General features: G+C 32.1%; 3 protein-coding genes across 3 annotated transcripts; 1 reads left to right on the plus strand and 2 right to left on the minus strand.

Annotated features, from left to right (window-relative positions):
• Positions 1-44645: 44645 nt before the first annotated feature.
• On the plus strand, positions 44646-45347 carry LOC129614876 (NADH dehydrogenase [ubiquinone] 1 alpha subcomplex subunit 13). The gene is made up of 3 exons (XM_055529827.1): positions 44646-44802; positions 44877-45097; positions 45152-45347. The coding sequence occupies exons 1-3, from the start codon at positions 44706-44708 to the stop codon at positions 45287-45289; spliced, it is 456 nt and encodes a 151-aa protein (XP_055385802.1). The 5' UTR covers positions 44646-44705; the 3' UTR covers positions 45290-45347.
• LOC129614875 (zinc finger protein 595) lies at positions 45303-46496 on the minus strand. The gene is made up of 3 exons (XM_055529826.1): positions 46091-46496; positions 45589-46030; positions 45303-45522 (listed from the first exon to the last, which is right to left on the minus strand). Exons 1-3 carry the CDS (start codon positions 46354-46356, stop codon positions 45403-45405), a joined length of 828 nt encoding a protein of 275 aa, XP_055385801.1. The 5' UTR covers positions 46357-46496; the 3' UTR covers positions 45303-45402.
• Positions 46497-50456: 3960 nt separating this feature from the next.
• On the minus strand, positions 50457-57347 carry LOC129614866 (WD repeat-containing protein 7). Its single transcript, XM_055529817.1, has 4 exons — positions 56432-57347; positions 55292-56368; positions 53756-55210; positions 50457-53706 (listed from the first exon to the last, which is right to left on the minus strand). The coding sequence occupies exons 1-4, from the start codon at positions 57150-57152 to the stop codon at positions 52520-52522; spliced, it is 4440 nt and encodes a 1479-aa protein (XP_055385792.1). The 5' UTR covers positions 57153-57347; the 3' UTR covers positions 50457-52519.
• Positions 57348-72089: the final 14742 nt, after the last annotated feature.

The following is a 72089-nucleotide window of genomic DNA, read 5'->3' on the forward strand; positions in this document are numbered from 1 at the left end:
TGAATAAGATACTCCCTTTAAGACCTTACTAGGTGCCGTCATTCTGTCTATTTTTGGAGTTCTTTGTTCATTAAATTTAACTTGGTTTTGTTTGGTCTTATTCTTTTTCAATCTTCTTTTTTGCAATTCTTTTGCAACCAAACAGCCTCGATAGCTAGCAGGGTGTGCCTCATAGCAGTTCGCACATTTGGGTTGAAAATTATCCTTTTTGTTGCACTAAGCTGTCATATGATTACCAGCACATTTTACACATCTAGCCTCTCTTTGGCAAAACTTTTGTGTGTTTGCAGAAGGCATCTTTTGTTTATTTGCAGATCTAGTTTTGTAGCACCTTACAAAGACTCTACAACTCGGTTATTCTCGAGTCCTGAGTATCCAATTTATTCTCCTGTATGAGATGCCTTTTCATATTACCCTCTTGGGTTTTCGTTTTTTGTCTTCCGCAAACTTATCAAACTTATTAGACATTTTCTCAGAGTTATCATCCTTAACTCTGTCCTTTTTCCCTGCAATCACCAATGGGGGTGGTCGCATGACCCCCGATCTAATTCTAAATGGGTCCATCAACGCCGATCTACTATGCAATAAGTGTTCTCCCCCAGAATCCATGCGACCAGCCTCCGAAGAGTGTGGATTTTCCAGCATTACTGGATTGCCACCTGTGGTATTCAATCCTTGTGTTTTATTCATTGCATTTGTTTGTTTTATTTCAGAGTTTTCTTCTCCTAGCCTTTGAGAATAATTCCCTCGTGCAAGGCATATAATTTCTGCCGTCCCTCAGGGATCAGTCGCAGACCAGAGAGCCGCTCATTGTGAATGCGTCGCGTCTGGAAATATTTAATATGAAAACATATATTTGAATGCAATTATTACTTTATTTTTGCCTAAACCTTTTCTTGAATTGAAAAATTTATTTCTATATTGTTACTCGCAGTTTTAAAAAAATAAGTATACGATAAGAATTATGTATGTTTGTACTTAAAATTTTATATCCAATTATTCGAACAAAAAATTTTAAAATGTTCAATTTTAATACATTCATACATATATTTGAATAAAATTATTATTTTGTTTATGCCTAAAAAATTTTTATTGGAAAAATTTATTTCTGTATGTTTGCTCCATGATTGATTAATTAAGTGTGTACCACTTTTCCCTTTAACAAGTGAAAATACTGCTTAAATACAAAAAAAAACGTAAATACAGTCTATGTATATCTACCACTATTAAAATTATTTTGATTCATATACAAAACCATTTCTAAAATTGCATATATTTAGGATGAACGATTTATGCAGTCTTTGAAAATTAATTAAAAGGGGCGTTAACATAATGCTCGATTTTAATTTTGTGGGTTGAGAAAAATAATTATATTTTTTAATGGCATGGAATTTACTGTTAGCGCTACTGTCTGCGTTTATAGAAATTTGAAAAAGCTTACGGTTTCAGAAATATAAAGTGCCAAAAATTCAAATTTTACAAATTTCGAGAGCCGATAACTTGAGAGGAGGTGGAGATGGAAAAAACTGTTCTTACTTATATTCGTTTTTATATTAATTTTTATTTATTTCATTTATTATTTTATTTTTATTTATATTTAAACATAAATTTATATAAAAAAAACTTAAATATATTCCATCAACAAAAATAAAAACAAAAATATCAGATATATTCTTCAATATCAACTTATCACGCGTGCCAGCAAAGTTTCGAAGCGTGATCATTGTTTGTGAGTTTTTTGCTCGAACATATGAACGTATGTACATATGAACAATAAAAATGAAATTTTAAGTACATACGTGTATAAATTGTGTATCTATATTTTTTTAAAGCTTGCTGATGAAACGTAATGTTTAAAACAATAACAAATAAAGCATTAATATTCAGATGCCACAAAACATCTGATGTTTCATAAAAGCTGACATTTTTCTACGTTAAAATTATTTCGATTTTTCGAACCAAAAATATGTGAGATCATTATATTTTCAAATATTATTTAGTCTTCCGTTTGTTTTTCTAATAATAACGTAAAACATATCATTTATTTTTTGGTTTGTGTTTCCAATTATAAAAAGTATAATAAAAAAACGTGCTTTTGTTACACAAAACTTTTTTCAGAAAATCTTAAAATAGGGCTATTTCGGGGCTAAAAAGTTCCAATGTCGGATTTTTCTGGGACCCTAGAGGCAAAACACTATTTAATGCCTTTTGTCCCATGTCTGTAGCCCTTCTAAAAGTACCCGTACTTTTTGGCGCCTGAGGAGTAGGTATATATATATAATGTAAAATAGAATGGTTTTAAAAGAATTATACGAAATACGAATAAAATGAAGAATTATAAAGGGAAATTCAAGGTACTGCGTAGCCTGGTGGGTAGCGTGGTAGTCTAATAACCAGCAGGTTACTGGATCGATGCTTGTCTGGATATTGTCGGATATTTCTTTTTTTTGGATTATTTTAGAAATTTTTTTTTTTGTTTAAATTTTTTGTTTTATTTTTTTTTAATATATAACAGATAAATATTATTATAAAAGTTTAAAGAAAATTTCCAAAAAAAATATTGTTACAATAGTTTGGAACAATTCGCAAAAATTTTAAGTACATAAATATGTGCGTATATTTTTTTTAAAGCTTCCTATTTTTTTTTTTTAGAAACGTAATGTTTAAAACAATAACAAATGAAGCATTAATATTCAGATGCCACAAAATATCTGATGTTTCATAAAAGCTGACATTTTTCTACGTTAAAATTATTTTCATTTTTCAAAACAAAAATATGTGAGATCATTATATTTTCAAATATTATTTATTTTTCGGTTTGTGTTTCTAATAATAACGCAAAACATATCATTTATTTTTTGGTTTGTGTTTCCCATTATAAAAAGTATAATAAAAAAACGTGCTTTTTTACAAAACTTTTTTCAGAAAATCTTAAAATAGGGCTATTTCGGGGCTAAAAAGTTCCAATGTCGGATTTTTCTGGGACCCTAGGCGCAAAACACTATTTAATGCCTTTTGTCCCATGTCTCTAGCCCTTCTAAAAGTACCCGTACTTTTTGGCGCCTGAGAAGTAGCTATATATATATAACTAGTCGTGTGTACTTGCATTGCAAGCGTTGCAAGTATTATGCCTGTAGTTTTGAAATTGTGTTCCATTCTGTGGCTGAGATATTTTAAGTTTACTTTATTCACAAAAACACACCCGTAATATAGATTCATATATATATGCTTTTTTCTAATAAATAATAAGATAAAACCTAAAATAAGAAAAGTTCTGAAAAATAATTACCAAAAAATACATAATTAAGCAAATAATTAGTTCCTTTGAGATCTAATACCTTTGAGTAATTTATTTTAGAACCTCGATTTGAGTTTTGTCGCATAAAATCTTAAAATATTTTTACAATAAGCTCTTTAAGAGATAAATTACTATATACGCATAAAATAATTCGCTATTAAAATGCATGCATGTGTGTATTTGCAGTTTTAATACATGCGAATAAAACGCGTGTTTGTGAAATGAGTTACCACCAAAACTAACGTATATAGGGTAATGCGTATAGCATACAATTTCTATGCAAAAAGTCCCAGGTTCGAACCCTGAAAAATGCGATTTGCCAGATGAACTTTTTTTTATTGATAATTAAAACTTTAGAATTTCCTTAAGAAAGTGTTCACTTTTTGTTATAACTCACACTTCCAAAAATTAATTCATATACAATATTGATACTACCAAAAGTAAGTAAAAAATTACCCCTACAGGATGTAGTACCATTTTGTAAAAAACGGTTACAAAGCATCTTAGGAGGGGTGAAGGGGAAGGGCGGGTGGAATTCTTGCTTTTTCTGGGACCCTAGAGGCAAAACTCTACCTAATGCCTTTTGTCCCATGTCTCTAGCCTTTCTAGAAGTACCCGTACTTTTTACCACCTGAGAAGTAGCTATATATATATAATGTAAAATATGATGGTTTTTGATGAGTTATACGAAATATGAATAAAATATAGAATTATTAAGGGAAATTCAAGGTACTGCGTACCCTAGTGGTTAGCGTGGTAGTCTCATAGCCAGAAGGTTGTTGGATCAATGCTTGCCTGGATGTTTTAAAACTTTTTTTTTATTTTGTTTAAATTTTGTGTTTTATTTTTTTTTTAATATATAACAGATAAATATTATTATAAAAATTTAAAGAAAATTTCCAAAAAAAAAATTGTTACAATAGTTAAGTACATAAATATGTATGTATATATTTTTTTAAAGCTTCCTAACTAATTTTTTTAAGCTTTCTATATGAATTGAATAATATTCAAATTTGTGGTTTGGCATATAGAAACACATAATTCTTAAATCATGGGGGAAACATAAGAAATAAATTTTTCAAATAAAGAAAAGGTTTAGGTATAAATAAAATAATATTTTTATTCAAATATATGTATGAACATTAATGTATTAGAATTGAACATTTTAAAATTTTTTGTTCAAAAAATTTGAAATAAATTTTTAAGCAAAAACGTACATAATTATGAATGTATACCTATTTTTTTAAAACTGCGGGTGAACATATAGAAATAAGTTTCTCAAATAAAGAAAAGGTTTAGATTAAAATAAAATAATAATTGTATTCAAATATATGTATGTACATATGAATGTAGTTTTTCAAATAAAGAAAAATTTTAGGCAAAAACAAAATAATAATTTTATTCAAATATATGTGTGTACATATGAATGTATTAAAATTTAGCATTTTACAGTTTTTCCTTTGGAACAATAATAATAAAATTATAACTACATACGTACATATATTCTGTATGTATATTTTTTTAAAGCTTGCTGACGAAACGTAATGTTCAAAACAACAACAAATGAAATATTGATATTCAGATGCCACAAAACATCTGATGTCTGATAAAAGCTGACATTTATTTACGTTAAGATTAATTCGATTATGCGAACCAAAAATATGTGAGATCTTTATATTTTCAAATATTATTTATTTCCCGGTTTGTATTTCTAATATGTTAATAACGTGAAACGTAAAACGTATCATTTATTTCTTGGTTTGTGTTTCTAATTATAAAAAGCATAAAAGAAAAACGTGCTTTTGTTATACAAAAATTTTTTCAGAAAATCTTAAAATAGAGCTATTTCGGGGCTAAAAAGCTCCAATGTCAGATTTTTCTGGGACCCTAGAGGCAAAACTCTACCTAATGCCTTTTGTCCCATGTCTCTAGCCCTTCTAGAAGTACCCGTACTTTTTACCACCTGAGAAGTAGCTATATATATATAATGTAAAATATGATGGTTTTTGATGAGTTATACGAAATATGAATAAAATATAGAATTATTAAGGGAAATTCAAGGTACTGCGTACCCTAGTGGTTAGCGTGGTAGTCTCATAGCCAGAAGGTTATTGGATCAATGCTTGCCTGGATGTTTTAAAACTTTTTTTTTATTTTGTTTAAATTTTGTGTTTTATTTTTTTTTTTAATATATAACAGATAAATATTATTATAAAAATTTAAAGATTATTTCCAAAAAAAAAAATTGTTACAATAGTTAAGTACATAAATATGTATATATATATTTTTTTAAAGCTTCCTAACTAATTTTTTTAAGCTTTCTATATGAATTGAATAATATTCAAATTTGTGGTTTGGCATATAGAAACACATAATTATTAAATCATGGGGGAAACATAAGAAATAAATTTTTCAAATAAAGAAAAGGTTTAGGCATAAATAAAATAATATTTTTATTCAAATATATGTATGAACATTAATGTATTAGAATTGAACATATTAAAATTTTTTGTTCAAAAAATTAGAAATAAAATTTTAAGCACAAACATACATAATTATGAATGTAAATTTATATCTATTTTTTTAAAACTGCGAGTGAACATATAAAATTAAATTTTTCAAATAAAGAAAAGGTTTAGATTAAAATAAAATAATAATTTTATTCAAATATATTTTTGTTCATATGGATGTATTAAAATTTAGCATTTTATAGTTTTTCGCTTGGAACAATAAAAATAAAACTTTAATTACATACGTACATATATTCTGTATGTATATTTTTTTAAAGCTTGCTGACGAAACATAATATTCAAAACAATAACAAATAAAGCATTAATATGCAGACGCCCCAAATATCTGATGTCTTTAACAAAAGCTGACATTTATTTACATTAAAATTATTTCGATTTTTCAAACCAAAAATATGTGAGATCATTATATTTTCAAATATTATTTATTTCTCGGTTTGTGTTTCTAATAATAACGTAAAACGTATCATTTATTTATTGGTTTGTGTTTCTAATTATAAAAAGTATAAAAGAAAAATGTGTTTATTGAACATGCTTTTCATAAAAATGTCAGCTTTTGTCAAAGACATCAGACTTTTTGTGGCATCTATAATATGTTTCGCCAGCAAGCTTTAAAAAATTATAGAAACACAATTTGTGTAAATATGTACTTAAAATTTCACTTTTATTGTTCAAGTGAAAAACTCTACAATGCTAAATTCGAATATATTCATATATACATACATACATATATTTAAATAAAGGTATTATTTCGCTTTTGCCTAAACCTTTTCTTTATTTGAAAAATTTAGTTCTATATATTCACCCAAAGTTTTAAAAAAATAGGCATACATGCATTTTATTTCTAATTGTTCGAACGAAAAATTTTAAAATATTCAATTCTAATACATACATATATTTGATTAAAAATATTATTTTGCTTATGCATGAAAAAATTTTTATTTGAAAAATTTATTTCTTTATGTTTACTCCATGATTTAATAATTTTAAAATTTATTTCTATATGCCAAATCACAGTTTTGGATATTACTCAATTCATATGGAAAGCTTAAAAAAAATAAAGTTGGGTAAAACCAATGGTTTGTATTGTACCACTTTTCCCTTTAACTAGTGAAAATACTGCTTAAATACAAAACAAGCAAAAACATTTCAGTCGGTATAAACCGATTGAATTATACCCTGCACCTTTTGTTGTTGTATAACAATTACTCAAACCAGTGAAATCATTCTATAGAAATTTCACGGATATGTCTGATTTATAACTGGACACACAACTGTCAAGTTTCATGATGACTTTATTTTTCCAAATATTTAAACTTTTGGAATTTTATGGGAGCTACTCGAACCTGTTAAGCAATTCCAACAAAACTTCAGAAATATATCTGGCCTATAACTCGACACACAACTGTCAAGTTTTATGTATCTGACTATATTATTTTTCCAAATATTTAAAATTAGCTTCTAGAGTTGTATGTTGGTTAGGAAGCGCACGGGCGGTAAATCCAGAAGCGTCTGACCTAGAATAGGCGGCTCCCTGGTCTGCGTCTGATCCCTGAGGGACGCCAGTTTTTGAATCCTGGCAGTAGGTATAAAATGCAGAATTTAATCATTTGTGCAATGGACAAAACAAAAGGATTTAGTACCCCAGGTGGTAATTCAACTACGTTGGAGAATCTATCCTCTTCGGAGGTTGGCTCTACGGATTCTGGGGGGAGCCATTTATTGCATTTGATCGATCCGTTCAGGAGGAACGCGAAAACCCGGCGTTCACCACCTACATCTGATGTGCGGATTTTAGAAAAGAATAAAAATATAGAAGGTGGACTACCGAACACTCAAGCTCCACAGACCAATAAAGATATAAACATGAGTAAAGCTCAAGCCAAAAAAAGTGATGATCAGAATGCTGACATACATAAAAGAATTAGCCAACTAGAACAGCTCTGCGTGGCTTTGAAAAACGAGGTTCTTCAACTGAGGGCTGAGAATGAGAAGCTAAAGAAAGAGAAACATGGGCAAATTACAAACAATAAGTCTAATGGGAGTAGTCATAAAGAAAAAGACGCTGCACCACAAACAAAGCAGGTGAGGTCAATCTTGGACGCATACTCAACAGATGAGGAAGAACTCGCCAGAGAAACAGATTGGATCCTAAAGCAAAAGAGGACCAGTAAAGAACGAAAAGCGAAATCATCCCCGGAAGTGGTTCAGGTGACGATCAACGCTGAGAAAGCGGATGTTCCTGATTCTAAAAGTCGAGGCAATGTCACGAAAAACTCTAGACCGCCTCCAGTAGTCATAAGTAATGTAGTTGACTATAATCAAATAGAGTCAACATTAAGGAATAAGGACATCAATTATAAGGTTAAAATGATGAATAACAATCAATTTAAGCTTATTGTAAATTCCGGAATGGACTACAGGAATCTTACCAGAGCCATGAATGGATCTGGACTAGAATGGCATACCTATGAAAACAAGCAGGCCAGACCAATAAAAGTCATGGTAAGAGGTCCAGTTGTAAACCGGAAGATATAAAGGAAGACCTAAGCTCTAGGGGTTACAAGATCTTAGATGTAACCAATAAAATTAAAAAAATGAAAGAAAATGGGAAAAACATTATGGTGCCTCTACCGCTGTTTATGTTAACATTCTCAAATGAAGAAGAGATGAAAAAAATTTATGGAATCGATTACATAAACAGGCCGAAAGTTAGGATAGAGGCACTTTGAAAGGACAGGACCATTCCGCAGTGTAAAAGGTGTCAAAGGTATGGGCATACACAAAAATTCTGCCAGAGATAACCGAATTGTGTTAAATGTGCAGGCAGGCACTTAACATCAGATTGTAGTAACCCAAAGAGTACTGCAGCAAAGTGTTCCAATTGCCTGGAGGCCCACCCAGCAAACTATAGGAGATGCCTTGTAGCTAAAGAACTACAAAAACGTAGAAATATGAACAGCAACAACAACTTGAAGAATTCTGAACGGCCACCGAGGAAATTCACCTCGAGAATAGTCTCAAAAGATGTAACATACAAGGACGTTCTCCAAACGAAAACTGATGACGGTGGCACGAGCAATAAAACATGGACCAGTGACGTGAATGTTTTGTATAAAATGCAAAATATGATGCAGAACATGCTAGATATGATGGACAAAATCTCTCAGAGATCGGGTATTTTAGAGAGCGAAGGGAAAAAATCGAATACCAAAAGACCTGGTAAATTATGGCACGAGGTAATTTTAAAATAGCAACATGGAATTGCAATGGCATTGCAAATAAAAAGGACATGCTTGAAGTTTTTCTGCATACACAGAATATAGACGTGTGCCTCGTAACTGAAACACATATGACCTTAAGAAGCAGGATTTGGTTTCCAGGTTATAGAATTTACAACTCGAACCATCCTGGAAATATAGCGAAGGGCGGAACGGCGATAATAATAAAAGAAAATGTGGTGCATTGCGATCTGCACCAGATGCAAACCGAGGGAATGCAAATGACAGCGGTTCAGATCACTTCGACTAAGCAGAAATTTAGAGTGGCTGCATTATATTGTCACCCCAGATTTAAAATTACGGCAGAAATGTTTCAATGCGTTCTGACAGATCTAGGCGATAGATTTATATTGGGGGATGACTTTAACGCCAAGCACACTGCTTGGGGTTCAAGGCATACTTCAACTAGAGGAAGAGAACTTAGGACAGCAATTGGTGGCACGGGGTGCCTTTTTCACTCTACTGCGAAGCCAACGTATTAGCCAACCGATGTTAATAAGTGCCCAGATTTAATAGATTTCTTCATAACGAAACGGATTGCGAAAAATTTCATCGAGGTACATAATAACTATGATCTTGACTCCGACCATTCGGTGGTTATTCTTGTACTTAAGGAAAATATAGTTATGACTTAAAGAAATGAATAAGAACGACCCAGCACATAGATGAGGAGGCCGAAAACTTTACTAAAATTATTCAAAACGCGGCTTGGAGTAGTTCCAAAATTAATGTTATTAGAAGGGCACACATTAACTATCCCCCACATATACTAGCAAAAGTAAGACGAAGCAGGCGGGCGAGAAAAAGGTAGCAGCAAACGCGTGATCCTACTAATAAAACCAGATATAATCATGAATCGCAGCAACTAAGACGCTGTATTAGAAAATACAAAGAGGATTCGGTTGCTGATTATGTTCAAAATTTGACGGCGTGTGAGAAAACCAATTACTCACTGTGGAGGGCAACAAAGAAAATGAAGCAACCTATCAAACATCTCGCTCCTATTAAAAACAAAGATGGAACGTGGGCAAAAACTGACAAGGACAAGGCAAATGCAATTGCGGATCATTTGGCCGATATATTCTGCCCGCATGACAGCCGGAGCGTGTATGAAAATGAGGAATCTGCTTTTGTTGGAGATAGCGTGACTATTCCAATTGTCAGGGAAAGAGATGTTATAGAAGAAATTAGGGCTCTTAAACCTAGGAAGGCCCCAGGATTTGACCTAATAATGGCCGATATTTTGAAAGAATTACCCAAAAGGAGTATAACGATGCTTACGCGCCTAATAAATGCGTGTATAATAAAAATTCACTGGAAGAAAAAGCAGTATGTTCTATCATATTTTTGGACGTAGCCCTGGCTTTCGATAAGGTTTGGCATTGTGGATTAATAAAAAAATTTAGGCGATTACTACCAAGGTAGTATGTTGACCTGCTCGAATCTTACCTGACTAATAGGGTATTTGGAGTTAAACAGGAAGAGGATCAGTACTCTTCGCTCAGGGATATCAGGTCGGGGGTACCACAGGGGAGTATATTGGGCCCGATATTATACTTGCTATACACGTGTGATATTCCTGAATCGGAAGGAGTGACAACATTTGCTGATGATACAGCAGTTATCGCAATTGGACGAAATGAAAATGATTCTACACAAAAATTGCAAAGGACCAGTGATGAGACCTCAAAATGGACTAGAAAGTGGAATATAAAATTTAACGAGGTGAAATCAGTACACGTAAATTTCAGTAATAGGAAAATTGACAATTCATTTTCGATTCGAGTAAATGGCGTCTTGATTCCGTCCGCAAACAAGGCGAAGTATTCGGGAATGATGTTGGACGCGAAGCTCAGATGGAAGGAGTACATAAAGAAAAAGAGATCTCAACTAGAGGAGGAATATAGAAAGTTTGAATGGCTTTTGGGGAGGTGTTCTAAATTGACAATATACAACAAAGTTTTGAAATATAATTAAATATATAAGCCTGTCTGGGCTTACGGTATTCAGTTATAGGGCTGCGCTGCGCAGACTCATATCCAATCTAGACAAAGATTTCAAAATAGGGTATTACGGGACATTGTAAACGCCCCTTGGTATGTCTGTAATGCCGATATTCACAGGGATCTCATGATCCTAAATGTCACAGACGAAATTAAAAAGCAAGCAGCCAATCATAAAATGCGTTTACCCAATCATGTCAACATCGAGGCGACTCGATTGGTTGACAATCAAAACTTTGTTAGGAGACTTAAACGTACGAAACCTCTTGAGTTAGTTTAAAGTTTTTATCTGGAACCGTGAGTACTTAGTACGCTAGTGTGCCAGATCAAAAGCTTGTAAATAATCAAAAAGGTTAGAGCAAAATTAATGGTGTAGTCGTTTCCGAATAGTTTTATAGTTTATTTTGAGGAGGGTGTTTTTTAGTGGATTAAAGTTCCACACTACTGCTTTTCGTCTGGCAGTGTCTTTCGAGATTTTTCACCCTTCTTCTCGGTAAAAAGAAAAAAAAAAAAAAAAAAAAGAAAAATATTTGACCTATAATTGGACACATGACTGCCTAGTTACATGAATCTGACTTTATTATTTTTCCGAATATAAAAAATTTGCTCTTGGAGTTGTATGGCAGTCACCCGAAGCGGTGCAGCTATACCATTATAATTTTTAGAGCATGTGTAGAATATAATTGATTTCTTGTTTTGTAACCTCTCTATTGATATATTTTTCGTTGTATTGTTGTTTGAAGCCCTTTTGGTTTCCAAAAATCTTTTGTTGATTAGTATTCTCTTTTGCTGCATCCCTGAGCATCTGCTTGAATCTTGTATATTGTTGAAGTTTTTCTCTAAACTCTCCAAAATTCCTTGCGCCATATAAAAATGTTTTGTTTCTTTCATCATCATAATTCCATCTGTTACGTATTGTATAATAGTTATTTCATCTGTAATTCCTTCTCCTCTTCGTGGAATTTCTCTCATTTTTAAAAAGTATTCTGAAACAGTTTCGCCTTTTTGCTGCCTTCTTTTTATTAGCGACTTGTGTGCATCAGATGAATTTATGTGTTGTGAAAATTCCTCAAGTAAGAATTGTTTTAATTCGTTCCAGTCTCTGATATAGGGGTTTGATCGCAAGGCCAATTTAGCTGATCCTTTTAAAAGTCTTATTGGGAATAAAAATTTTTGAGCTGCGGACCCGCCCATTTCATTTGATACTTTTTCTACCTCGCTGATCCAAAATTGAATGTTGTACTCATCTGTGCCACTAAATTCTGGTAACACATCTGTGCCACTAAATTCTGGTAACAATTATATGATCATCGTAAGTAATTTCATTTCTAATTCTAGTTTCACTTCTTAATGTTGTCGCTCCGCTATTTTTCACTTGCTCCATTTGTTGCATTAGTGCCATCTCTTTAATCTCCAGTTCTTTTAATCTTTGATTTAGTTCCATTTCAATAATACGTTGTTCTTTCAGTTTTAGTTCTTTTTCTTTCAAATTTTGATTAAAATGTAGCTCCTCGAAACTTTCTTCGTAGAAGGCTGTAGAATTTTTTTTGGCAGAAAGAGCCAACCATTTTTATATTTATTTTTGCGTAGCTTAATTAGTATGATTTATAAATGTTTTTATTTTAATTTTTAATTAAATTAATTTTATATGTTATATTATTTTGATTTACTTATTGTATTTTAATTTAATTATTGAGATTTAGTTTATTAATTTTAGATAAAATTTCGGTTATTCTATTGTTTTTAATTAGGTAATGAGTTCTCAGAGTTCTATTATTATTTTATTTAGTTGAAATTTTATTAATATTAAATTATTAGCGATTTGTATTTGATTTTAATTTTTTTTTTTTAATTTATGATATTTTTAATTATTAAATATCAAATTTGTTAAGTTTATGTATTCATTTTTTATTTCTTATTTTTATTACTATTATTATCATTATTAAAATTATTATTATAATTATTATTACTTTCCTTTTTCATAATTTTTTATTATAATTTTTTTTTAATTTTTTCTTTTAAATTGTATTATAATATTATTTGTTTATTATTACGCCTTTATTTTATATTTCTAATGATTAATTGGTTGAAGAAAATTACTTTAAATTTCAACGATATACTTTGATTTTGATCTCCCAAAAAAATACGTTCTGGGTTTCCCTTTTTTTTAAATCGGCAATGATTTTAAATATTTATTTTCTTTTTACTTTTTCTCTAAATATTTTATTTAAGATTTTCGTAAAGAATTTTATTCTATAAATTCAAGATTTATTACTTTTAGAATGTAAATTTCAAAAATATTAATTATTATTTTTTTTTATTAAAATTACAGATACTAAATTTGCAGTATTAATTATTTTTTTTTATTATTAAAAATTTTTATTAAAATTTATTTAAAATTAATTTACTTTTTATTTAATCGAAAACAAAGTTATTTTAGTATTGCCTATGTGTTAGTAAAATGAAGGTTTCTGATTGGTCGAAAATTTTGTCCGGACATTGAGTGGAAATCCGCCTTTAATTTATAAATTTTTTTTTCTTATGAATTTAAAAATGTGCTTCTGTACTTATATGTACATAAAAATATGTATGTATATGGCAAACAACAAAAAAAAAAAATGATTTCTTAAAACGATGTATCTTTCTTAAAATTATGCACAAAATTTTTTATTGTAATAAAAACAGTTTAACAGCAAATATTTTTAGTAAAATGTTTGTAAAATGCTAATGATATTACAAAATTTATCAAATTAAAAATCATCACATGTATACACATGTGTATATCAAAGTTTGGTTTTTTTAAAAACTGTTATTGCTAATATAAGTTAATATAATGTTAATGCTACAAAACTTTTTCAAGCACCGAAGAAAATGTTAACTTTCAAACTCTATATACTTTTCACTTAATTTTTCACGTTTCTCTGTGTTTTGGTTGAGCCCCCAAAATTTGTAGGATTTTCCTATTTAGTGGTCGAATCCATGACACCTCCCAACTTCGGAGTTATAATAAGGAAGAAAAAAGAAAAACAACTACACTTAAACTTTTAAAGCTAATAATTTTTCACTATTTATTCTCTAGTAACTTCAAATAACAATTTTAATTTAATTTAAACAGAATTCAATTCTCAATTTATATTTTACCAATAGGAGGCACTATTTCTTGCAGAAGGCAATCACAAGATGACCTAATATGAGCTGTTTAAAATTTACAGTTACAAGTAAAAAAGTTAAGTTTGGTTTACACTACTCAAATAAATGTCCAAATAATGTGAAATCTACTAAAATTGTTGAAGGCTAAGAAAAGAGATCCTACATATATGTACGTACACGAATATATTAGAATTGAACATTTTAAATTTTTTTGTTCAATAACTTAGAAATAAAATTTTAAGCACAAACATACATAATTATGAATGTATACCTATTTTTTTAAAACTACAAGTGAACATATAGAATTAAATATCAAATAAAGCAAAGGTTTAGGCAAAAACAAAATAATAATTGTATTCAAATATATGTATGTGCATGTGAATGTAATTTTTCAAACAAAGAAAAGGTTTAGGCAAAAACAAAATAATAATTTTATTCAAATATATGTATGTACATATGAATGCATTAAAATTAAGCAGATCTTCGCTTGGAACAATAAATATAAAATTTTAAGTACATACGTATACATAAATTCTGTATGCATATTTTTTTAAAGCTTGCTGACGGAACGTAATGTTCAAAATAATAACAAATGAAGCATTAATATTCAGATGCCACAAAACATCTGATGTCTTTGAAAAAATCTGACATTTATTTATATTAAGATTGTTTCGATTTTTCAAACCAAAAATATGTGAGATCTTTATATTTTCAAATATTATTTGAAAGAAGAAAATCAGCTTTGATAAAGTGCGTATGTAGCGCACGAAATATATTAGCGAAAAATAAAAGTATTTTATTCCGAATAAAAGGAAGTTTTCTTTTCACACCAATAAAAAAAAAAAAAAATTATATTTCGGAAAAATTATCAACCATTGAAAAAAAAAAAAAATTTTTGAATATTATTTATTTCTCGGGTTGTGTTTCCAATAATAACGTAAAACGTATCAATTATTTCTTGGTTTGTGTTTCTAATTATATAAAGTATAAAAGAAAAACGTGCTTTTGTTATACAAAAATTTTTTCAGAAAATCTTAAAATAGAGTTATTTCGGGGCTAAAAAGTTCCAATGTCATACTTTTCTGGGACCCTAGAGGCAAAACCCTATCTAATGACTTCTGTCCCATATCTCTAGCCCTTCTAGAAGTACTCGTACTTTTTGACCCCTGAGAAGTAGCTATATATGTACAATGTAAAATAGGATGGTTTTTGAAGAGTTATACGAAATATAAATAAAATAAAGAAATATAAAAGCAAATTCATGGTACTGCGTAACCTGTTTGGTAGCTCTAATAATATAGAGTATAAAAGAAAAACGTGTTTTTGTTATATAAAATTTTTTTTTAAAAAATCTTATAATAGAGCTATTTCGAAGCTACAAAGTTCCAATGTTAAATTTTTCTGGGACACTAGAGACAAAACCCTATCTAATGCATTTTGTCCCATGTCTCTAGTCTTTCTGAAAGCACTCGTACTTTTGACACCTGAGAAGTAGCTATATATATACATATATTGACAACAACCATTTCTTACATAATTATGAGAAATCGCTTATATTATTACTAGCTTCCCCAAAATCCTGCGGTAAGCTATTGTGATATTTTGGAGCTAAAAAATTACAAGAGTTTTGAAAATATGTTACTCTGCTTACTGGAAAACGAACCAAATTGGGACTATTTATTCTTGGCCCATAAGATCATAAAAACGTAAAGGTTGAAGCAAGAAAAACTGACTCCAGCGTGCTATAATAGGTACCTCCCCAACTTGTTATGCCGGGTCGAAGTTTTAAGTAGACGAAAGCATAATAAATTTGTAAAAATAGGTCAACAGAACAATAGTTCATTAAACAATAGAAGACACAAATACAATATAACATATAGCCATGTAATTTGCTTATACTTATGTGTTATGCGAAGTTACGATTCCTCGGGGATCATTTAATTAGAAGAACATTAGTTTTGTTTTATTGCTGGTGTTTAGATTAAGCATCATGAACCGCTTCCTGTGAAGAATTAAGTCTGCTTCTATACTACTTTAAAGTTAAGTAGCATAAATTTCGTTATATAAAAGAGAACAATCATCAGCAAAACCAGTTATATTCCCACGAAAGGGCTGACTTAACAAAGAATTTATATTGATAAGAAATAATAAAGGTCCTAAAACCGAGTCCTGAGGAATACCTGAAGTAATATTTGCTAAACTACTGAAAACGTTATCAATTTTTACTTTTTATAATCTATTCGAATTATAAGATTCAAGAAAAACCAATGAAACTCCTGAATTCAATATTTTCAAGTTTTTAACAAGAATGCATGATTTATTGAGTCAAAAGCCTTTTTTTATATCAACAAAAAGAGCAGCCGTATGTTAGTTATCATTCAAACCAGAATATAATTCCGAACATAATTTTAATATGGCATCCTCAGTAAATTTATTTCTAGGAAACCAAACTGATTTCTGTCAAAAAAGCTGAGCATTCGTTTTTTTATTAATTTTTCTATGCAAGGCAGAAAACATATAGGCCAATAGTTCGAAATCTCTAGTTAAGAACCCTTTTTAACACATTGTCGACCGAGCGGGGAAATCTCCCCGTTTTGAAAAATGTCAGTACACGACCGATCGGGGAGATTTCCCACGTTATAAAAAATGTCAGTGTACGACCGATTTGGGAAATCTCCCCGTTTTTTGTTTACAAATGCGTAATTGTTGTTTATATTTGAGAACTTCATTAGTTGTCGCATTTCAAAAATACACGGTGGGTAGCTTACATTCAGTTGAAATTCGTACGGTCGGCAATGTGTTAAGAAGAAGCATAACTTCTGCAATTTTGAGTACAGACGAAAAAGTGTCACTGTATACAGCCAAATTGAATATGTAACACAGCACCGAACTTATAGTTTGATTAGTTTTTTTCAATGATAAGTTATTAACGCATTCGCCTATACATGATTTTTTGTTATTCAATTCAGTAATAGTCTGATATATGTACTTCTTCAGCCAATATATCAATAAATCCAAAATTATTAAAATGCATATTCGTATCTAGCATATTAATCAGATTCGTTGTGCAATAACAATTTTTTTGACCTATATTATTTGAACTTGAAATTTTAGCTGAATTAAAAAAAAATTGTTAAATTCATTTCAAATATTATACTTGTTAGTAACTTTTTTGTCCCCAATTACAACTTCGTTGGCTTGTTTAAAATATTATTTACAATTTTCCAACACTTCAATTTAAAGTTACCGCTATGCTTTGAAAGTCCAGAACTTTTGTATGTTATTTCAAGTTCCGAATTAGGAACTTGAAATAACATATTCAAAGTAATCGTAATATGGTCAGTTACACCTAATTTCAAGCTACCACTTTCAAATTCCCTATAGTCAAGATTATTAGAACATCTCAAACAAAATTATCTATACAAAAATATGATCTACAGAACCAAAATCAATAATGCCAATCGGTAACTCCACCAAGGCGATAACCCATGTTCAACCGCGTTTCCTTTAATAAGTCAATGTTCGTGTCTCCAATTATAATAAGATTTTTGTTCAACATATATTGAGTTACATTAGATATAGAATTTTTGTATAGATATTGAATTACAATTAGGAGACAAATCTACTCTAGCATAAACAGCAATGTCATCTAAACTATAATTGTTATTGTATATATTAGAATTTCCTTCTTTTTCCTTGCAAATCAAAATTTTAGAAAGAATGATATTAAAAGGAGAATTTTCTAAAAATTCAAGGTGTAATAGGAAGGTATTCAAATTTTCTCCTAAATTACGGATGTTTTGATGTATAATTAATAGATTTTTAATTTTTTTTTTCATGTTCTTAATTATTATTAATAAGATATAAATTTGTTTTGAAAAAAAAAAAAATTTATACACTATCTAAATCGTTGAGATTTCGCACAACGACTGCCCTATCTCTTTCAGCTTTTCTCAACTAATTCTAACTTTTAAAATTTTTTTCAATTGAATGGCAGATTTATACAAATATCTTTTCGTACTACTTAAACTTAGATTTATAAATATATTCTTAACTTAATAAGAAATATTTTTTTAAATTCTCTTTTCTTGCTCAAAACCTCAAGTCATATGTGTTAAATTCCACTCACATAATGCTCCTTGATGCTGACTTTCCTACTTTATTTTCACCTCGTCTTTTAATTTTCCAAAATCGGCATTTTTTAATGTCATCACCTATTACAGTAATGTAAGGGCTTGAACTCAGGACACTGGCCCTATTTCTGTGTTATTGATTTTCGATTTCCGGCAGGCCAACTATATCGACAGATGGGGTTAATGATGTTTGCATAACTAACTTATTTTTCAACGTGCTTACTTTTTTCGTGTCGTGTAACGTCTGGTTATAAAAAAACACGTCTAGCTTTATTTCACAAGACAAACGTCGAGAATTGATTTTTTGTACTCCACTATCCAACGCTTTAACGAAACTGGGTAATAGGCTCCTTATCGTTGAAGTTTTTGGTGTGTTAATGCACTTTTCACAAGATGGCGGGTTCTGCGAGCTGCTACTCATACATGACAAATGGTAAAAATCTTTGCATTAGTTTTTTTTACATTAATTATACTTAAAATTGAATACAAAAGTATATTGAACTTTATTTTTTTAATTACTTATTTTATTTTATTGATTACTAAGCAAAAATGTATTTAAATTTAATTATTATTATTAAATATATTATTACTATTAATTATATTACTAATTATATTATAATTAGTTTAACTCAACGTGTTCACTCCACAATGAACCAATTAAGAATTATTAATATTAATTATCCAAGACTAAGTTTAAGCTTGAATTTTCTCATTCTCCTTTTTTTGTAATTCTTCAGTTACTTTTCCGTTTAAAGTCTGCCGTCATATTATTAGCAGTACTCTTGTGCATCTTGAATTGCAGAGAAAAAGGACAGAGTTAAGGATGATAACTCTGAGAAAAAGTCTAATAAGTTTGCGGAAGACAAAAAAAATAAAAACCCGAGAGGGTAATATGCAATGTTAAAAGTGTAATAACAAAATTGATAGACAATCAAAAACTGTTGAGTGTCAGGTGTGCAAAAGCTGCTTTCATGCTAGCTGTGTTCAGAACACAACTTCAAAGAAATTTACGTGTTCAAAATGCAGCTCCAAGAGGCCTTACTCACCGTCATCGCTCTCTAATATATTGCCAAAGTTTATGGACAAAAATTCACCTAGTACATCCGATTTAAATGCAAATTCTGATAAATTGGATCCAGAAGGAGTGTATTGTATGTTTGAGAAAATAAAAAAAAAATTCATGAAACATACGTCGAAAAACTTTTGGCACTAGAAGTGGAAAATTCTTCGTTATAGAAGAAAGTATCGGTATTAGAAAATAAGATTGACAATATGGAGCAAAAAGAACTCAATAACTGTTTAGATCTGGTTAATATTCCAGATTTAGAAAACCCTAATTCTATAGGTACTGCAGTTAATATACTTGCAGGTACTACAGTTAATACTATAAATAAAGCCAAACAAGAAGTACTGACAAGAAAAAAGGAACAAAATTTAAAAATATCATATAATGGTGAAAATATATGTAAATGAAAGTTTAACGTCAAAAAAAAGACAAATTTATAAATCTGCTAGGGAAATTTATGAAGGAAAAAACTATAAGTTTATCTGGATAAAAAAATGGTAAAATTTTAGTGCAAAAGAATGAAGGAGCTAACATTAATATTATTAAAATCTCTTCTGATTTAGAAAAATTATAATCATAAATAATAAAATAAAATGAAACAATCTCCTTCTACCTTATCGCCTATAATGTCTACCAAACTCATAATTCACCAAAATATTCCCAGTTTAAGAAAAAAATTCAATACGTTTCTTTCTCATTTACAATCAATGGAAAAATTCCCATTAATTATAGTCTTAACAGAAATCTGTAACAACACCTATGCTTCGGGTGGTGTTGCTGTGTACACTAAAGTAAATTTCTCTAGTGCTCTTCAATTTTCTTGAGTACAGCTGACGTAATTAAAATAAACTAGTACATATGAATGCACTAATTTCATAATTTTCTGCCTATATAGGTTCAATAATACTCACTCAGAAAGCATTACTTTTTTAAATGATTTTGATGATATTTTAATGAACGAATCAAGTAAAAATCTTATTGTAATAGGAGACTTTAATATTGACATACTAAAAGAAAATCCATTAATGAATCGTTATTTGTGTATGATGTCTTCACATGGTTTAGATCCTTTAATTGACTTACCAACTCGTATATCTAAGAATACCAGTACTTGTATTGATCATAAATTTTTAAGATTGCAAAACCGATCAGTAATTATGGAATTTTCAGTAGAAAATTTATTTCTTGGTATTTCAGACCATAACATGATCTCTCCAGCATTAATAAAAAATGGGTTAAATGGGTTAATGGGTTACTCTTCCGAAAAAGTTATTCAGAAATCCAAACTCATTGAAGCCTTACAACATGAGAGTTGGGGAGATGTTTATTGCGAAGAAAATGCTTCTTATGCTTATGATAGGTTCATTGAATTGCTCGGAAATCATATAAACTTGTGTTCTATAGAAGCCTCTAAAGCAAGTAGGACAAGGAAATTAAAGCCTTGGATGACGGATCAGCTTTTATCAAAAATAAGATTCAAAAATAATGTAGGCTTAAGATGTAAAAATGATCCAAAAGATGTAGGCTTAAAAAATGAATTTAAAAAATTATGTAAGGAAATTAACTCTGAGATATCGGCATTACGTGAAAGGTATTACTGTTCAGAACTTGATAAACACAGTGGTAACCCTAAAATGGAATGGCAATTCGTTAATAATATATGTTACTGAACTCTAATTCTGCTCATATTGAAATAAGTGAAATTGAAGTGGGCAATAAGAAAATTCATGAAAAAGCTCAAATGCGAACGAATTTAATAAATTTTTTGTTCAGTCAGCAGATATTTCAATTAATAATTTTAACCAACGATAAAACTGTGTGGAAAATAATTTCAGTTTTTTATACAAAAATATACAATCTAACACTTTTGGTTATTTGGAAATTATTAAAGAAGAAGTGAATGAAATGATTTTAAAGTTAAACAATAAAAAATCTTGCACTGAAGATAAAGTTAGTAATGTTCTATTAAAAGATATTGCACCTTATGTTAGTCAAATATTAAGTTACATACTTAATAAATGTGTTTTAAAAGGTGTATTTCCATCAGCTCTCAAAAGCGCTGAAGTTGTCCCTCTTCATAAAAAAGGCTCAAAAATAATGCTATCAAACTACAGACCTATTTCCTTATTACCTTCCATTAGTAAATTATTTGAGAAATTAATCAAAAAAAGAATGATTGGTTTCCTTTCGAAAACCAACTTTTTTCATAATAACCAGTTTGGCTTTACTGAGGGTAAATCCACTGAATATGCGATTTTAAAACTTTGTTCAGAATTATATTCCAGTTTAAATAATAGTAATTACACTGCAGCTCTATTTATTGATATAAAAAAGGCTTTTGACACCATTAACCATGAAATTCTTTTAGATAAATTAGAAGCTGCTGGTTTAGAGGAAATATAGCTTAGCGGGAATTGGCTTAGCGGGAATAGTTTAAATGTCTATGCAGCAAAAAACTCTTCCAAGCAAATATACTCTTAACTTTTCCAAAGATTTCATAATGGCCATAACCTCATACTCATAACTCGTATATTTTTTATGCAAAATCGATGTTTTAAAACTTATATAAAATACAGGATGAAAGTCGTTGCCATGCTTTTGTAATAAAATTTCTCCGTAACCTTCAAAACTTGCGTCCGTATGTAATTCAGTTTCCAAATCAGATTTGTAAAGCTTTAAGATTGGTTCACTGCATAAAATTCTTTTTAAAGTGTTAAACGCTATTATTTCATTTTCTTCAAACTTAAATTTTGATTCTTTGGGAAGCAAATCTGATAGAGGTTTAACAATTATTGAATAGTTTTCGAAGAATTTCCGAAAGTATTAAGTAAGGCCAAGAAAACTCTGAATATTTTTGACGCTTTTCGGTATCGGAAAGCTTCTAACACCGTCTTCGATTACATAATCCAAAAACTTGATAGTTGTACTGAGAAATATGCACTTATTCCATTTAAATATTAAGCCGTTCCGTCTTCCTATTTCAAAAACATTTTGCAAAATTCTAATATTTTCTTCTTCATTTAAAGTTGGTATGATTAAATCATTCATGTAAATTATGGCAATATCGTCTCGTATTAATTCTTGGAAAACTGTATTAATACAACGTCGAAAGATCGATGGCGAGCACAAGTCGAACGGAGCTTTCAGAAATTCATATTGATTATCGGGCGTAATAAACGAAGTAAATTTCCTACTATTTTTATGAAAATTAACGTGAAAAAAGTCCTTTTTGGGTGGACAAAAGTTGGTCAGTCTCACATTTTCCTAACATGAGAAGCTGAAAATGCTAGGAAATGTCCTCTGAAAACATCAGCTCTCCCAACAAATCCGTCTCTCACCTCCCAGAAGGTAGATAACATAGTTATCTGCCGGGTGTCTCCTGGGCAACTTACTTAGTAAGGCTGACGAGAGCGGGTGAAAGCGAGTACTCGGCGCTTAATCCACGTTTCGTCGGTTAAGAAGCGCGCGGGTGGTAAATCCAGAAGCGTCTGACCTAGAATAGGCGGCTCCCAGGTCTGCGTCTGATCCCTGAGGGGCGGCAGTTTTTGAATCCTGGCAGTATGTATAAAATGCAGAATTTAATCGTTGATTTAATTGTTAAAACAAAAGGATTTAATACCCCAGGTGGTAATTCAACTATGTTGGAGAACCCACCCTCTTCGGAGGTCGGCTCTACGGATTCTGGGGAGAGCCATTTATTGCATTTGATTGATCCGTTCAGGAGGAACGCGAAAACCCGGCGTTCACCACATACATCAGCCGGATTTTAGAAAAAAATAAAAATATAGAAAGTGGACTACCGAACACTCAAGCTCCACAACCAATAAGGATATAAACATGAGTAAAGCTCAAGCCAAAAAAAGTGATGATCAGATTGCAGACATACATAAAAGGATCGGCCAACTAGAACAGCTCTGTGTGGCTTTCAAAAACGAGGCTCTTCAACTGAGGGCTGAGAATGAGAAGCTAAAGAAAGAGAAATATGTGCAAATTACAAACAATAAGTCTAAAAGATAAGCGGAATCATCTCCGGAAGTGGTTCAGGTGACGATCAACGCTGAGAAGGTGGATGTTCCTGATTCTAAAAGTCGAGGCGATGTCACAAAAACTCTAGGCCACCTCCAGTAGACATAAGTAATGTTGTTGACTTCATTATAGAGTCAACATTAAGGAATAAGGACATCAATTATAAGTTTAAAATGATGAATAACAATCAATTTAAGCTTATTGTAAATTCTGAAGTGTACTACAGTAATCTTACCAGGGCCATGAATGGATCTGGACTAGAATGGCATACCTATGAAAACAAGCAAGCCAGGTCAATAAGGGTCATGGTAAAAAATCTTCACTCCAGTTGTAAACCGGAAGATATAAAGGAAGACCTAAGCTCCGGGGGTTACAAGATCTTAGATGTAACCAATAAAATTAAAAAAATAAAAGAAAATAGGAAAAACATTATGGTGCCTCTACCGCTGTTTATGTTAACATTCGCAAATGAAGAGGAGATGAAAAAAATTTATGAAATCGATCACATAAACAGGATGAAAGTTAGGATAGAGGCACTTCGATAGGTTAGGACCGTTCCGCAGTGTAAAACGTATCAAAGGTATGGGCATACACAAAAATTTTGCCAGAGAGAACCGAATTGTGTTAAATGTGCAGGCAGGAACTTAACATCAGATTGTAGTAAGCCAAAGAGTACTGCAGCAATGTGTTCTAATTGCTTAGAGGCCCACCCAGCAAACTATAGGGGATGCCTTGTAGCTAAGGAACTGCAAAATCGTAGAAATAAGAAAAACAACAACAACTTGAACGGCTACCGAGACAATTCACCTCGAGAATAGTCTCAAAAGATGTAACATACAAGGACGTTCTCCAAACGAAAACTGATGACGGTGGCACGAGCAATAAAACATGGGCCAGTGACGTGAATGTTTTGTATAAAATGCAAAATATGATGCAGAACATGCTAGATATGATGGACAAAATCTCTCAGAGATTGAGTATTTTAGAGAGCGAAGGGAAAAAATCGAATACCAAAAGACCTGGTAAATTATGGCACGAGGTAATTTTAAAATAGCAACATGGAATTGCAGTGGCATTGCAAATAAAAAGGAATGCTTGAAGTTTTTCTACATACACAGAATATAGACGTGTGCCTCGTAACTGAAACACATATGACCTAAAGAAGCAGGATTCGGTTTCCAGGTTACAGAATTTACAACTCGAACCACCTTGGATATATAGCGAAGGGCGGAACGGCGATAATAAATAAAAGGAAATGTGGTGCGTTGCGATCTGCACCAGCTGCAAACCCAGGAAATGCAAATGACGGCGGTTCAGATCACTTCGAGTAAGCAAAAATTTGGAGTGGCTGCATTATATTGTCACCCCAGATTTAAAATTACGGCAGAAATGTTTCAAAAGGTTCTGACACACCTAGGCGATGGATTTATATTGGAGGGTGACTTTAACGCCAAGCACACTGATTGGGGTTCAAGGCATATTTCAACTAGAGGAAGAGAACTTAGGACAGCAATTGGCGTTACGGGGGGCCTTTTTCACTCTACTGTGAAGCCAATGTATTGGCCAACCGATGTTAATAAGTATCCAGATTTAATAGATTTCTTCATAACAAAACGGATCGCGAAAAATTTCACCGAGGTACATGATAACTATGACCTTAACTCCGATCATTCGGTGGTTATTCTTGAACTTAAGGAAAATATAGTTATGAAAAGAGCAAAACCTGCGCTGACAAATGGAGCTACAGATTAGAAAAGATTTCGCTTAGAGATTGAACGACAAATAGATCTAAGAAAAAGAGTAAGAAGGAGCCAGCATCCAACATAGATGAAGAGGCCGAAAACTTTACTAAAATTATTTAAAATGCGGCTTGGAGTAGTTCCAAAATTAATGTTATTAGAAGGGCACACATTAACTATCCCCCACATATACTAGCAAAAGTAAGACGAAGCAGGCGGGCGAGAAAAAAGTGGCAGCAAACGCGTGATTCTACTGATAAAACCAGATATAATTGTGAATCGCAGCAACTAAGACGCTGTATTAGAAAATACAAAAAGGGATTCGGTTGCTGATTATGTTCAAAATTTGACGACGTTTGAGAAAACTAATTACTTACTGTGGAGGGCAACCTATCAAACATCTTGCTCCCATTAAAAACAAAGATGGGAGCAAGATATATTCTGCCCGCATAACAGCCAGCGCGTGTATGAAAATAAAGAATCTGCTTTTGTTGGGGATAGCGTGACTATCCAAATGTCAAGGAAAGAGATGTTATGGATGAAAGCAGGACTTCTAAAAACCTAAAAAGGCCCCAGGATTTGACCTAATAATGGCCGATATTTTGAAAGACTTACCCAAAAGGGGTATAACGATGCTTACGCGCTTAATAAATGCGTGTATAAGGGTCAATTATGTGCCTGAAATTTGGAAAGCTGCAGAGATAATCATGCTACACAAACCTGGCAAACCTATAGACAGACTACTTCTTATAGACCAATCTCATTGTTGCGGATGATTTCAAAACTGCTAGAGAAACTTTTATTGAGAAGACTTCAGCCTATAATTGAAAGTAAAAGGTTAATCCCGAATCATCAATTTGGTTTTCGCCGAAACCACTCAACCATAGATCAAATTCATAGAATAACTGACCTAATAGAAAATTCACTGGAAGAAAAAACAATATGTTCTATCATATTTTTGGACGTAGCCCAGACCTTCGATAAGGTTTGGCATTGTGGATTAATAAAAAAACTTAAGCGATTACTACCAAGGCAGTATGTTGACCTGCTCGAATTTTACCTGACTAATAGGGTATTTGGAGTTAAACAGGAAGAGGATCAGTACTCTTCGCTCAGGGATATCAGGTCGGGGGTACCACAGGGGAGTATATTGGGCCCGATATTATACTTGCTATACACGTGTGATATTCCTGAATCGAAAGGAGTGACAACAGCTACATTTGCAGATGATACAGCAATTATCGCAATAGGACGAAATGAAAATGAATCTACACAAAAATTACAAAAGGCCAGTGACGAGATTTCAAAATGGACTAGAAAGTGGAATATAAAACTTAACGAGGTGAAATCAGTACACGTAAATTTCAGTAATAGGAAAATTGACAATTCATTTTCGATTCGAGTAAATGGCGTCTTGATTCCGTCCGCAAACACGGCGAAGTATTTGGGAATGACGTTGGACGCGAAGCTCAGATGGAAGGAGCACATAAAGAAAAAGAGATCTCAACTAGAGGAGGGATATAGAAAGTTTGAATGGCTTTTGGGGAGGTGTTCTAATTTGGCAATATACAACAAAGTTTTGAAATATAATTAAATATTTAAGCCTGTCTGGGCTTACGGTATTCAGGTATAGGGCTGCGCTGCGCAGACTCATATCCAACCTATACAAAGATTTAAAAATAGAGTATTACGGGATATACGCCCCTTGGTATGTCCGTAATGCCGATTTACACAGAGATCTCACGATCCTAAGTGTCACAGACGAAATTAAAAAGCAAACAGCCAATCATTTATAATTAAATGCGTTTATCCAATCATGTCAACATCGTGGCGGCTCGATTGGTTAACAATCTAAACTTTGTTAGGAGACTTAAACGCCTTCCTCTCGGTGAAAATAAAAAAAAATAAAAAAAAAAAAAATTTTTTAGGTCCAATGTTGAAAATATTTTTGCATTATGTAATTTTTCTAAGCATTCATCAATCAACGGTATGCGTTTATCCAATCATGTCAACATCGTGGCGGCTCGATTGGTTAACAATCTAAACTTTGTTAGGAGACTTAAACGCCTTCCTCTCGGTGAAAATAAAAAAAAATTTGTTAGGTCCAATGTTGAAAATATTTTTGCATTATGTAATTTTTCTAAGCATTCATCAATCAACGGTAAAGGGTATCTATTCTTCAAAACATTTAGCTTACATTTAGTAAGCTCAATATTTTGAAGGATAGATATCCTTGCATTTAGCTTACGATAGTCTAAACATATTCTATTACTACCATCCTCTTTTTTTGCTATTACCATTGGGGATGCGAAATCAGATCGACTGTGTTGTTTTATACTTACACTTAATTATTCTTGCATTTGCATCTTAACGTCTTCTTTTTCTTTTGGGGCCAGCCTACGTGGCTTCTGATATATTGGAGCTTCGTTTTCTAATGCAATTTTCATTTCGACACATGACTTTTTGTTAAATCTGGTTTATAAGATTTGATCACTTCTAAAATTAATTTTTGGGATTTTTGATTTGTTGAATTTGTTCAGTTTATATCCTTGCATTTATAAAGTTTTTTCCATCCTTTAAAGATTCCACATTAATTTTCAAAATATCATTTTCTTGTAAGTCATCATTTATATTCACTTCGAGTATTTTCATATTACCGTGATCCAAAGTTAAAGTGACTTTTTGTACAAAATTTTTCCCTAAGCAAGCATAAATTTATTTGGAACGATGTAAAATGTTATACAAACATGATTGTATATCAACTGCTAATGCACACGAGCCTAAAGTTGCTACAGAATTATTGCAGAAATATTTTAGTTTTATCCCGGGTGTTTGATAAGATATTTTAAGCAAGTTAGCTATTGATTGTCGAATAAAACTAACATCGTTGTCGCTATCGACGTATGCATTAAAAAAATTTTCTTGAATTTTGACAGGTATATTATTTTCACTTTTACTTATTCGCTTAACTGCATTCATACACTTTTTAAAATCTGTTCTTTTCTAGCAATTTCTAGGTATGTGGCCGTACTCACTACAATTAAAACATCTGGTCCCCTTTTCTTTACCTGAACAATTATTGCTGGAATGTGATAATGAACCACAATTTTTGCATCGTTGAATTTCAGAATATTTAGATTTTTCTGCTTGGGTATTTTTGTAATTTCCTTTTCCATATTTCGTTTTTGAATGTGTTTTTGATTATTTGAATTAACTTGCGTTTGAATTGCTATATCTTGTAATCATATTACCACACCCTATGTTCATACTGTTGTGCCTTTGATTAATTGCCTGAGAATTTTTTATATTTGAGTATATTTTTAATTGAAGTTTGAGTTCTTCTATTGTTTGGGCTTCAAATAAAACTGTTTTGTTAATTGTCGTATCAGGAATGTCGTTTATTATGTAGAGGATTAATGACTGCTCGTCTATCGCACTTTTATTTGCAATTGTTTTCATAACGTACAAACACTCTATAAAACTTTAAGACGGTCTCTTCTTACGCTTTTCCAACGTTCCATGAACTTCAATGCTAGTTAACGAGTCATCGAGTTCATCGGTTAATAATTTTTAATTTCATAAACGTGTTAATTCCAGTGTTTGCTACTACGGCTGGTTTAGCTGCACTTACTAATAATCTACATGCCTACAAGTGCATGTGAATTTCACCCGAATTACAAATGGTAAATATTTCTTCGAAATCTTTTATCTATTACTTAAAATTTTTCCCTGATTCTCCAGAAGATTTTTGGACGGAATCCTCTACATCTTTGAATAAAAACATGTTGCCACTCTCGGTCATGTCTGATTTGTTGATTGAAATTTCAAACTTCTCGTGACTTGTTGCTTTTATTATATCGTTTTCCATCTCTTGATTTAATTTCTTTGACGCATCGTTTCTTTTTGTATCTTGGCTTAACTTTTTTGACATATTGCTTTCTTTTTTTTTCTTTTTATACCCTGCACTTCGTGAAGGGTATATTAACTTTGGTATGGTGTTTGTAACTACTTGAAGGAGCCATCTGCGGTATGGACATATACAGTAAAACACGGTTAAGTGGAAATCGATCAGCCAAGAAAATTTTGTCCACTAAAGCGTGTTTTCCACTTATACGAATTCGACTTAAAAAATTACCTCCGATGTCAAAGAATGTATTTAAATTCTTCCCTTTTTTGTTTAAATTTATAAAAATGTAGCTTGCTTAGGTTTTTTTCCTTACAAATTCAAATTAATTTTAGCTAATAATATTATAACTTTAATTTTTCAACACTCAAAATTTGACAATAACAGAAACTAAAATATTTTGTGTAGCTACATAGTGTTGCTTTTCTTATTTTGTAGTTGAGAGTGTAGTTTTTCATTTTTGACATTTATGCTAAATAAAAACAAGGATGTGCAGTTAACCGAATAAATTTACATATTAAGTATCACATGAGGGAAAAAATATATGTGCAGATAAGCGTGTTGTGCACTTATCCGAATTCCACTTAAACGAATTTTTTTATATGAAAAAATCGAAAAAAGTACAAGCCACGAAAATTTGATGCAATTAAGCGTGAAATCCACTTAAGCGTTATCCACTTAACCGTGTTTTACTGTATATATATTCTTGCTCAGCGTAAAATTCTACGTTGATTTAGACATGTCCGTCCGTCCGTCCGTCCGTCCATCCGATCGCACGATAACTCAAAAACGAATAATGCAATCGACACCAAACTTTCACAAGTTGCTTCTTTTGTGCCAAGGACAAACCCTATTGTTATTGGACCAATTCGGACAACGGGTTCGGGTAGCTGCCATACAACTCAAAGAGTTTATTTTAATTATTTCAAAAACTAATAAAGCTATAAATATAAAATTTTGTATACATGTGTCCAATTATATTCTACATATGCTCTAAAAATTATAATGGGGTAGCTGCACCGGTTCGGGTGGCTGCCATACAATTCCAAAAGCAAATATTTTATATTCGGCAAAATAATAAAGTCAGATTCATGAAACTTGGCAGTCGTGTGTCCAATTATAGGTCAAAGATATTTCTAAAGTTTTGGTGGAATTGCTTGACAGGTTCGAGTGGCTCCCATACAAGTCCAAAAGCTTATTTTAAATATTTGGAAAAGGATTAAGTTAGATTCATGAAACTTGGCAGTTGTGTGTCCAATTATAGATCAGATATATTAGCGAAGTTTTAGTGGAATTTCTTGGCAGGTTCGGGTACCTGCCATACAACTCCAAAAGCTAATTAAAAATATTTGAAAAAATAATAAAGTCAGATTCATGAAACTTAGTAGTTGTGTGTTCAGTTATAGGTCAGACATATCCGTAAAGTTTCTATAGAATGGTTTCACAGGTTTGAGTAATTGTTATACAACAATGAAAGGTGCAGGGTATAATTCAATCGGTTCATACCGACTGAAACGTTTTTACTTGTTTAACTTTGTTTTCTCCTTCTTTTTCTTAAGAGCTTTGCTTTAGTTTATTGATTTAATAATTTATTATTTAGATATCGTTTTACGTAAATTAACTTAATGATGTGTCGTTTTATTCAATTTTTTGACATTTAATCTTTTATTTTAAAATCTCTGCTTTATATTTAAACGTAACATTTAATTTTTTGATAAATCCTTTGATTTAAAATTTTTAACGTGTCGTATTAATTTAATTGTCGGGATTTTATTGTATTTTATCTTTTTAATTCTGACTTAACGTTTTGTTTTATTTTTAACGTACCTTTTTATTCAAAGTTTTTGACGTTCCGATTTATTTATTTTATTTTATTTGGCGTAAAGTTTCATTTATTATTTGACGTAGGTTTTTGACATGTCCGGTTTATTTTAATAACGTGGTTTTAATTTTGACGTAACGTTTTGTATATTTTTTAACGTAACTTTATTTTATTTTTTTGACGTTGTGTGTGATTTATTTTAATAACGTAACTTTATATCTTAACGTAGTGTTTTGTTTTTTATTTGGCGCAGATTTTATTTTAGGTTTTTGACATACCGATTTATTTTAATAACGTGCTTTTAATCTTGACGTAAAGTTTTATTTTAATTTTTTTGACATATTCTTTTACTCAATGTTTTTTTGGCATGTCGATTTGTTTTAATAACGTCGCTTTAATCGAGATGTAACGTTTTATAAATTTTTTGACGTGTTAACTTAATTTAATAACGTGGCTTTAAATCTAAACGTAACGTTTTGTTTAATTTTTCGACGCATATTTTCATTTAAGTTTGACATATCTTTTTGTCCTAGTTTTTGTAACATATCATTTTGATTAATTTTTCGTGAAGTCTCGTTTTGTTTTAATATATGATTTATTTACATTGTATTTCGGCGTAACTTTTATTTTAATATTTCGATGTATAATTTTATTTAAATTTTTAGCTTTAGTATTAGTAACCATTTTACAATTTAATCTCATTTCGTTTGCGCGTAATTTGATACCAAATATAATTCTATAGCCGGGTTTTATACTAAGTAAGTGTAGTCATTTTTTTCTCATGTAAACTTGATGTTGGTCTTTATTCAATTTGATCTTTGCAATAATTCAATTGTGTTACCTCGTATTATATTAATAATTTATATTAATTATTTATTTCACAAATAAAAAAATTAATTTCCAAAAACTAAAATTTATTGTAACGTGTAAGTTTATCGGTTTAAAAAAAATGTACTCATCTATGATATGATATGATTATGGTGATAGTGACAAGATTTTTTATTTTTAACTTTCTTTTACCCTTTCTTTTCTTTCTTGTTTTAACGTGTCAAAGTTAGTTTTCGTTTGCATTTTGCTTCCAAATTCTTAAAATATTCCATTTTTTTTAGAAATAGATGGTAATAAGAGTTGTGTAGGCGAGAAAGAAACAAAATATTGTAAACAAATGAGTGTATCAATAACATTGAACTATTATAAAATTAAATTAATTTTGTTTAAAAATTTTGTTATTTTTACTTCGATAACAAAAATTTTTTTTTATTTTTCATTTCGTAAAAGTTAGGTAAAAACATGCGAATGTATGACAGTGATAGTTATAAATTTAAAATTTCATACTTTGTTATACGGTACATTATGATGTAGTAATATGTATGTACTCCATTTATATGGCTGTTTCAAACTTATTATTATCTATATAAACATAATACATATCTATTACTTAAGGCGGCTTCACTTAAGTCGCTTACTTGACTTGAAATGTTAATAATGATTCGAAATTTAATACATAAACGTTGTTTTTGGGCTTTTAAACTAACATAGTAAAAACGCAGCTTGAGTTTCGAGCTGATTTCACGTCAAGCCGTAATGTGAACGAGGCATAGAAATTAAGAAATTTATAAGAAAAAATGCCTATTACCGATATGTGTGTATGTATGTATGTACATACATAAGAAATATTTGTTTTAAGTTTTTAAAACCAAATTGAAATAAAAACAAAAAATTCATAGTTTATATTACAATAAATGTAATGACAATTCCTAATTACAAAATTTTAAATTTTTTGTTAATATTATTTGTATTTTTCATATTATACACATATAATATGTAAATTATAATTTTGTTTTATTTCAGTAATCAAATTTTGTTTTTAAATCGATTTGCTTTTATAATATGGATACACAATTTCTGCCACCTTGTACTGGAATAAGTTACAGAAATAAAACTCCCGCTTTTAAAACTCTTGATATTTTTTCCTATACTTTATATACGAAAAAATAAATAACTCCCGCTTTTAAAAATATATTATAATAAAAGAGGTAGACATCTAATGCGCACTCTTTCCTTCTCCCAAAAATTCTAATGTGCATAAAAATTAAAATAAGAAGATATACTGCTTAACTCTTTTAGCTAAGGGAATTTTTTGTACACAAACATTGGTGAGTGGTTGCATTAGTGTGGTGTAAACGGAGAGTCGAATTACTTGTTAATAGATATACTTTGTTAACGTGTAATAAGTTCATATAAATCTTTATTCTCAAGACTCCGTAATACCACAGACATCTTTATATAAGACTTGACAATAAACAATTACTAATTCATTCATATGGTGTATTGAAATTTGATCACCGTACTTTTTGTTAAGAAATATATTTTATACTAGGTATTTTCGAATAAATTAGAAATTCATATGGCGATTTGGGATGTTTGTAAAATAAAAACCGAATATATACAAAAAATATGCAGAAATTATTTTATTTCATTTAAATATTAACAAAATTAAATTTCTTGCTCTTACAAACTAGTTACTTATTACAGCTAACAAGTTACATTACAATAAATTACAGGTTACAAAATATTTTTCAGTTAAAACCAGAATAATAAATACATAACAAAATTGTTTTTGAAAAAACTGTATGAATATTTACATAAAAAAATAAAATTTTTAATCAATATTTCTTAAAACTAGTAATATTTGATGAGAAAAGTAATTAATTTTATGACATAAATGCACAAAATAAATCTATTCAACTAAATTCAAAAAAATTTTTAATTTTCCTTTATAAGAGATTAAATTACATACTTATTTAAATTGTTAAAATCCTAACATTTGTTATTGTCTTGAATATTATGTCTGGTTAGGACGCTTTAAAAAAATATGCATACATAATTATGTACGTACATACATATGTACTTATAATTTCATTTCTTGTTGTTCGAATCAAAAATTCTAAAATGTTCAATTCTTATACATATATATGTACACAAATATATTTGAATAAAATTAATATTTTGTTTATGTTCATTTATTTCTATCATAGCTATAGAAAATAAGATCTGGGATACTTTAAATCTTCACGCAGCCATTTAAGAATTCGCCGACAGAATATCTAGAAGAATTAACTTTCTATTTTAATAAAGTTATTTTAAAAAGAAAACTTGCAAAAATATTTAATAGAAATTGCTTTAAATTTATTTTAATTTTTTTAATTATTTATGTATTAGGACGGCCATATATTCAACATATCGGCGGCCAGGTAGTTAGGTACGGCCCGCTCAGGATCCCTAGTGGCAAAGACGAAATTAAAATATCGTTTCGTTTATCCCACTATATCAACTTCGAGGCGACTCGTCTGATTGACAATCAAAACTTTTTGATGTTTTTCATCTGGACCTAGTACGGCGTTGTGGCAGATCAAAAACTAATGAAATTTAAAAAAAAAGTCAGAATAAAACTAACGGTTAGTCGTTTTTGACTAGTTTTATTGATTAAATGTGGTGGGTGTTATACTCCGTACGGCAAAAAAAACTAACCTACTGGTTATCAGACTAACACGCTATCCACGCACTACCATAAATTTACCTTCCGAATTCTTTATTTTATTCGTATTTTCAATAAATTTTCAAAAACCATTCTGTTTTACATTATATAAATATATATATATATATATATACTTCCGAGGTATTTAAAAGTGCGGAAACTTCTAGAAGGTGTAGAGACTTGGGACAAAAACTATTATGTAAGATTTTGCGAAACGAATCCTTTTAGGATCCTTTGTCGCAAAGGAGCTTTTTATAAAATAGTAAAGCTTCCGCTACTTTACTAAGCACTACGAACGTATCTTAGGTTCACTGTTGCATTTACCACTTTTTTCAAAAATGTCAATGACTTTCTCGGCAATTTTCCTACAATCTCACCGGTTTCTTTAATTTCTTTAGTTTTCACGCCCTTCTTAGTTATTTATCTATGTAATCTTCTGCAATTTGGAAACCTCGTGTGAATATGTAACACCATTTTTTATCTCATTTGATATAAAAGCATTAATCTTTCTCGGGGTTCCTTCATGATTACCCAGGAACTGTTGAGGCCGTTTCCTTTTCATACTTCTTTTTTGTAATTTTCATACTTCAATTTTGTAACAGTCTCGGTAACTAGCAGAGTGTTGCTCGTAGCAGCTTGCACTTCTGGCCTGAAAAATATGTTTTTTATTACATTCTGCTGTCATAAGATTACCAGCACATTTAACACATTCAGCCCCTCTTTGGCACAATTTTTATGTATGTCCGTACCTCTGGCATCTCTCGCATTTCGAGATGGAGCCATTACTTCTAAGAAGCTTAATATTTACTCTTACGTGTTCAATATATTCTATTTTATATATTTTATCTATATCTCCGGTTATATATTTTATTTACATATGTTAAAGGACAACTTGAAAAAAGGCTACTATTTAATAGTATTCACGTCATATTCTTTTATTATTTTAATTTTATTATAACATCTATGCATTTGAACCCCCTTTTGATAAATTCAGACTTAATATCCTGTGACTCACATGATGGGTGTAAGTTTCTGACTATTATTTCAATTGGCCTAGTCAATTTATTTTCATAAGTATGACATTGCCATTTCGTTTCGTTAACAACTTTAGTTAATTTTCTATATTCATTTTCATTTTCAACATTTATTTTTAGTTAATGGAGGTTTACATTTTTTAAATGAGATTTCTCTACTTGAATGTTATTCATTTCTAGAACATGTTCCATTTCTGCTGAACTCTTGGATTTTCCTTTCTTTGAGTTTTGTTTGGTTTTAATAGTCCAATCTGTTTCTCTAGCCAATTCCTCCTCATTTGTTTTGTACACGATCACACCTATTATGTCTTTTTCGGTGCCATTACCCTAGCCGACATTTCATATTTATTTACAAGATATTTAGCTATTAACTCAGTCAGGTTTGTTCCAGTGCATCCGTCTGGGATCAGAGGCAGACTGGAAAGCCGTCCATTCTACGAAATATCAAATAATTGAAAATAGTGTGACAGTTAGTTTTGTGGCATAAGATGGTATTTTTTTATTTTTCAATACAACAATACAAACAAAAAAATGCACAAAAATTCAAAATTTGTAGTAGTTTTGTTGTATTGAAAAGAAAGCACATTGTCAAAAACAATGCAGCAAATTATGATCGCTTTTATGAATTTTTTTTATTACTTCATTTAAAAGTGTCGTTTTTGTAAATAAAAGTTTTTGTACGAATTAATAAATTTTAATACAAAGTCGTTGTAGTCCAAATCGTCGTATATCAGGTGAGTCGTAAATCGAGAACCTAGTGTATTAGAATGCTTGATTTTTTGAAAATACATAAAATACAGAATAATATTGTAGGTCCTATCATGAATTTTGTTCGTAGCCTTGAAATTTGGAAAATTACGAATATCATATTTTTAATTCAGAATTACTAAAATTCTGCTCCGAATATTTCTAATAGCGTAATCATAGATTACGTTCGTAGTAAAAATATTTGTCAGAAGTCTATAAAAGAAGTATTCACATATAACAAGCAATTTAACGAGAGCGATACTTTTAAATTTGTCTCTATACCTAAAAATTCTCTGCTTTCTTTTGCCCAAAAGCAGGTACTGTAAAGGTAAATGAATTCTTATTTGATAACAAAAATTGTTTTTCCACTTTTCAAAATTTCCAAATATTAAAAAAACTGCAACTGTTTACTCAAATAGCAACAAAAAAATTTAAATAAACATTTGACAGTTAAAGTAAAATATTGATTTTGATACTCCGAAAAATTCTGCTACCATTGCTGATTCATAATCTCTACGAAAGAAATTTGCGGTCATTCAAAACTCTACGTCGTAGCTAAAGTTGTAATTTGTAAGATTATACTTGTGGAGTTCATGATAGGGCTGAATATATTGACTTTAGGTTCTTTGTTGAACCTTTTAAAAGCTGTTTGTTTGAAGCTTCAATAGGTTTCGTAACAGGAGTTTAGTGAGAAAAAATTGTGAACTAAAAATTTTATGAAAAATCGATTAAATGAAAAAATTTTACAATCCGTTAAATGTTGACAACTAGTTCGAAATAATAGGTTATAATCAAAAAGTAATCAAAAATGTACATCAATGCAGCTTCGATGCAAAAACTAGTGGCTGATGCTACACCGATTCAATGCGTTTACCTTGCTGATACAATATTATTTTGACATTTTTGGACACTTTCTAAATCATATGTTTTTTGGCGTTTATTTTGAAAAGGTTTTATGTAAAAGTACTAATAATATTAACAACTGAAAATCTATTAAAACATTTTTTTTCATTTCAATTAAGTTTTGGAGATTTTAATATAATGGAACATTTAAAAATATTAATAGCGTACATAAAGAAATAATTTATTAGAAATAATCTTTATTAGTTATCGAATTAAATAACAAAATCCTACCCTGACAAATGGAACTAGAGATTGGTCAAGATTTCTTTTAGAGATTTTTTTTTTTTTTTATTATATCTACTATTTATTGCAACTAAGTCCATTCAACCTAACAAGCAACTTTATTTTAACTTTTAAGTAGCGTTGTGGGGACATACTATCCAGTGATAGCCGTCCAGTATTATTAGTTGTATTCTTTCAGTCTCATATCACAATTGATCAAGAGGTCTCCTCCTTTGCAGGCGGCGGGCTGTGTTGTTTCTAAGTAGCTTATTTATCTCACTATTAGTATGTTGCTGTACTTTAGATTTATGTTTAGTTGATTGCTTTTTGATTTCTTCTTCTACTGTAGTAATTTTTAAATCTCTATGAATCGTATCGTTTCTCACGTACCAAGGCGCATTCACAATATTACGAAGAACCTTATTTTGGATAGTTTGAATTATTTGTATATTTGTTTTTTTGGCGCATCCCCAAAGCTGAATTCCATACGTCCATATGGGCTTAATTATTTGTTTATAAATCAATAATTTGTTGTAAATATTCAATTCAGAATTTTTACCAATCAGCCATTGCATTTTCCTTAACTTTATACTAATTTCTTCTTTTTTCTTTTTAATATGCTCCTTCCAACGTAGTTTCACGTCTAGAGTCATACCCAAGTACTTTGCCTCATTTGCAAACGGCACCACTTTATTATTTAAATTTATTTCGATGGGATTGATAGTTCTGTTGGTAAAATTTATGTGTGCTGATTTATTTTCATTTATTTTGATTCGCCATTTTTTCATCCAACGATTTATTTCATTTAGAGACCTTTGAGCTTTTTCCGTACTTTCTTTTATGCATTTATCTCTAGCTAATATTGCAGTATCGTCTGCAAATGTGGCCGTTGTTACTTCATCTGACTGTGGTAAATCCCTTGTGTATAAAAGATAGAGTACTGGACCCAATACACTGCCCTGTGGTACTCCTGCGTTTATATCTTTTAAGACAGAATATTCATTTTGTTGCTTAACTCTAAATACTCTCCGTGTTAGATATGATTCTAGTAGATCACAGATTTGCTTTGGAAAAACTTGATTGAGTTTGTAGACCAAGCCCTTGTGCCACACCTTATCAAAGGCTTGCGCAACGTCTAGGAAAACTGCTGAACATACTTCCTTTCTTTCTAGGGCATCCTCTATGACATCAGTTATTCTATGTATTTGCTCTACTGTCGAATGTTCATCTCTAAATCCGAATTGGTGATCTGGAATTAAACGTTTTACTTTAATTATTGGTATTATTCGTTCCAGGATCAATCTCTCAAATATTTTGGATAAAATAGGTAAAAGCGAGATAGGCCTGTACGATGTTGCTTCGTTTGGGGGTTTTCCCGGCTTGGGTATCATTATTATTTCAGCAACCTTCCAAATTTCAGGAAAGTGTTTCAAGCGTATTGCTGCATTATATATATAGAGGAGTTTTCGCAATGCAATCACAGGCAATTCTTTTAGCACCATTGCAGTAATCAGATCGAAACCGGGAGCTTTCTTGTTGTTTAATTTTGAAATCTCCTGGCACAGTTCTTTAAGTTTTATTTTTTTGATAGTTGACATATCATTATTGGTTAGATGACAAGCTACTTCCTCCGATGTTTGACGAGGTAGCGGTTTGAAAATGTCTTCTAAGTAGTCTGCAAAAAGTTGTGCTCTTTCTGATTCAGTTACTGCCCAGGACCCATCTAGCTTTTTCAGAGGATAAGCTTGTTGAGTTGGATTCTTTAAATTTTTTGTTACTTTCCATAGAGAATAGTCCGTATTTTTTTCTGCTGTTAAGTTTGCTAATTTATTTTTTATGGTTTCATTTTTGACTTCTAAAAGCAGCTTTTTTACCTTGTTGCATGAGCACGAGTTACTTGCCATCTCTTACGGGCTTTTCTTTTTTCTTTTATAAGATTTTTTACTTCCAGAGGATATATAGTATCTTTATCGCTATATTTTTGGAAAGTTGTGTTATCCCAAGCTGCTTCTTGCACTTGTGTAATGTAATTATACGCTTCATCTTCCAGTTGTTGTATGGTTTTAAGAGGTGTGTTAAGTTCTGTACGATTACTTAAGTCTACACGAAATTTGCACCAGTTCGTTGTTTTGTTACAAAGTTTTATTGGCTCAGTTTTAGTAATTACAAATTCACTTGCTGTTAATATAACAGGGGTATGGTCAGAACATAAGTCAAAGCTTTCATCAACATGAGTGTATGTGTTTGATATACCCTTGGTCATGAAGAAATCAATTAAATCTGGCTTGCGTTTTGGGTCCGATGGCCAGTATGTCGGTTTCCCACTAGATAAAAAACTGCATTTAGCCTTTATTGCCTCCTCATAGAATGCTTTACCTTTCGGAGTAGTTAACCTGGAGCCCCAGAACGTGTTCTTTGCATTGAAGTCTCCTCCAATTATGAAATTGTGACCTAATTGATCGATTAAGTTTTTATAATCATTATTTTTTAAGTTATACTTAGGAGGACAGTATATAGCCGAGATTTTAAATTCTTTATTGTTAGTTTTTATTCTAACTGTTGAAATTTGCATTTCCGGTTTTTCAATTTTGGGTTCTGGATCGTGTCCAATGTTTTTTTTTATAATAATAGCTGAACCCCCCTTAGCTTTGTTTTCCGGGTGCGGGGCATGATAACAACTGTAACCCTCGATATTTATGTGGGTTTCGTTTGTACAATGCGTTTCAGATATTAATCCTATGTCAATTTTTTCTTCGATTAAAAATCTTTTAAGGCTTTCAATGTGATTGGGTAGCCCGTTTGCATTCCATGTAGCAATTCTTATTGAGTTGGCCATTTCTTATTTAATTTGAGGTTTATACTATTTTCAATCTTATTTATTCTGTCACATAAGTGTTTTTCAGCAATTTGTTGCTCGTCAAGTTTTTGATGATAATTTTTAGTGTCTCTTCAATTGATTTCATATTATTTGAGTCATTGTTTGTATTTTTAGACTTAACTTTATTGTTGCTTGCAGCTTGAGCATAAGTCATATTATTCATATTATTTAAATTGTAGTTATTATTAGGTTTAATCTGATGTGTCAGTGAATGAGGCACGTTGCTAATATTTGCCTTTTTTTGTGTTTTTATCACTTCATTTCTTTTTCTCTGCAATTCCTTTGCTATTAAGCATCCTCTATAATTGGCTGGGTGATTTCCTTGGCAGTTTGCACATGTTGGAGAGGTGTCTTTCGTTAATTTGCAATTTGTTGTAAAATGTTTTTCGCCACACTTAACACATTTTGGTTCTTTATTGCAAAAGCTTTTGGTGTGATTATAGCCCTGGCATCTTTTACATTGAGGGATCGTATTATTCGACTTACGAATAGGTTCAATTTTAATTATCAGGTTTAATATAGATCTTATTTTATATATTTTGTCAATTTTTTCTTTTTTATCGAATGTCAACATAAATAGTGGCAATTTTCGTTTCCGCAATATATGTTCACCCTTTTCGTTGATAACTCTTTCACTTTTTAAAATATTAACAGCATCAAGAATATTAAGGCCTTGATTTTTGATATCGTTTATAACATCTTCTTTATCGCAAGACCAATGGAGACCTCTCGCCATTACCTTAATAGGTCTGTCATTTTTGTCTTCGTACGTAAACCATTCAATTTTTTCATTGTTTAATTTCTTCGCTGTGGCTCTGTAGTCGTCAGAGTTTTCGATGTTGATTTTCCAGATGTTATTTCTGAGAGTAGTTATTTTGAATGTGTTTGTTATTGATGAAATTAACTCTTTAATCTTGTTATAGTCATCAATCCCCACAACGTTAATTGGAGGTGGTTTTCGAGCAGTTATATTATCTGTATTTTTAACTGCATTCTCTTTGTTTTTCATACTACTTGTTTTAACTCCTGCATCTGTTTTTCCTGATACGTCGATTTGGGATCCATTTGGAGTGTTTATTTGTTGCTGGACATTTGTATTATGAATGGCTAATACGTCAACGTCATCTTGATCTGCTCCGAGTAGTTTCGCCTCACTGGTATTTGTTTCGACTTCTGGTGAACTTTTTGCTTTTCTTTTTTTCACTCTCCTCTTTGGTTTCGAGATAATAGCATTCCCATCAGTTTCAAAGCCCGTGAGGTCTCCGCTACCTGAATCCGATGTTATTACAATTTTTGAAATATTTTCTCTGTTCTTTTCAAGAGCCATTTTTAAAATCAGGTTTTCTGATTTTAGATCATCAATGTTCTTCTGTTGGATTTTAAGAATTTGTTCAAGCTCTAAGAGTCTCTTCCGTAAGACTTCAATTTCAGATGGTACTTTTGCAGATACCTCTATTCCTCTCTGTATTTCTACCTGGTTGTTATGATAGTTCAGCAATAGTTGGCCCCCCCCCAGAATCCGTGGGGCCGACCTCCGAAGAGGGTGGATTTACCATATTAATGGGATTACCACCTGGGGTATTATATCCATAAGTTTTCTCCATTGCATTACTAAGTGCTTTTAAGTTCGGAGGTAGCTCTCCTAGCCTTAAGATACGTACAAGGCAGTACCCAATCACATTTGTATAGCGAGCCGCTTGCTGCAAGTCAGACGCCCGCTCGAAGCCGCCAATTATTGGAACAGACGCAGTCTCGTTAGTTCACTGACCGAAGTTACTCCACCTGGGTTGGTTACCAGATCTTTGGCTTTGGTTGCTCAGCTTAACAGGAGGGACCACGTGAAGGTGAGACTTGGCGTTGAGTAGCAGAGGTTGAGTTGATATAACTGGAAACTATCAACTGGATTGCACCTACTACCCCATTTCCGCTCCCAATTTAGATTTTTAGAGATTAAACGACAAACAGATCTAAAATTATTCAAAATGCGGCTTGGAGTAGCTCAAAAATTAGTGTTATTAGGAGGGATGGCATTAACCATCCTCCACATATACTAGAAAAAGTAGGACAAAGCAGGAGGGCCGGAAAGAGGTGGCAGCAAAATGATAAAGCTAGATATAATCATGTATTGCAGCAACTAAGACGCTGTATTAGAAAATACAAGGAGGATTTGGTTGCCAATTATGTTCAAAATTTGACGGCGTGTGAGAAAACTAATTACTCACTGTGGAGGGCAACAAAGAATATGAAGCTAACAAATATGGTGCTCCTATTAAAAATAAAGATGGAACGTCGGCAAAAACGGACTAAAACAAGGCAAATGCGTTTGCGGAATATTTGACCAATATATTCTGTCCGCATGACAGTCAGAACGTGCATGAAAATCAGGAACCTGTTTTTGTTGAGGATAGCGTGACTATTCCAATTTTCAAGGAAAGAGATGTTATAGAGGAAATCAGGACTCTTAAATCTAAAGGCCCCGGGATTTGACCTAATAACGGCCGATATTTTGAAAGAATTGCCCAAAAGGGGTATGACGATGCTTACGCGCTTAATAAATGCGTGTATAAATTTGGAAAGTTCCAGAAATAACTATGCTGCACAAACCTATAGACGAGGCAACTTCTAATAGACCAATCTCACGGTTTGATTTCAAAACTGCTATAGAAACTTTTATTGCAAAGGCTTCAGCCAATAATTGAGAGTAAAAAGTTAATCCCGAATCGTCAATTTGGTTCTCGCCGGAACCACTCAACCATAGATCAGATTCATCGAATAACTGAACGAATTTTTCTTCACTGAAAGAAAAATCAATATGTTCTATCATACTTTTGGACGTAGTCCAGGCATTCGATAAGGTTTTGCATTGTGAATTGATAAAAAAAACTCAGGTAATTAATACCAAGGTAGTATGTTGGCCTGCTCGAATCTTACCTGACTAATAGGTAATTTCGAGTTAAACAGGAAGAGGAGTGTTTTTCGCTTAAGGATATCAGATCGGGGGTACTACAAGCGAGTTAATTGGGCCGATATTATACTTGTTATACACCTTTGATATTTCTGAATCGGAAGCAATGACGACAGCTACATTATCTGATGATACAGATAATAGGACAAAATGGAAATGAATCTACAGAAAAATTACAAAAGGCCAGTATAGTACACGTGAATTTCACTAATAGGAAAATTGACAATTCTTTTGCGTTTCGGATAAATGGCGTCTTAATTCCATTCGCAAACACGGCGAAATATTTGGGAATGACATTGGACGTAAGGCTCAGGTGGAAGGAGCACATAAAGAGATCACAACTCGAGGAGAAATACAGGAAGTTTAAGTGGCTTTTGAGAAGGCGTTCTTCGTTGTCAATATACAACTAAGTTTTGATATGTAATCAAATATATAAGCCTATCTGGGCTTACAGTATCCAATTATGGGGCTGCGCTGAGCAGACTCATATTCAATTTATTGAAAGATTTCAAAATAAGGTATTACGGGAGATTGTAAGCGCCTCCTGGTATGTCCATAATGCCGATGTATACAGGGATCTCGCGGTCCTAAGTGTCACAGACGATTTTAAAAAACAAGCAGCCAATCATAAAATGAGTTTATCCAATCATGTCAACATCGAGCCGGCGGCTCGATTGGACGGCAATCAAAACTTTGTTAGGAAACTCCAACGTACGATACCTCTCGAGTTAGAAACAATGAGAACTTAGAACGCTACTGTACCAGATCAAAAACTCTTAAATAATCAAAAAAGTTAAACCAAAATTAATGGTTAGTCGTTTCTGACTAGTTTTATAATTTATTTTAAGAAAGGTGTTTTTAGTGGATTAAAGTTCCACACTATTGCTTTCCGTCTGGCCATGTCTTTCGAAGTTTTTCACCCATCCTCCCGATAAAACAAAAAACAACCAAAGTTGGGTCAATTGTACAGCTGATCTAATATGATGCGTATTAGATCAGCTTCTTCAACATTTTTGGACACCAAACTTTAAAGTATTACCATATTAATACATTTTCGTATATGATTTTTATATGATTACATATCGATGCTGCGTTGATTACTTTCAGATTATACGCATAAATTTAATTCCTCTTTGATACTATAAAGTCTAAACGATAACATTGAATCATCCTATAAATGATTTTTTTAGTATTTATATTATTTCGCTGGCAAAACTGTGATACCACGTAAGTGCAAATATTTCCAAAAGTACTTTACCAATTTTCTGTTTAGAAAATGTCAAACAAGCCATCTATAATAAGAAACGCAAATTCTATTAATTATAAATATCGATATATATCAGTTATCCCAAATATCGATACATATTGTAAATGTCAAATATGAGCATCCAGGTACTTGACATCTCTAAATTATAGAACTTACGTAAATTGCTGCTGCTTTTTCGAGATATAAACACTGACGAAAATCATGTCCTCGTTCACAACTAAAAAACAAGATTTGCCACCGTCAGGTGGATATAAAGCTATAAAATTTGGTCGTATTCCTGCGAAAAATTATTTTAATGGTATGTTATCGGTAGATTTAAATTTAGAAATGTATGTACATAAATATAATATATTAAATTAATACTTGCCTAAGGTACTCAAATTATTGGAAGCTATGTTGGCGTGACAGTAGCTGGGCTTTTCATTTATTATTTAACGGCGAAGAAAATAAAACGAGAAGAAATAGAAATGAGAAGCGCGGAAAATTGTATTTATCCCTTATTGGTGGCTGAACGGGACCGAGAGTTCTTAAAACAACTTCGTAAGAACCGTGACGAAGAAAGTCGTCTTATGGCAAACATTAAAGATTGGGAGGTAATATTTTGCTAACACTACTTTTTAACCCTAGTAAGTTGTTTTATTTTTAAGGTGGGTACATGGTACGGAGAACCAATTTTCAAAACCTTGCCCGAAGATGAGCTAATTAGTCCATCTTTTAAAGAATTTTATGCTCATGCCGAATACAAATCGTATGCAAAGCGTGCTAACCTCAAACTATGGTCATAAAAATAAATGTCAATCCTGTTATTTAATAAATTTTATTGAACTGAAAGTAAATCTTTTACACCAATTGTATTTATTATAGATTTATCAATTTTCTCCATAAAGTATTTTTAAGATTAATTCAAGTCTCGAGGGATATTTCTTTTTTTTTTAATTGTTCCATCACATGTTGGTGCGTGTCTTTGAAGAAACCCCTCAAATACGAAAATTCTACCACACCTTTCACAACGAAACTCCTGTAATTTACCCATTACTACACTTGTGCTGCATGAATATACATATATACGTAATGTATCACTTACCTTTTTTTCTTCTAAAGATTCTTTATGTTTTCGTAGCTCTTCTTCGTTAGTAAATCTTTCACGACATTCGTCACAAGCATATCGCCTTTTAGTATGCCGAGAATCAAAAACTACTGTAAACTTCTTTTGACAAAACGAACAGGTATATTGTTTGACTATCTTCTTTTCAGTACTACACCCATCATGGCTAGTTTCAACTTCAACGGTGATTTGAGAATCATTTTCATGATTTTTGACATGGGCTTCGTACTTTTCATCATCTATAAACTTACGATTGCACTTATCACATTTTCTTGGACCTTTACCGCTGTGTCGTAAAAGATGTTCTTTTAAATAACTAATTGAATTATATACTTTTCCACAAATTTGGCATTTACGCGCTTCTAGATCTTTTGCTTCTGTTTCTTTTTGACGCAAGCAAGCACGAATATGTAGCTTTAAACTAAATGTTTCCTGGTTTACTATAAAAAAAACAATTTGCACATATGGTAAAAATTCTTACCTTCCAGCAGCTCCATAGCAATTTCCACAATTAGGACAGAAATGTGATTTTGATTGCTTTGAATTAGATAAAAAGTCTTCTTGACCTGATTCTGACTCATTTTGAGTCTGCACTTCATCTATCTCTTCGTATTCTGTTTCACCCATTTGCTCAATGGTGTAAACTGCATCTTTAGATTCATCATCTTGCTCAATTATTTCATGGTATATTAATGTAGGATTTCCTTCGTGTTGTAAAATTTCTGTTTTTACAGACGCCTTTTGCATATCGAAATAGTATGAATCTGATAAAATATCGTATAATTATATTTATTTTTCCTATTATCAATCACTATTATGTTAATATTAGTCCATTACAATTGCATAGAATAATCAAACACAGAAGCGGAAGTTTCTTAGAACTGTCAACATTGATTTAAGCAATGCTGCCAATTTACACAATTTTTGCTTATACTTATAAAGGTTAAGGTTGTAAAATATTAATTTTTATACCCTTATTATGATAGGCGAAGTGAATGGCTAGACGAGTTTATCGGACAGGCGAATCAAATAATATTTTAAATCATGATCGGCGAACGCTTTCATTCGCCAAATCCAAAACGCTTAAATTAATATTAAACAATCAATAATTTTTACAATAATTTGTAGAATTTTATGAACTTACTTTACAGATAGTTTAGATTTTTCCATTATATCAAGCTTATTCGCCAAAATTTTGTCGACTTCGGTAATCATAATACAAAAAATTCATATTCGCGAAAAATTACATTTGCTTCGCCGATCATAACAAGGCCCAATATATCACATGTACCCCGGGAGTTTTGTCACTTCACAAAAAATTATTTCACTCCCTTACTTTCCATAATATGCTTTTATGGTTATGCTACTACTCAAATACTTCCTTCTAGTGGACCTTTCTGTTTCTATGAGCGACAAAAAAATGGATTTAGATTAGTATATAATAGTTTGAAAGTTTGTAACAATAATCAATGAATTTTTGTTAAAATAATTTTGTAAGGTCATGAGAAACTGTTCAAATCTCTTCGAACTTCTTACACCGTTATAAAAAAGTTTTGTATAGTCATACATATTTTTTTTTTCCTTCTTCACTACTATAAGGAGTATGGGGCTAGTGCATGATATCTATCATGCTCTAGTTTCTATAGTCATAGAGAGTTAGCTATGTAGGTGACTAGCCTACCGTAGTTTTTTTTTATTTATATTAAATATTTCAGTTTATTAATATTTACCGTTTACTTTTCTTAGTCTTTAGTATCGAATATTATGGATATTTGAAAATTACTTGTATAATATTTATTAGTATTGCATATAATATTGAATATAATTTTTATAGTGACCTGACCGGGGTTTGAACCCGAGACCCTTCGGTTCAAAGGGCCCGGTGCCCTCTGAATTTTTGAAGTGTTTCTGAATTTTGAAAAAAGATTTTAATTTTGCTGAGAAACTTCAAAACATTTAGCCAATATTTGTTTAAATATTTCGTAAAATGTTTAAATAACTTTTATAACTACTGAATTCGTCGATTTTTCCATTTTGGTTATTCAATCTTAATTAAAATCTATGACTGGTTATTATATCTAAGATCAGACAAAGGCTGATGTCAAACAATTTTAATTCAGATTAAGTACTAGATTTTGCCGTTATGATAACAATAATTTACAGAAATAGCATAAGCGTTAATTTTGACATTTGACATCACCTCAAATTTGGTAACACTTCAAATATCACAACCAATATTTTATGGAAATATATGTACATTTTAACATAACAGAAATATCAGCCGTGATTGAAACGTATAAGTATCAATTTTAATTTTTACTTTTACGTTATTCTTTACTTATTATCAATGTCTTTATATCTAACAAGTCCCAATGCTCAGAGAGAAACTTGAAAGCACGACCTTATTTTGTATGGGTTTTTTTTAAATCGAAGTGCCTATTTTTTGAGAAGAAATATTAAAATAAATTCACACTTATTATAAAGCAGGTAAAATTTAGAAAATATATTCGAAGAATCAAAAAAATATATTAATATTTTCATTGATAATTATTTTAAAATTCTAAAAAAAACGGAAAAACAACAAGCACAACCTCCGCCTGCAACGTTTTATATGTTACTGAAAGCATTTCATTATTTTTAAGTGAACAGCTTTTTTTTCTCATAGTGTAAGTTAACTCAAGATATGGGAAGTAACTGTGGTGTCAAGTTGAAAATATAATTAATGAAAGATAATTATTAAATATTGATATAAATACATATTAAAGAAAAAATTTGAAGAGGGAACTAGAAAATAATATCTAAAATACAATCAAATATTATTTGTTAAATACAAATTTTATATAAACTTCAAAATTTTATCTCTATTTTTATTTGAAAAAAATATTAAAAACTTACTATCATTTATATCAATTACCTAAGAAAAAAAAATATTTAAAATGTTTGGAACAAACAGTGATATACTTTTATGACCGGATTTGAATATTTTTTTATTTTGTTAAAAATAAAAAAATAATAAATGGTATTTTACCAAATGACTCAAAAATTCTGACTGTAAAATAACAGGTATTTTAAAATTTTTGTTCTTTATGTAATATTCTTTCCGTTTAGAATTAAGATAGGTCATACATAGACATGCAGGGACATTTTATAAATAGATTGCTCTTGTTAACCTGCTAATAAAATATGAAAAAAGAACACAGCAAAATTTTTGAAGCACTCAATATAACATGTTTTAATAGTTTTAAAATAATTATTTAAAAAAAATTTATTGGAAGTAGGTACATACATATTTATTTTTAATAACTTAAAAACTAGCTGAAATTATTTGAAACAATTTTATAAGTAACGTATAAATAACCGAAATGAGATAATTAAAATTGTTGAAATGAGTCAACCTATATTACTTTTATTAACAATTTTGTTAGCCGACACTACTCAACTTACCTTATTGGGAAATATAAAATGTGCATAAAAAATCATACATCCTTCCTCATTAACATTTGAAACCATACTGAAATATGAATTTGAAATTTTTTTTCATTTTTTCTTTCCTCCTACCTTTCTTTCTTTTTCGTGCAATAGAATTTAAATGGGAAGCTTTTTAAAAAATGTGTATAATATCCTGAGATTTTTTAAAATATTAAACTCTTTTTTACGTAAAAAAAAAGAAAAAAATAATAAAAAATATGACACGATCAGTGGCATTTAAAGAAAAAACCAACAACGAGGCCAAAAATTCGTAACATTTCGTAAAAAAAATTGAGTATTGGGACTTGTTAGATATAAAGACATTAGTTAGATATAAAGACATTATTATAATTATAAAAATACTGCTAAAAATGAGAAGGGAATGTCATAAAAATTGGGCTTACCATTCGTCCATTTTTAAGTGTAAATGTTTACTCTCCATCACCTTAAACTTTGTTTACTTTACTTGTTTACCAAAAAAGTTTTTTTGTAGTCTCCTTTTAAAGAATACTCTTCTCTATTTTTTTGAAATAAAAAAAAACTTTGATAAAAAAAATTGTGATTGTATTCAAAGATTTCACAGTTTGAAGTCAAGAGGAATTAGAACATCAGTGTTCCTTTTGTGACACCTTGGTTTTAACTTTTGTACTTTTTTTATAATCTTGCAAAAAAAATTTATACTAATACATTTACCTTGATTTTTGTAATTTTTACAAATGAGTTTTGAGAAGCGACGCGTTATACATACATATGTATACCGCTGTAATACTGCATCGTTTACAAGATTTACATCATGTTTATGACTTATGAGTTTTTAACAATTTTAATACCTTAATTAATTGCAATAATTTTATACATTCTTTCTGTTACACGTATGACGAGACGAGATAGAATGCTCTCCAAAAGTTTTTGGAGTAAAAGCCAGACTTGAAATAAATAAAGTCAATTTTCAAAAAAATAAAGAACATTTGACATTCAAATTTTCTTTTTTTTTGAAAGTTAACTTTATTTATTTCAAAAATCCTTTGCTCTGAAAACTTAAAATTTTTTGGAAAATATTCTATTTTATTAAAAACTCATGTCTTAAACAAACATTGTAAACGATGCAGTATTAAAGCGAAATATAACACGTCGCTTAATGTTGATATATTCATCTTAAAACTTATTTGTAACAATTGCGCAAAAACCAGTTTTGTAATATTTGTTGGGTAAATAATCATAATAGTATATATTTTTTTTTGGAATAAAAAAAAAGTGCAAAAAAAAGATGCTCAAAATCATAAAAAGTGCAATTTTTTTCACAAAGGTATCAAAACGGGTACACTGGTCACGGATACTTATTTCAAAATTTAAAAGCAACAAAATAAAACTACAAAAGCCAATCTTGTAACAATATGATAATTTTATTAATTTATACATATACAAATATGAATTTGCTTTGAATTGCTTCGAATCCAGTAGTGTGGAATCAAAAAATAAGATGTAATCGGAAAGTAATCAAAAATGTGAATCGATGCAAAAAAAAATTGCTGATGCTATTCCTATGTTATGCGCTTACTTTGCTAATGTAATATTATTTTGACACTTGTGGATACTTTCCAAATATGTAATGTTATTTGGCGTTTATTTTAAAATTATTGAAATTTTCAAATAATTGATACATGGATTAAGTATGTTCAATAATCTTCCTGCTTGTGATAAGAAACGAAAGCCGTTTGAGTCATTTTAATACATATGAAATTTAATATTATAACCATTTTTTACTACTTTTTTTTTATTATTTTTATTTGATTTTATTTAAGGTTTAATAATGATTTCGTTAATTGAATATTTTTTATTTAAATTTTTTTTTAAGTTTTTTAAAATTGTATATTTATGTATGTACATAGTTTTCAACAAAGTAAATCTAGTCTTAAAATATTCCATTTTTCTTTTTAAATAGATGGTAATAAGAGTTGTGTAGGCAAGAAAGAAACAAGATATCGTAAACAAATGAATGTATCAAAAACATCAAACTGAAATAAAATTAAATTAAGTTAGGAAAAAATTTTGTTATTTTTATTTTGATAACAACAAAATTTATTTTTCATTTCATAAAAGGTAGGTAAAAACATTCGAATGCATGAAAGTAACCGTCGACGTCTGTATGTATGTATATTCATTAGAAATATTTGTTTTAAATTTTTAAAGCAAAATTGAAACAAAAATAAAAAATTCATAGTTTAAATTACAATAAATGTAATGATAATTACTAATTTTAAATTTTTTTTAATATTATTTGTCTTTTTCAAATTAATTTATTTTTATTCTAATAGTCAAATTTTGTTTTTAAATCGCTTCGCTTTTATAATATGGATACACCATTTCTGCAAACTGTAGGGGAATAAATTCCGCTTTTCAAATTCTTAATATTTTTTCCTATACTTTATATACGAAAAAATAAATAACTCCCGCTTTTAAAAATACGTCATAAAAAAACAGGTAGACATCTATTGCGTAATCTTTCCCTCTCCCAAAAATTGTTGTGTATAAAAATGAAAATAATAGGGTATACTGCTTAATTCTTTTAGCTAAGGGAATTTTTGGTATACAAATATTAGTGAGTGATTGCATTAGTGTGATGTAAACACATATTTGAACTACTTTTTGGTAGATATAATTATGTACTTTGATTGAAAAATTGAAAATCTATAAAAAAAATGAAAATTTTTTTAATTTCGATTATTGATTTGACAAAAGAAAAAAATTGATGCACAGCTGATGCAATATGATACGCATTTGATGCGTTGCTTTTTACATTTTTGGACATCAAATCATGATTTTGCATCGATGTTGTATCAATTACTTTCCAATTATACCGACACAATTAGCGAAATTCGAGTTTCGGTAATTGTGGGAGTAAAAAGCACAAAAATACAAAATAAATGGCTTTATTAGAATGACTTCCTTCACTGAAATAAATACATACATGGGTAACAATTACCTTTTTAACGATTTATTCAAATTCAAAAATATGGGCTGTTGTTTAAAATATACAATGCATGATGTATATCCATATGTATGTATATATAAGCCCAGAGTAATCTTTTGAAAATATGCTACCCCAACTTGGGGATTATATAGTTATTAAAGAATTATGTATAGTACTACATAAATTAACTCTAGAGCACCAGCCATTAAACAGGCTACAAAACGTCACATAATGTTTTATTTATTGTTAAATGTAGAAATTTTACAAGGAATTCAAACTTTTTGTATTTTAAATACTAACTTTTTTTTATATTTGTTCAATACATTTTAGAACAAAATGCTGATTATTATTTTATCTTAATCTTTTCACTTTTATGGAAAGCAATACCGTGCTACTTCAGAAAGTTTATATAAACATTTTCGATTCATTGTTTTTCTGCTTTACATTTTTCGCTTTAGAAGCTTTTATTTTTTAAACATTAAATCTAGTTTCTGAACCGTCTGCTAGCATTAAAGTAACGGTACGATTATTTATCCATATAAGTTTTGCGAGACGTATCGGATTTAATCTAGCCACATCCGGTATAGGCGCTGTCGAATAGCCCTTAATGCACTTTGTTTGTGATTGGCCTAAACCGAACATACCTGTACTTGTTTGCCAAAATGATAAACGGTTTTCAGCACAAGAATAACTAACCAAAAACTTGCCATCTGGACTGAAGCTTAAAGCTGTTATTGGATGAGTATGAGCTGGTATCATTTGGCATTTATTTTGTCTCAGCTCATATATAGCTAAATGACCATTACTTGCACCAACAGAAATGCGTCTTGAAGCATGACAATGTGATATTTGATTGAATTTACACAAAGCCGGACATAGTTCATTGAGAGGGCGATTCTTCAATTCAGACGAGTCAATACAATGCAAAGTAATGTCCATTACCTCTACTAACAAGTTCGACATCTCAATTTGCATTTTATCAATTAGCATTTCAACACATTGTAAAATCTCTTTTTTCGCTTTATGTAATACTGAATGTGCTAACTGAACATTAATTGCTTGAGCATTTTGTTGCAAAGTATTATAACGAGCAACTTCTCTAGCCATTGTAGTTATGAAACCTGCTGGTCGTGCAGTAGCAATTAATCGTAAAGCGTTACGAGCTGTGCGACAAGCATCTGCTTGTGGTGTCAAGGGTAATTTATAATTTAAATTAGGAACAAGTTTTCCAGAATCGCAAGATATTTCAAGCAAACCAAGTAGAACTTTGCAAACATCTAAATGTGGCTCCCATACAGTAAAGCCTCGCCCTATTAAGTCAATGGCAGCGCGCCTTAGTGGCGTATGTGCTGGAAGTTTAGGTGTTGCAGGAGCTAAAAGTAAATGGGTTAATGCCATAGATGTTAACCTTGCTAAATTATTATTAGAAATCCCAAAGCCTTCAACAACAGAAGATTTCCTACGTTGATCTTGTGTACGACTTTTATAATTTGGACTATCTTGTGAAATATCTTGACCAAATTCAGCTCCTATTACTCCTAATAATATAACAGCAGTTGTTTGTTTTCTTTTCAATTCAGCTATACTGGAAGGTTTTCGAATTATTTCTTCCTCTTCCTCCTCTTCTTCATATTCTTCCTCATTTCCCAGACTATTATCTAAAAATAAAATTATTTAAAATGACGGATTCTTTTTTCTTATATATACCTATTTCGTCAATATTTGGAGTGCTATGCTGATTTTGAGCAGTGATATTAGTTTGAGCTATTGGTTCAGTATGAGTGTATAAAGGTAAATACTGCGCCCAATGTTCTACCAAAACCTTCCTACCTTTTTTGCCCATACGGTTCAATTCACCTAACAAAATTTGTTGAGCCGCCTCTCTTATTTCGATACAGTGATGTTGCCATCGCTTCGTCATTGCTTCGACTTGTGGTCGCTTAAAATTTTTCGGTTCTGTTGTTTCTAATTTATCCGGTAAACATAGGCAATGATGTGTAGATAACAAACTCCAACTTTGTTTAATTTGCATTTGATGATGCGACACAATTTCATCATGTTCTTCATTACTGTTCCACAATTGCACACAGTTTTTATTAGAATGATTTCTTAAAAGTTTTATGTTTTCAGAATCCGATATAAACGAGGCAGATTTCATAGACATCAGCGTATTTGACATAGCCACCATGGCAAGCATATGATTTGATGTCAGTGTCGTACTAAGCTCCCAGTGAAGTTTACGTGTAAATAATTCTGTCAATTTTTTCTGACGAACAACTGCGTCTTCTTTCAAATCAACAATTTCTGATGGCTGATTTTCATTGAAGCTTCTGGTATTCACGAGTGGATCATTTTGCCATGTTGGCAATACAAATGACATATATCCTCCTTTAGAAAGTATACCAAAACATAAGGGAACTACAGGTCTTATCAATCCCAATTGTGTTTCACAAACCTTATCTAAATGGGGATCCAAACCCCAAGAATGCAATAAAGATAACAAAAGTTGCGCTACCTCCATAACGTGAGTAGCCTCCATTTTAGAAATAATTTTTTTTGAATCGTTATTGTCTTTATTTGTTTCCAAATTTTTTTGAATAGCTTGTATGTTTTTTTCAAACTTTTCTGCTCCTTCTTTTACTTTTGCAAATATACCATGTCTGTCTTTATCTTTTACAGCTAATTCACCAGCTTTTGTTTTAACTTTTCCAAAAAAATCTGTCAATTTTCTAGCCGCTTGATCTCCAACATGCGATTCGTGTTCAATATTAGGCACAACTAAGCCTTGAGCCTCTAGAGCTGTTGGTGTTAAAGTTGCGTACTCCTCACTATGCAATTCAAAAATTAAACCATCAATATCAAAAAATAAAATGTGACTTTCAGCATCCTTAGGATTTGTACGCAGACCTTGTATCAACAATGGACTACTACGACATTTTAATAAAAATGAACTGTCATTATTATTATGACCATGCAACATTTGTAATTGATGGATACCCCGCTGAGTTGCATGGCGTATTGCTTGCATATTCCGATGCCTCAGACCTCGAAAGAAATGAACTGCAGGGTTTGCTAATCCAACATCAGATGTAGGGTTCATTGATGTTGTTTCTTCAACAGAAGTTTCATCACATGCGGATAAAACTTCTTCAGCTAACATTCCTAAAAGAACAAATTGCTTTCAAACATAAAATATCACTACAAATTTTTAAATTGCTTTTAAACTAATAGCATAAAAATTACCGTGCAAAACTCTGTCTAAATGGCCAGTTTCCATTTGCCAAACATAAGCAGTACCGTCTGAGCAACCCACAATTAAAAAATCGTCCGAAGGCCTCCACTTTATTGTCATTACAGGAAAAAGATGACGACTAGCTAAACATATACATTTACGCTCTTGCAAACTCAAAAGTGTAACTGAATGATCTGACGCAACCGAACATATACATTTTTGAACCCTAAGACTGCAATTACTTGGCGGAACTAAAAGTTGAGTTATTTCTCCAGCATGTACACAAAATCTATGAATGAGGCTCCCACTATACAAATCCCATAAGCACACAGCGAAATCGATTCCACCAGAAAGTAAGTAATTTTTGTCATACCGTGAATGGATCAGCGATGGACATAACAAGCAATTAACTCTCCCATTATGCCCCGACAAAACTTGGTGCCTTGGCCAATAACTCGATTTTTCAGTACCATATAAAAGTTGTAACATTACAGTTTGAGTTGCGGGTACTATTATTATTGTTCCATCTTCTCTTCCTACAACCAATCGTGATTGAGGTGGCAAATATACGCTTGCTGTTAGCTTAACACATTCTTCAGTTATATGTTCAATTTGATCTAATATACCAATTGGAGGAGGCCGCATTAGAGACCAAGCCTCAATTAGACTTGTACAAATTGCGTATTTGTTTAATTTTGGTTCCAATTTTGTTGATTGCATTTTTAATATTTCAGTTAAAGAAATTTCAGGAACCGTCCACACAGTCACAAAACCTTCAGAATCGCCTCGCAATAGATAGCAAACGTTTTTCTCATTTGCTTTTTGCAATTGTATAAATATCATCGCTGGTGGACATGATAACGTTTTGCTAAAACTTGTTGTAAGAACGCAGTATAAATATGGTTCGTCTTGAGTTGCCGACTTTGAATGAAATTCTTTATTGTCAGGTATGCAGTTTAAAGGCAACTTGAATACATATCCTTTTCCATCATCTGACCATAAAATAACACGATCTTTGGAGATAAAATCTCCCCCTTGCCATCTACATCCTGCCGGTGCGTTTACACTGCACAATACAGTAAAATCGCCTTGAAAAAGACGTTTAATATTATTATTTAAAGGGAGTACGTAATTTCGGAAAACTTATTTACCTGCATCATATACTTGCCAATATTTTGTACACACTATTAGAACTGTTCGTTGATTTTGGGAGCAACATTTTAGAGTGATGGCATTCAAACATCGAATTATTTTAGATTCATTTTCATATATTGGTTCAGAGTATTTGTTTTCATTACCTAGCAAAGTCCAAACTTTTACCGTGCCCGTTGTGGTAATGGCTAAAACAACATCGTCTTTCCTTTTAGATGGCCTCAAAACATGTAAAGCTGAAATCCAATCGGGTTTAACTTTTGAACTAAGAGAAAAAAGAACCTCCAAACTAAATGGATCTATTACTAATATTTCGGCATAATAACCAATACAAAATAACCTCAAATCGTTACAATTAGCCATTTGGTAACTTTGAATATGTGTATGTACTTGCGACAATTTGACGCTTTCAGAACAACGTCCATCGACCAAATCCCAAGTACACATTTCCCCATTTTCAGAAGAACTGACAATATAATCATACTCGGATGATTCAGATGCATTTGTCAAGCATAGTACTGGTGATGAGTGACCAACTAATAATAATCTTGGAATCATTTTAAATGTTGAAGGTTCGATTTTCCACAAACATATTTGACCATCATAGCATCCTGTGGCAAGTGTTGTTTGATCATTCGACAAAAATATGCTTGAAACACAGTGTGTAGGGGCTGAAGAACCCCACAATACAACCGGAACTACCAAATTGCTACTAACCATTATACTATTTTTCTCTAATTATTGAGTGCTGATAAAGCTTACTGGGTTTAGCAGGACATTTGTTGCAGGCTTAACCTTTAATATTCTAAGGTAAAGATTTTTTAAAATAATTTTTCCGACCTTAGTAGAAAACAGATATCGATTTTTTTTATTAATGACATTAATAAGTCACAAGGTTTCGTTCAATTCTTGACATGACACAAACATCAAAGTAAAGTCAACGTCATAATAAAAGCCTTTCAGTAGTGGTTTGGTTTTTTAATACCGTATATTTCTAACAGGTCAACAAGCTCAGAGAGCAAATCAAAAATAAATTCCAAATTTATATGGAGTTTAAATGGAAGGGATGTCAGAATTTATTTGTGTTGTAGAAAATTCAATAAAAATCAATATATGAGATGGTTTTTTTGAAAGTGGTATAAGTACACTTTTTAAAAGTTTAAGTTAATGGTGATTTTGATAAGCTATAGACACCTTATCTTCACAGTTACAATCGCAACTTCAATAAAATTCTGCTTAAACATAAAACAAACAAAATATGTATGTTATTATGGTCAATATTTTTAAATTGATTCAAATGCAAAACTTTAAATATCTCAATATATGAAAAATGGACTTATACTACTTTAAAAAAACCAGCTCATATATAGCTTTACTGACATTTTTTTAATTTAAAATTTAAATTTAAAAAAAAAAATTCGTGAGTTAATTTCATCTGAAAAATGCAATTAAAAAAAAATTGCAATTTTTAGCACAAACAACTTTTCTTGTCAACTAAATGGAAGGGTGCTGAATTACAGAGTAAAATTTTTGAATAAGAAATTGATTTTAAAAAGAAGTTGAAAAAAAAAATACTTTTTTATACTATTTTCGTACTTTTATAATACTATTTTACTTTTATAGTACTATTATAATACTATTTTCGTACTTCGAAAATATAAAACATTAAAAATTCCTTGTAATTTTTTTTGATTCAAAATTTCGGAAAATAATGGCATTAAGTTGTTCATGCAAAACAATTTTAAAACTTTCAAGTTTCCAACTAGAAGAAAAACGGTTTTGATAAAATGCGTATATAGCGCACGAAATATATTAGCAAGAGTAAATGTAAAAGAGAGTTATTTTATTGCCAAAGAGAGGAACTTTTCTATTCATATACCTAAAAAAATTTTGCATTTCGGAAAAATATTAACATTTTCAACGAAATATTTTTAAAAACTTTGGGTTCATTCAACTCATTTGAAAGATTTTTGGTTATGAATTTTGTTTTAAGCTCCTCTTCGTAAAAGAATTGAACAAACTCTAAATTCTCCTAACACTTAATAAAAACATGTGTGTTTAAGTATTAAAAAACATATATAATGGTGTTTTTAATTTTTGTATTAAACTGTCAAGCTATCATAAAAAAAGTTTTTGCTGTAATTTTTTTTTTGACATATTTTTTTCAAATTTAAGTTGTCAGAATACATATATGTACATATTTAAATCGAAAATAATTATACATTTTTTTGATATTACCTGTTTCCATGCCTGTGTGAAATTATATACAAAATGCTGTATAATTGATTTTACCGTTCGTTGTTCTAGATGTTGATGCCAATGTAACACTTTTCAGTGCATTTTTAGCACTGTCCAACCGTAAAAGAGAAATTTGCACTATAGCGCAATTTGGTATTATTTTAGAGAGGTTATATTTTTTACACTCAAAATTTAAATTTTTACAAAAAGAAATTTTTTAGTTTTCAAAAATTTCATGAGAAAAAAAAATCAAAATATACTTTCGAAATGCTGTTCTTGTTAAATGTTAATGTTTGCAGAGAAATGATAAATCTTGGAATACTTGTAGTTTGATGTTTGATGAACACTTGATGCTTATTATTTGGAAAAAGAAAATAACGAAGAAATGAACGTCATAGTGATGTTAATCACAGACATCTTTATATATTAGGAGTACATTATAGGAATTTATGTGTTAATAGTAAAGAATTCAAAATAAGTAAACTATTCTAATCGTATAATAGTTATAAAAATTTTTCTTTTAAGTTTTATTTATTTTTAATTACTTTTTATCGTGAGGTAAATAACATAATATGTAATGTCTTTACATCTAACAAGTCCCAATACTCAATTTTTGTTACGAAATATTACGAATTCTTGGCTTCGTTCCTGTTTTTTTCTTTAAATACTATTCATCGTGTCAAATTTCTTATTATTTTTTTCTTTTTTTTACGTAGAAAAGAGTTTAATTAATGTCTTTATATCTAACAAGTCCCAATGCTCAGAGAGAAACTTGAAAGCACGCCCTTATTTTATATGGTTTTTTTTTAAATCGAAGTGGCTATTTTTTGAGAAGAAATATTAAAATAAATTAACACTTATTATAAAGTAGGTAAAATTTAGAAAATATATTTGAAAAATCAAAAAAATATATTAATATTTTCATTTATAATTATTTTAAAATTCTTGAAACAGATGATTATTGAATATTGATATGAATACATAGTAAAGAAAAAATTTGAAGAGGGAATTAGAAAATAATATCTAAAATACAATCAAATATTATTTTAAAATCAAATTAATTTTATAAGTAACGTATAAATAACCGAAATGAGATAATTCAAATTGTTGAAATGTGTCAACCTATATTCCTTTTAATAACATTTTTGTTAGCCGACACTACTCAACTTACCTTATTGGGAAATACAAAATGTGCATAAAAAATCATACATCCTTCCTCATTAACATTTGAAACCATACTGAAATATGAATTTGAAATTTTTTTTCATTTTTTCTTTTCTTCTACCTTTCTTCTACCTAAATGGGAAGCTTTTTAAAAAATGTGTATAATATCCTGAGATTTTTTAAAATATTAAACTCTTTTTTACTTAAAAAAAAGAATAAAATAATAAAAAATATGACACAATCAGTGACATTTAAAGAAAAAACCAGCAACGAAGCCAAAAATTCGTAATATTTCGTAAAAAACATTAAGTATTGGGACTTGTTAGATATAAAGACATTACTTTTTTACATAAAAAAAAGAAAGAAATAATAAGAAATATGACACAATCAGTAGCATTTAAGGAAAAAAACAGCAACGAAGCCAAAAATATAATTTATTCGTAATATTTCGTAAAAAAAATTGAGTATTGGGACTTGTTAGATATAAAGACATTATTTATACATATCGTGACTTCAATAATGCAATAAATTTACGTAAATTTTACGTAACTTTTGGTAAAAGCTTTTGACATCGTACACTTTTCCTAAATGCGTTATATACGTAGTGGTATTATATGTTACTGAAAGCATTTCAATATCTTTAAGTGAATAGCTTTTTTTTCTCATAGGGTAAATTAATTCAAGATATGGGAAGTAACTGTGGTGTAAAGTTGAAAATATAATTATTGAAACATAATTATTAAATATTGATATGAAAACATAGTAAAGAAAAAATTTGAACAGGGAATTAGAAAATAATATCTAAAATACAATCAAATATTATTTTTTAAATACAAATTTTATATACACTTCTAAATTTTACCTATATTTTTGAGAAAAATTTTTAAAACTAAATATATTACCTAAGTAAAAAAATATTTAAGAGGTTTTGCAAAAGACAATAATATATTTTTATGACCGGATTCGAATATCTTTTTTATTTTTAAAATAAATATTATCTTAGGAAATGACTCAAAAACTCCGATTGTAAAATGACAGGTAGTATTACTGATGTAAATTTTTGTCCGTTTGCGTTTACTATTAAGATTCATACACAGGCAGGGCCATTTTATAAATAGATTGCTCTTGTTTACCTGCTAATAAAATATGAAAGAAGAGCACGAAATTTTTGAAGAAATATATATAACATGTTTGAAATAGTTTTAAAATAATTATTTAAAAAAAAATTGATTGGAAGTAGGTACATACATATTTATTTTTAATAACTTAAAAACTAACTGAAATTATTTGAAACAATTTTATAAGTAACGTATAAATAATCGAAATGAGATAATTCAAATTGTTGAAATGTGTCAACCTTTATTACTTTTATTAAAGTTTTCGTTAGCCGACACTACTCAACTTACCTTATTGGGAAATACAAAATGTGCATGAAAAATCATACATCATTCCTCATTAACATTTGAAACCATAATGAAATATGAATTTATTTTTCATTTTTTCTTTCTTCCTACCTTTTCTTTTTCGTGTAATAGAATTTAAATGGGAAGCTTTTTAAAAAATGTGTATAATATCCTGAGATTTTTTAAAATATTAAACTCTTTTTTACGTAAAAAAAAGAAAGAAATAATAAGAAATATGACACAATCAGTAGCATTTAAGGAAAAAAACAGGAACGAAGCCAAAAATAAAATTTATTCGTAATATTTGGTAAAAAAATTGAGTATTGGGACTTGTTAGATGTAAAGACATTAATCAGAGCATTGAACAAAAAGAGAGTAACAGTCCACTTTGTTGCTACAAGCAGTACATGAAGTCAGCATGGTATTGAATTTATAGAAGAAACACTCCAATTTCAAATATTTAGAGTTTTTTTTCGATTTTTATCCTGATATACACCTTTGTTAAACTTTATGGTAATTTATGATAATTTTATGATTACCAATAATGATGAAAAAATTATATTAATATAGTATAATAATATACAAAAAATAAATCACAACTCAAGTTGTACTGTACCCCACAAGACTATAGAGAAGACTAATATAAACAATCGCTGTTAAGAAGGGACAAATGGGGTTTTTGCTAGATTCAAAACGTGTGCTGCTCCAAGGACAAAGTATAATGGTTGAACCAAAAAAAAATAGATACTCCTTGCAAGTTTCTTAAGTAAAACAATAATTATCTCTTTTTATTGTTGTGTTTCAACCAGGTTGTAAAAACCCGTATTTACGCTCGAAATAAAAAACATTTAGTTGAATACATCCAGGAGATTGAGTCACAATATTTCGAATTAACGCAGCGAGATTATTATATTATCTTGCGACGAGATTATAATATTGTTATATAAAATAGACCAGTAGTCCACATAAAATAGATCTGGAACACATTACTTTTCCAAAAATTAAAAGTAGCCGTTTCTATCATCATCATTTGTTACCAGCCCGTATTCTGTCACATATGAAGATCTGCATGCTGTTGTTACTGCACACTGTGCTTCCGAGATACTCGACACGCTTTCAAAACTATGCTCTCCTATACTTATATTCTGAGGTATTCTTCTATGTTCATCTCGCGACATTTTAAGATATTTGGTTTTTGTTTCATATATTTCTTACCCAATTTTTTTGACTTCTTTTTCAATTTCTGTAAAAGCCCCGACCCTATTTCTATAATTTCTCGATATAATTGCAACGTCATTTCCGTACGTTGCTATTGGGTATGCCTTATTAAATGTAGTACCACCTTTATCTATTTTTTCGATTGCAAAATTTAATACCAGGTTAAATATTAAGGCAGATAATGCATCACCCTGTCGTACGCCATAATATTTTTCGAAAGCTCCTGATATTTGGCTTTGGATTAGTACCTTAGCTTTACTTTTTTTCATTCTCATCAAGGTCGGTAAGCTTCCTGGGCATCCCCTGATTCACCAGAGCATGTAAACAATTTTTCTATTTATACTGTAAACGTGACACCTCTATAATTTGCGCAATTCATTTTATCCCTTTTTTGTATATTGGACAAATTAAGCTTGTCTTCCATTTCTCAGGTATAGTTTCTTGGGACCATATTATACAAATTAATTTATGTAAGGCTTGATGTAAAATTGTTCTATCCTCTTTTATCAGATCGACAATTATTTTATCTTCACTTGACGCCTTATTATTTTTAATTTTTTTAATGGACAGTGTTAATTCTTCATGTTGTGACGTATTAGCGCTAATATCTGCAGTATAAACATTGTAGGGTGTTGGCTCTTCGTGCTGTTGTTCATTCAACAGTTCTTCAAAATACTGACGCCATCGTTCTAAAAATCTTTTATTCTTGGTTAGTACCCTTGCGTTTCTCTTTTGATGTTTTGTAACAATCCCTCACGTTATTCATGTTATGTTGCTCTTGCAATAGCTCTTTCTTCTCTTCATCATGTGCTTTTTCTTATTTCTACATAGTTTTGTTGAATATATTTTTTTCTGCTTGTATTCCTCCCTATTCATTCTTGTGTTTCTCTGCAGCATTTTTAATCTTGCTTGATTTTTAGCGCGAATCGCCATCTGGCATTTCTTTGCCTTTGAGCAAAGAACTAATCCGCATTTCTTTGCCTTTGAGCAAAGAACTAATCCGCATTTCTTTGCCTTTGAGCATTTCCGATTGCTTCAGTAGCTACTGTCTTTATCGTATTTTCAATTTTTTCTCATTCTTGGTTTATATTTAATCTTGGATAAGTATTTTCATCCTCGTTATTCATATGAAGTGGCTCCTGAATAGTATTATAAAACCTCTCCCTCATTTGTGGATTTTTCAATTTGTCTTTGGAACGTTTGAAATTCTTTAATGCAATGTTGCTGTAACCAAGAAGTGGTTAGTGCCGCAGTTTACCCCCCTGCAACTTTTTACTCTTGTTATTGAAGTTTTTTTTTTTCGAAGTGAGTACATGATCAATCTGATTAACTGTATTATTTCCTCGTATTTTCCATGTGCCCTTATGTATATCTTTTCTATCTAGTGCAGTGTTTTCAATCACAAGCGATGTTTCATTTGCAAGATTACATAAACGTTGACCATTTTCGCTTGTTATCTGATGCACGGAAAACCTACCCGCCACGACACGTACATGTCGTTCTCTGCCAATTTTTGCATTAAAATCACCCATACTAATGTCGTATGATTTATTTTGTTGATTTATTTTGTTTTCACAATTAGCGGGCTGTGAAACCGATTCACTTCATAACGGCAGGCCGCTTAGGGCCCAAAACCGCACTGTCACCTCCTAGTGGTGGGCCCCGGTAATGGCGGAGGATAAAGGGGTAATTGAAACGATCAAAGTTACGTTCGTGTCGTGGTCATGCCTCGCGGCGAGCCTCTTGCTTTGTGAGTTTCAGCCCTATATCTATACGTCAGCTGACGACAGGCGTCCCAAGTCAAGGTGGAACAGCATATGCCGATGACTGCGTGGCTAAGGGGGAGCTTAGTCGTTAGTATGCGGACTCTGGATACCAGGCGCCCTCCAGTTTAAATGAGCCTTCCCATGGTATGCCGGGCTCTGCCATGGGTGACTACACTTTCCCGCGCTACTCGTGGGAGCAAGATGGAAAACGCAAACAATAACAATAATAACAACAACAACAACAACAGCAACAACAAGAACAACAACTGTGACAAATACAACAACTGCAACAACAATAACAATAGTGACAATTACAACAACAACAACAATACTAAGGACAACATTAATACAAACAGAGTTAGTGCTCAAGGGTCTGCGGAACCAGAGCTTCTCTCGACTGACGCAGAGGAGGAACTCCTTCTCACGCCAGTAGAGGAAAAGGCGGCGCCTCCGATGGAGACGGATAATCAGGATCCTCTTGGACCTATTATCCAAAAAACTGAGGAGGACCTGAAAAGGTTGGACATTAGGGAAAAAAACAATATTTCTCTGGTGCATCCAAGCGGCGTATCACGGCTTATATCAGGGATGGCATGTCCCCAGAGGAAGCTCGCAGATATGAGAAGGAAAGGCTGGAAAAGCTGAAGGCCTGCGGATCGGGTGTTGTGGCCGACCATCCCCAAAAGAGGGAAAGGTCGGAAAGCAACACCCCTGATGCAGGGCCCTCAAAGAAGAGGTCGATGAAGGGCAATGTTGAGGAAAAGGTCCCTGGGAACATTCCTCAACAAAACCCGAAAATGACTTCTTATCGGGATGCAGTAGCACAAGTCAAGGTGGCCATCACTCATAGACTGCATCCAGAGGAAAGGCTATCCGAAGTCCAGATGGGGAAAATCAAAGTAGCAATCATGGATGAAATGGATAGGGTTGTGGACTCTCATCCACAATTCACTGCAGCGTTGCAAAGGGACGGATGGATATCCGTAACATGCAACAATCAAAACACCAGGGAGTGGATAACCAGTGTCTGCAGGAAGATAAAGCCTTGGGACGGTTGCGATGTCGTGGTACTGGATGGCGACGGCATGCCCAAACAGCATGTCTGCGTCACCTACGTACCAAAGGACGAGACAACCGTCAGTCTCTCCAGGGACAAATTTCTAAGTAGGATAGGGAAGCAAAATCCCAGCCTCAAGATAAGTTCCTGGAGGGTGCTGAGGATGGATAAGGAAAAGGACGGGGGCTTCTCCATCACCTTTTCCGTGGATGATTCCGGGTTGGAAGATCTACGGAAAGCGGAGTTCCGACTTTTCCTGAATTTTTTTCGTGTTACCGTTCGGGTTAAAGGAAGAAAATCCTCTCAAGGTGCTGGCAGCAGGGCAGGACAAAATAAAAAACAAGTGCCCACCGCGACAACGACGAGCACTTCGGGCCAACCAAAAGAGCCAAAACTCATTGGAAAATCTGAAGTCACTCCGAAAATGGCGGCAAGTGAAACGGAAGGACCATCGACCAGCACGCCAAATACAAGCGTCCCGGGGGAACCAAAAGGGCTCAAGCCCATTGGGAAGCCCGGAACTGCTTCGGTATTTGCCGTTGGAGGGGCTAGCGTGGCACCTGGGACGGCAAAAGAGGCTGTGGCAGGGCAGGCGCCCACCAAAATGTGTAAAAAGGCGGCAATGGGAGGTAAGGCTCATGTGAAGCCTTTGTCTAAAGGGCCAAAGCCCATAGACAAGAGCCGGAGGAAATAATATGGCTGTGAGGTGCATCCAAATAAATCTACAGCATGCTAGGGCATCAACTGATGTTCTAGCTCATAGATTTATGAAGGATCACCTCGATATCGCCCTTATCCAAGAGCCTTACATAGTGAAGGATCAGGTTAAGGGCCTAACAGGTGAGCTATTGTATGATAATACAACTGGGGGCAGGCCTAGGGCTTGCATTTTGTTTAGTAAAAGGCTAACATATTTTCCCATTCCAGATTACTGTTCTAAGGATCAAGTGGCTGCGTTGGTGAAGGTGAAGTCCTGTGGGGGCTGGACAGAGTTCATTGTGTGCTCATCCTACCTCCCGGGGGACTGTGCCCACCCGGACGAGCAACTGAAGGATCTAGTGGACTTTTGTGGAAGGAGGAACTTCCAACTCATAATAGGAAGTGATGCCAATGCCCACCACACCGTCTGGGGAAGCAGCAATATAAACAAAAGAGGTGAGTGCCTACTTGAATTTATATATAGCAATAAATTAATGATTATGAATGAGGGCAATAGGCCGACATTCATAAATGCAATTAGGGAAGAGGTACTTGACATCACCCTTTGCACTGAATTTATCGGCAGTAGGGTTGGTGGATGGCATGTCTCAAATGAGACATCCATGTCCGATCATAGGCAGATTAGGTTTGATATCATGGTCTCCGGGGGCCTGGCAGAAGAAATTTACCGGGTGCCCCAATCACAGATTGGAGTCAATTCGAAACGCTCCTCATGGATGGGATTGGATCCGTTCCTGCTTCTGTCAGGACGGTGATGGATATCGAACTGGCCAGCGAGGCCCTGACGGCGGCTATTACTAATGCCTATCACGGGAGCTGCCACGCTAAGCCGAGGCGGAGCAATAGGAAGTGCCCGTGGTGGAATGAAGAGCTTTCAAGGCTTAGACTAAAGACCAGAAAGCTATTTAATAAGGCCAAGGCGTCAGGTTCGTGGGAAGAGTATAAGGACTCACTCACAAAATACAATAAAGAAATTAGGAAAGCGAAGAGAGTCTCGTGAAGGGCGTTCTGCAAGGGCATTGATGAATTCCCCAGCAGTGCGCGTCTTCACAGGGTGCTTTCCAAAAAGTATGCTAGCGGGTTGGGCCTAATGGAACGTCCTGATGGCTCCATGACTGAGAACGGAAGGCAGACGTTGGAGCTTATGGCGTCAACGCACTTTCCTGACTCGGAGATTCTTCGGAATCACTCAAATGCGGTCATCGAACCGAGGGTATCCTGGCCCAGGAGGGATGACTGGCAACGATCCCGTCTAGTCTTCACAATGGGCAGGATTAGATAGGCTGTTTTCTCTTTCAAGCCCTTCAAATCTCCAGGTGATGACGGGATATATCCTGCATTTTTGCAGAGGGGTTTCCAACATATCGCTAGAGCACTGTTGGAAATTTTTCGTGCCAACTATGCGTGGGGTTACATCCCTCAGGCATGGAGGCTGGCTAAAGTGACGTACATTCCGAAGGTGGGTAAGCGACCAAGCAACCACCCAAGGTCTTTCCGTCCAATCAGCCTTACTTCTTTTCTATTGAAAGCAATGGAAAAGTGATTGATAGATTTATACGGGACGATGCACTGGGAAGCAATCCCTTGCACGAATCTCAGTACGCCTATCAGTCGGGAAGGTCTACTGTACTCGCTCTGCAGAGTCTGGTGGTGGTCCTTGAAAACTCACTGGAAGTGCGGGAGGTGGCAGTTGGCTGCTTCCTTGATATAAAGGGAGCTTTTGACAACACCCCATATCATGTCATCTGTGATTTGTTGCACAAACGAGGGATTGATGCGACGACTAGCAGATGGGTTAATCGGATGCTACAGGATAGGATTATTAAGTCCACCATAGCTGACGATATACTCTTCATCTCCGCTGCAAAAGGATGTCCGCAGGGCGGGGTTCTTTCGCCCCTCCTGTGGTCCATTGTAGTGGATGATCTAATCGCTGCTCTCAGGGGCTCCGGGGCGCGTGTCTGGGGATACGCTGACGATGTGGCCTTCGTCGTGCGGGGAAAATTTGAGAGCACTATTTCTGATCTTCTACAGCAAAATTTACGTGTTGTGGAAAGGTGGTGCAAAGGCGTTGAGTTAAATATAAATCCAAGCAAGAGCACTTTGGTCGCCTTCACCAGACGCAGAAGCAGGGACAAATTAACGAGCCCAATTCTGTTTGTTGAACGTATTAGTTACTCGAGGGAGGTGAAGTATCTGGGGGTAACCCTGGATGATCGTCTCTCTTAAAATACCCATATCGATAGAGTTATATCGAGAGCTACGGCGACCTTGTGGACGGGCGGGTGTGCGGGCCAAGCTGGAAAAGCTACCGAGGCTGGCCTGCCTGGGAGTGACCGGAGCGATGCGGACGGCTCCCACCGATGCATTGGAGGTGATAATCGGATTGCCGCCACTGCACCTCCATATATTGAAGGAAGCTCGGCTGGTGACTTACCGACTTCTCTCTGGCGAGGACGGGGCAGGGCTAAAGTTGGCCCACAGAACTCACAGAGACTTCATTGAGGGCGATCCGATTGTAGGGATAACCATGTCAGATACCTGTCTGCCGCGGAACAACTTCGACCACAAGTACAGGGTTCTGTTTCCTGATCGATGGACGTGGGATCGGGTTGGTCCGGTACTTAGGTCGGGCTCGAGCGTGTGGTATGTGGACGGGTCCAAAACGGAGTCGGGTGTGGGTTCGGGCGTATACGGTGTCCGCCCGGACACGCGTGTATATGCAAACCTTGACCCGTATTGCACAGTGTTCCAGGCCGAAATACATGCAATAGAGATCTGTCTGAGAATCAATTTGGAAAGTGGGTATAGAGACCGCACCATCTATGTGTTCTCAGACAGCAGGGCTGCACTGCTGGCGCTCCGTTCAGCTCAGGTTACATCCAAGCTGGTCTGGAGCTGCTTTGCTGCATTTATGGAATTGGCATTGGGTGCCGGGCCATAGTGGCCATGCGGGCAACGAAGTTGCCGATGAGTTGGCGCGGAGGGGATCTGGGACTGCCTTTGTGCAGCCGCTGCCTTTCTGTGGTCTGCCTTCTTCCGCCGTGGGGGCCAGGCTTGCCTCCCTACTCGCGGCGGAATGCGGTCGTCACTGGCGGGACACGAAAGGGTGCCGTGATGCGAAAGTGTTTATTCCGGCGTGCTCCGGCGGATTCGCCGCGGAGTTGCTGGAGATGAGCCGGAGCCGGGTTCGCACTATTGCGAATTTCTTCACGGGGCACTGCCCGGTGAAGTACCACCTGCATAGGCTGGGGAAGTCGGGCTCCCCCTGTGCAGATTTTGTGGGGGTGGCGATGAGACCGCCGTGCACATTCTCTGCGACTGTCCGGCACTGGCTGTTCGGCGCCGCAATTGTCTTGGACATGGGTCCCTAAGTGTTCGGGAACTATTGTCCAACTCCCTTAGGGATATCTCCGGCTTTGTAATTGGAACGGGGATATTATAGACGGGAGAGTGGGGTGGCTACAATAAGTCAAAAATGGCTGCGGTGGCTTGGGGGGATGCTCCTGGTTCCCTTGGAATCTACAATCTACAATGTCGTATGACACATTAGTATTGAGGAATAAATCCTTTACCCTGACCTCCTAATCTACTATCGTTGCCATTATAATGTATTGAATATGTGGTTTTCCTTATTAAATCTTTTGCTTTCCATCTAATTTCTTGTATAGCAGCAATACCAATTTTGTATTTTAAATTTTCAGAGGCTATCTCATGCATTTAACCTGGTTGTAGCATTGTTCTGACGTTCCATGTTGCAAGTCTTAAATCATAGTCCTCATTTCGTTGCTGGTCTGTTACCATTAGAATCAATTCGTACCCGCAGCTTCGATTTGGCAATATTTCGAACAATTTGATATTGTATATGAAAACAAGCGCTTACGACGTAAACTTTACAAAGTATCACATTCTAAAAAGTTTAATAAAAGCTCTTGATATTACACATTTTTCCTAAATGCGTTCTATACGTAGTGGATATGTAAAATAAAAGTAAATCGGGTATCGAAAAAATCGAGCACGCTTTTCTTATATATGTCATATAAATGTTTGCAGAAATAACTAATTAAATAAACTAGCACATATTTTCAGCAATAAAGTACTAGTTATTAGGTTTTTTTCCTAAACTGCAGCATAAAAATGTTAAGTTTTTAATAATGTGGTAACGTTGCTATAATAAACATTTGCACAGAACTTTAAATTGAAATTTTCAAGCAAACGTCAAAGTATCCGTGACTTCAATAATGCTTTAAAAAATATTTAAGTACGGTATTAATACGGTTGTTGTACCGTCTCAGAGCTTTCGATACCTTTATATTGTAAAAATAATTACTAAAGTTTTTCGTACATTTTGGAATACAATTTTTACAATATTATTACATACTTTGACGTTTGTTTGAAAAATTCAATTTAAAGTTGTGTACAAATGTTAGTTTTTAACAAACGTTACCAAGTTATTAAAAACTTTGCATTTTTATGCTGCATTTTAGGAATAAAACTTAAAAAGTAGCACTTTATTGCTGAAAATAAATGCTAATTTATTTAATTGGTTGTTTATGGCACTATTTATATGAGAAGCTATAAGAAAAGCGTGCTCGATTTTTTCGATACCTGATTTACTTTTATTTTATGTCTCCACTACTAATGTCTTTACATCTAACAAGTCCCAATACCCAATTTTTCTTACGAAATATTACGAATTCTTGGCTTCGATCCTGTTTTTTTCTTTAAATACTATTGATCGCAGCGTTCCCACTTGGATACAATTGTGTCCATTTGGATACATTTTTTGCTTTAAATTTAGCTTGGATACAAAGATACTGAAATCTGCTAAAATGACGAAATTGGCTACATTTCAAAATTTTGCTGAAATATGGATACATTTATTCTCTAAACACTAAATAAATGTTACAAAACTATTAAAATGCTGCTAATATTAAAACGCGTAAGTGCTTTATCTTTCAAAAGTGTTATTTCCTGGCATTTCTAAGCAGATTTCCGAGTTTACTAAAGGAAAGTTAGAAATCTGCTTTATTAAATAAGTGCTGCCTCTTCCTGTATTCAAATCTAGAACATTTAGACAAAAACGTACCAGAAATATTTTGGAGTAAGCTAGTTGTAATAGAAAATGCATTGGCTGTACATATTTTTTTAAATTTTTCCGTTTTAATGGTGAATTGTCTTTAGCACATAGTTCAACAACATATATGCAAAACATATGCATATTCTGACCTTAACTTTTAACACATTTAAAATATAATAGAAGTTGTATGTGATTTCTTAAAGAATTTACTATAAATAAAAAAAAAAACAATAGGACGGCTTGGTATAAAAATTCTGCTTTATGAGGTTGGATATATTTTGGATACATTTTTTCCTCGAAATTGGATACATTTTGTTTTTACCAAATGGAAACACTGATTGATCGTGTCATATTTCTTATTATTTCTTTCTTTTTTTTACGTAAAACAGAGTTTAATATTTTAAAAAATCTCAGGATATTATACACATTTTTTAAAAAGCTTCTCATTTAAATTCTATTGCACGAAAGAGAAAGAAAGGTAGGAGGAAAGAAAAAATGAAAAAAAAATTCAAATTCATATTTCAGAATGGTTTCAAATGTTAATGAGGAAGGATGTGTAATTTTTCATTCACATTTTGTATTTGCCAATAAGGTAAGTTGAGTAGTGTCGGCTAACAAAAATGGTAATAAAAGTAATAAAGGTTGACACATTTCAACAATTTGAATCATCTTATTTCGATTATTTATACGTTACTTATAAAATTGTTTCAAATAATTTCAGTTAGTTTTTAAGTTATTAAAAATAAATATGTATGTACCTACTTCCAATTAATTTTTTTTTAAATAATTATTTTAAAACTATTTCAAACATGTTATATTGATTGCTTCAAAAATTTTGTTGTGTTCTTCTTTCATATTTTATTAGCAGGTAAACAAGAGCAATCTATTTATAAAATGGCCCTGCCTGTATATGAATCTTAATAGTAAACGCAAACGGACAAAAATTTACATCAGTACCTATTACCTGCCATTTTACAATTGGAGTTTTAGAGTCGTTTGCTAAGATACTAT

Source organism: Condylostylus longicornis, unplaced genomic scaffold (genome assembly GCF_029603195.1).
Source record: "Condylostylus longicornis isolate FDR11 unplaced genomic scaffold, ASM2960319v2 ptg000125l, whole genome shotgun sequence".
NCBI classification, from domain to species: domain Eukaryota; kingdom Metazoa; phylum Arthropoda; class Insecta; order Diptera; family Dolichopodidae; genus Condylostylus; species Condylostylus longicornis.

Coding starts and splice junctions, on each gene's coding strand:
- LOC129614876 (XM_055529827.1), top strand. CDS start 44,706: ATGTCCTCGTTCACAACTAAAAAACAAGATTTGCCACCGTCAGGTGGA. Junction 44,803..44,876: donor TGCGAAAAATTATTTTAATG/GTATGTTATCGG, acceptor TACTTGCCTAAG/GTACTCAAATTATTGGAAGC. Junction 45,098..45,151: donor CAAACATTAAAGATTGGGAG/GTAATATTTTGC, acceptor TTTATTTTTAAG/GTGGGTACATGGTACGGAGA.
- LOC129614875 (XM_055529826.1), bottom strand. CDS start 46,356: ATGCAAAAGGCGTCTGTAAAAACAGAAATTTTACAACACGAAGGAAAT. Junction 46,031..46,090: donor TGCTATGGAGCTGCTGGAAG/GTAAGAATTTTT, acceptor GGAAACATTTAG/TTTAAAGCTACATATTCGTG. Junction 45,523..45,588: donor AATCTTTAGAAGAAAAAAAG/GTAAGTGATACA, acceptor GGTAAATTACAG/GAGTTTCGTTGTGAAAGGTG.
- LOC129614866 (XM_055529817.1), bottom strand. CDS start 57,152: ATGGTTAGTAGCAATTTGGTAGTTCCGGTTGTATTGTGGGGTTCTTCA. Junction 55,211..55,291: donor TTTAGACAGAGTTTTGCACG/GTAATTTTTATG, acceptor TTGTTCTTTTAG/GAATGTTAGCTGAAGAAGTT. Junction 53,707..53,755: donor TCCAAATATTGACGAAATAG/GTATATATAAGA, acceptor TTTTATTTTTAG/ATAATAGTCTGGGAAATGAG.